This window comes from Taudactylus pleione, unplaced genomic scaffold (assembly GCF_031769625.1).
Source record: "Taudactylus pleione unplaced genomic scaffold, aTauple2 ptg000824l, whole genome shotgun sequence".
Taxonomy (NCBI): domain Eukaryota; kingdom Metazoa; phylum Chordata; class Amphibia; order Anura; family Myobatrachidae; genus Taudactylus; species Taudactylus pleione.
Genome location: NW_028285226.1, coordinates 910,311 through 982,399, shown reverse-complemented (window position 1 = coordinate 982,399; position 72,089 = coordinate 910,311). Strand labels below are relative to the sequence as shown.

Below are 72,089 nucleotides of genomic sequence, written 5' to 3'. Positions count from 1 at the left end.
CACCTGCGCTCCAGCTGCCCGATGTTGCGGCGTGATCCAAAGGACCGCAGGCGGGACCGTACCTCCGCATACGCGGAGCGCTTCTGCCGGTTGGTCATGGGTTCTGGCTGGCTGGTGATCCGGCGATCCATGACCTCCGTAAGCACCAGCAGCTCACGCCTGGTGAATGCGGAGGCTCTCATGATGGCAATGGTGTTTTTCTTAAAAATCATTTTTGATAAAGTGTGTAAAAATTTTCTGATTGGCTAATGTATTTTGGAAATTAACAGGAGCAATTTTATTGGTTAGTGTATGAGTCATGTGTTCGACAGGGCCAGAAATCTATGGAGAGTTAGGATAGGCTTGATGCAGTGACATGCGTAAGCAAATTTAAATAAAGAAATGAACCCAGGGAAATATGCGGGGATACACAGCAATAGTACAATTGTTTAATTGTGGTTCACATGTTTTTTAAACAATACAAGCGAATGTTTCATCCGTACGTATTCTGCGGGTAAACACAAACACAGACAAGAGTAAAGTTTCTTGCATTGTGTTGAAAAAAAACAAACAATTAAGCTAATTGATACATTGATTGGCATGATACGATTGATGGAGGTAGGCAGAATAAAGGAGCAGGTAATCGACATCTGACAAGGCCACTTCCTGTTTATACTTGTGCGTGCGTTCCTTTCAAGCCATTTCGGGGATGTACGCTCGCTATTTCGTACGCTCGTTAGTTAGAGGAGGGGTCGTCAGAGTTTAGGGAGGAATTTTAGATGCGAACGAAAATACGAGCGAGCCATTGAATTTAAATATTTTTGTACGTACGCCTAACGTACGTGCGCCCGCTTGCGTGCGGCTCTGAATGAGGGCCATTGTGTGTAGAATTTTGAGGACAAAAATAAAATGATTAAATTTTGGAATAAGGCTGTAAAATAAAAAAATGTGGAAAAAGTGAAGCGCTGTGAATATTTTCCGGATGCACTGTATGTACCAAGTACAAGAACCACCCCTTGTATTTGACAACACCCCCAAATTAAAATTAGCATCACATTGGTGCCAGATCGGATATAAACTACCACAGTGGTTCCCAAACTGGGTGCCTCAGGGCACTTGCAGGGGTTCCTTGGTTTGTTGGTCTGCTAGCAAATACAATTATTTTCAGTCACTGTGATAGGTAAAACCAGTGCTAATGACGGACATTCAAAAAATATGTGGACAAAAAGAAGCGCAGCCCTGTCATCCACCACATAACTGACCCTAAGGGTGACATATAAGAACAATTTACTTCATTTAATTTTTGCAGAATTTCTCAATAAGAAATGTTTGGCCCAGGGGTGCCATGGATGAAATGCTGATGCTTTAGGGCACCGTGATTCGAAAAAGTTTGGGAACCACTGACCTACTGTATCACATTAAACAAAGTGAGAATAGCAAATCTAAAGATAATATTACAATCATACTAACAGTATTTAAAGATTTAATAGCAGCTCTAAAAAGTGAGTATTGCCGGTAAAAAGGTCTAAACATCGTGACTGGCGGCGTACATTCCACCAGGACGCCACATTCCACCAGGACTCCACTTCCTTTCTGTAGAACGCGCAGTCCGCCCATAGTAACTAGAATATCACCCCATACTTCCTGTTCGTGCTGCAGCCGATCGTTGCGTTCCACCAACAGGAAGTGTGGGGTAATAGCCTAGTTATTATGGGCGGACTGAGAGTTCCTCGGTAAGAAAGTGGCGTCCTGGTGGAACGCACGCTGACGGTCACGAGGTTTAGATCTGTTTACCAGCGAGGCTTACTTTTTAGAGCTGCTATCAAATCTTTAAATACTGTAAGTATCATTGTTTGTATCATTAACTTTAGATTTGCTATTATATATTATATCCGATCTGGCGACAAACAGGTGCTAATTTTAATTGGGGGTGTTGTTGTCAATTACAAGGGGTGGTTCTTTATGCATGCACTTGGTATATATGGGGGTTGGATTCATTTTTATGTGTATCTTGACAAAGGTCCATGTGGGGAACAGAAACGTAGATGCTATATATCCTTGCCATGCTGTGAATATGAATTAATAAAAAGCACGCTATGAAGACTGATGAGTGCACCCCTGGTTTTGATATTTTGTGCATTCGTGAGGACTTTACAATTCCTTTTGGGTAGCTACCTCAGCATTTTTATTTCAAGATGTGAGTGTGGACCGGGATACCCGGCATTGCCCGGATTGAAGACTGGACCCTGACGTACCACCTGCAGCCTTTATTTGATTACATTGTCCTCACCCATAACCCCATTCCACTGATCCTGAAAAGGACCCAGCTGTTTGCTAACATGCATGCAAATAATGGCATAACCACTGTGGGTGCAAGTGGTGTGGCAGCTATGGTGCCCGAGCCAGTGGCGTAAGTTCATCCCAGATGCCCGGAGGAAAGTTATTATTTGGTGCCTCCCCCCGAATATGTGTGTTTCTATTATGACTATTTACTAAAGTAAATTTGCAGAATATCCCCCCAAAACACCCTTTTTGCGGGAGATATCTGCCGATTTATAGAACCACCCAAATGTATCTGCATTCTGGAGACTGGCCCCGGTAGCTAACGCTATCTCAAGGTGGCGTTAGCGGCTGTTGCCTATGGTCAACAGATCGTAAAAAGTATCAGGAGAGGGAACCCTAGCATCCCTCCCTGGCTCTCTCTACTCAGACCACTCATACACAGTGGGCCTGATTCAGAGCCGGCGCTCCGACAGAGTGCTCGCTCTGAATCAGGGCCGGGCATTTTTTTTTTCAGAACTGCCTCCTGGCCGCTCACATAGCTGTGGGTGACTATAGCGAGCGGCCATGATGATGGTCGCGATGGTCTTGCGACGAGACCCTTGTGGTAGGGTCTCGTTGCCGCAAGCCCCAGAGAGCTTTCGGCTCTAACAGAGCCAAAAGCTCTCCCACTGATATCACTTGTGTTGTCAGTGAGGCCGCCCCCAAACGGTAGGTGTCCCCATGGGAACGCCTCCGTCTGGGCAGCCACCCCCCCCGACCCGCCCACCAAAGGGGGCATGCTGTCACTCAACATCGACAGCACGCCCCCTTTGGTACGAGACCTGGAGCGACGGATTGCTCGTCGCTATCCGGGTCTCGTGAATGCGCACGACGGAGCCAGCTCCGTCGTGCGCATGCGCTCTGGGCCACCATCGACCCGGTTGCGAGCGCTCAGCGCTTGCGACCGGGTCTGAATCAGGCCCAGTATCCCTAGAATCCCTCCCTGGCTTTCTCTACTCAGACCACTCATACACAGTATCCCTAGCATCCCTCCCTGGCACTCTCTACTCAGACCACTCATACACAGTATCCCTAGCATCCCTCCCTGGCACTCTCTACTCAGACCACTCATACACAGTATCCCTAGTATCCCTCCCTGGCACTCTCTACTCAGACCACTCATACACAGTATCCCTAGCATCCCTCCCTGGCTCTCTCTACTCAGACCACTCATACACAGTATCCCTAGCATCCCTCCCTGGCTCTCTCTACTCAGACCACTCATACACAGTATCCCTAGCGTCCCTCCCTGGCTCTCTCTACTCAGACCACTCATACACAGTATCCCTAGAGTCCCTCCCTGGCTCTCTCTACTCAGACCACTCATACACAGTATCCCTAGCATCCTTTCCTGGCACTCTCTACTCCAACCACTCATACACAGTAGCCCTAGTAGCCCTCCCTGGCTCTCTCTACTCAGACCAATCATGCACAGTATCCCTAGCATCCCTCCCTGGCTCTCTCTACTCCAACCACTCATACACAGTATCCCTAGCATCCCTCCTTGGCTCTCTCTACTCAGACCACTCATACACAGTATCCCTAGCATCCCTCCCTGGCTCTCTCTACTCCAACCACTCATACACAGGATCCCTAGCATCCCTCCCTGGCTCTCTCTACTCAGACCACTCATACACAGTATCCCTAGAGTCCCTCCCTGGCTCTCTCTACTCAGACCACTCATACACAGTATCCCTAGCATCCCTCCCTGGCACTCTCTACTCAGACCACTCATACACAGTATCCCTAGCATCCCTCCCTGGCACTCTCTACTCAGACCACTCATACACAGTATCCCTAGCATCCCTCCCTGGCTCTCTCTACTCAGACCACTCATACACAGGATCCCTAGCATCCCTCCCTGGCTCTCTCTACTCAGACCACTCATACACAGGATCCCTAGCATCCCTCCCTGGCTCTCTCTACTCAGACCACTCATACACGGTATCCCTAGCATCCCTCCCTGGCTCTCTCTACTCAGACCACTCATACACGGTATCCCTAGCATGCCTCCCTGGCTCTCTCTACTCAGACCACTCATGCACGGTATCCCTAGCATGCCTCCCTGGCTCTCTCTACTCAGACCACTCATGCACAGGATCCCTAGCATCCCTCCCTGGCTCTCTCTACTCAGACCACTCATGCACGGTATCCCTAGCATCCCTCCCTGGCTCTCTCTACTCAGACCACTCATACACAGTATACCTAGCATCCCTCCCTGGCACTCTCTACTCAGACCACTCATACACAGTATCCCTGGCATCCCTCCCTGGCACTCTCTACTCAGACCACTCATACACAGTATCCCTGGCATCCTTCCCTGGCACTCTCTACTCAGACCACTCATACACAGTATCCCTGGCATCCTTCCCTGGCTCTCTCTACTCAGACCACTCATACACAGTATCCCTAGCATCCCTCCCTGGCACTCTCTACTCAGACCACTCATACACAGTATCCCTAGCATCCCTCCCTGGCATTCTCTACTCAGACCACTCATACACAGTATCCCTAGCATCCCTCCCTGGCACTCTCTACTCAGACCACTCATACACAGTATCCCTAGCATCCCTCCCTGGCATTCTCTACTCAGACCAATCATGCACAGTATCCCTAGCATCTCTCCCTGGCACTCTCTACTCAGACCACTCATACACAGTATCCCTAGCATCCCTCCCTGGCTCTCTCTACTCAGACCACTCATACACGGTATCCCTAGCATGCCTCCCTGGCTCTCTCTACTCAGACCACTCATACACGGTATCGGTATCCCTAGCATGCCTCCCTGGCTCTCTCTACTCAGACCACTCATGCACGGTATCCCTAGCATGCCTCCCTGGCTCTCTCTACTCAGACCACTCATGCACGGTATCCCTAGCATCCCTCCCTGGCTCTCTCTACTCAGACCACTCATACACAGTATCCCTAGCATCCCTCCCTGGCACTCTCTACTCAGACCACTCATACACAGTATCCCTAGCATCCCTCCCTGCTCTCTCTACTCAGACCACTCATACACAGTATCCCTAGCATAATCCTTATCTTATTCTCATCAAGTTCATCTTAGGTAGGCAAGGGAGTTAACCTTACCTACCTAAGATGAACTTGATGAGAATAAGATAAGAGAATACATTTTAACAAACATTGATTGTCTATTGCATGGAAAAATGTTTTTATTGATTCTCTAAAGTACTCACAGTATTAACTAATAGTATTTCCCTCATTGGTTTTATCCATTAATTAGTATTAGTTTGTAATTTTTTTATTTAATTTTTTTTTTATGTGTATGTTGTACTGAGTATTTTTATGCAATAATTGTAATAAATGGTTTGTTTTTAAACTAATGTATAATATATTATTTTAGATTAATCCTTCGGTACGTAGCACTTTGGCACTTTATATTTATTGAATATCTTCAATTTTTCACTTGACACTTTATATACAGCTAATTTAATTCTGTATATTATTATATACAAAACATTCTCTTGCACTGAAGCACTTTAACACAGTTTTCCAGTTATATTCATAATTGTATATGAGGCACTATTATGTGTAATAATTTTTGGTTTGTTCACATTTAATATTTTTTATGTATTAATGAACATTCCACATATATATATCTCTAACACCACTAGGCGCTAACACCCAAGTACATAGTTACACATTTTCTACTAAGGGCTGGTTAACCACAGCCCTATATCTCTTGGCTAACAGCTGCCACCTGAAATAAATACAGGGGTGTCTATTTATACTTGTTTTTTCGTTTTGTTATTTTTCACTTTAGATATATTAACTATCTGGCGCAGCAACCATCACTTTCCCTTTATAGATATATAATGTATGCACGCAGGCTATAGTATAGATATAGAGTGTATGCACGCAGGCAGCTTTGCAATTGCGATCTTTGCAGATATGGTAATGCAGCAGGAGACATCACGCCTCCTGTGCATTATTTAACCCTAGCAGCGGCGACACGCCTCCGTTTCAGGAAACGGATGGCATCGCCGCCCCATCCCTGCCCTCAAGCAGCAGCAGACTGTCAATCACTGTGACAGTCTGCTGCCATTCTGCGAGCGAGTTAGCAGGACCCATTCTGCACACTCGCAGAATGGGGCCTGCACAGATTCCCAAACATCTGGAATCTGCATTCAGCAGTGCACTGCTGAAGCAGGCCCTGAGTTTGAGTTAAGATACTGTACGACTGCCACTGAGGTGGTACTACAAATCACAAAGTGCCCAGTCTATTGCCGATTGCTTCACATGCCGGGAAGTTGCTCCACTAAAGATCTGCCCCCAGACTGCTGGTGCCCCAGGCCTCCGCCTCCCATGCACTCATACCAGCAGCACCTTCTGGTGCATCCTTGTTGACATCCAGCTCCTGGAATATCTGCAGCCACGCTTATGGTCGTTTCCGTAGCTAGAGCTTTTGCCAGGGAGGAGTGGGACGGGTAGTTGTGGGTGAGGAGTTGCACAGGGACTGCTGCACGGGTCCGTCGCTAGGGCTGCTGCCAGGGAAGAGCGGAATGGGGAGTTGTGGGTGAGGAGCACCGGGACTGCTGCATGGGTCCGTGGCTAGGGCTGCTGCCAGGGAGGAGTGGGACAGGGAGATGTGGGGGAGGGGGGCACCGTACGTGTCTCACTGGCATAAGAAGCTGCTGAGGAGCAGTGACACCAATGAGTAGGGACATGCTATAAATAGATGGAAGTGGCAACTGATGGTCTGACACAGAGCCCTCCACTAGTATATGGTTATGGTAGCATCTCAGGTGCCATGTATTGAGCGGCTGTGACGGTACACTCCGGGTACATATTTACAGCCCTAAGTGGGGTGAACATATTGTGGACTATGGAGGAGCTGCCCCTTCACAGGGCCGAAATTAGGATTTTTGTCACCAGGGACAGTAATTTGGCGCCCCCCCGGTAATTCCCCCCTGCATCAGTGCCCCTATAGTAATGCCCCCTGAGGTAATGCCCCTGTAGTAGTGCCCATATAGTAATGCCCCTGTAGTAGTGCCCATATGATAATGCCCCCATAGTAATGCCCATTACTATAATACCAACATAGTATTGCCCCTGTAGTGCCCACCATACAGTAATGCCCCTGTAGTGCCCATGCTCCCATATTAATACCATTGTGATAATGCCCCTGTAGAGCCCATGCTTTCATAGCAATGCCCCTGTAGTGCCCATGCTCCCATAGTAATGCCCCTGTAGTGCCCCCACAGTAATGTACCTGTGGTAATGCTTATGCCCCATTAGTAATGCCCCTGTAGTGCCTATACAATAATGCCCCTGTATTGCCCATGCCCCCATAGTAATGCCCCTGTGGAAATGCCCATGCCCCCGTAATGCCCCTGTAGTGCCCATGCTCTCAAAGTAATGCCCCTGTAGTGCCCATAGTCCCATAGTAATGCCCCTGGAGTGCCCATGCAGTAATGCCCCTGTAGTGCCCATGCCCCAATAGTAATGCCCCTATAGTGCCTATACAGTAATGCCCCTGTATTGGCCATGCCCCCATAGTAACGCCCCTGTGGTAATGTCCATGCCACCATAATAATGCCCCTGTAGTGCAGCTTATTAAAAAAAAAAAATACTTACCTTGAACCCTGCTCCTGCATCCAGCGTCGCGTCCGGTCCGCCCAGCTGCTCCTCGGAACTATGGGGGAGACATCATGATGTCTGTCCCATAGTGCCCGTGGGGAGAGCCGGAAGCTGGAGTTCAGGAGAGAACTCCAGCCTCCGGCTCCAGCTACACCGTGTCGCTGCAGAGAAGGAGCCGGACGCGCGCTGGTAATAGCATCTCAGCGGGCATCCAGCTTGGAGCCTCTCTGCAGCGCCAGGCTGGAGGACACTGGCGCCGGGTGCAGCAGTGCACGTGCACCTCCAGCCCCCCCTAGTTGCGGCCCTGCCCTTCAGTGCTGGCGCCCAGCGGCAGATGCCTCCATTGTCTCCCATAGTTCTGCCACTGGCCTGAGCTGCCTCTGTGGCCCACCACTCCCCCTGCATCCAGTCACACACACAAGGTCACGCTCCAGTCCTTAAAAACCACTTTCTTACCTCTCAGTTGCCTGTCCAGTCTAGCACTGAGGTCCGCTCGTGCTGTACATCGCTCCTGGCTGGTACTGAGACCTGTCTGTGCTGATCCTGCCCTGTCCGCTTAGTGTCCTGTCACTGAGCAAGGAGATGGCTCTCTGCAGGTATGTGCCCCCTGGACTGGACTCCCGGCCATTCAGTGATTTGGGAGGGGAGGCTGCATCCGCGAGCATGGTAGATGTCACTGGGTTAGCCAACTAGTGGAAGTGAGGCAGTTAGCTGCAAGGGAGGTCCCTGCAGCTCTGACACACTAAGCAAAAAAAAGTGGGAAACAGAGGAATACAATAGGGAGGCCAATCCCACGTTATTTTTTCAATCCCGGGATTCTGGATTGAAAAACGCTCAATCCCGGGATTGAGTTAGTAGATGGTGCGGGTGGGCACAGCTGAAGGGCCGGGCCGGTGTGGGGCTGCTCAGCGTGACCTCTGATGTCACACTCCGCACAGCCAGGGCAGCATCTGAGCGAGTGCTGAGTGCAGCATTAAGAAAAAAATCTAATAAGCGCATGTTCTCATTAGTCCCGCAATCCCGGGTTTGGAAGCTCCAATCCCGGGATTCAAATCCCAGCAATTTTAGGCCAAAATCACGATCCTGGGATTGGCCTCCCTAGAAGACAGAAAAGAGGGTTGAGAGGGAGAGAAAGTAAGAGGGAAGTAGGGTTTCCACCAGTTTATTATAAAAGCCGCCACCCAGAGCCAGAGTTAGACCTCATGGGGCCCAAGGCAAGATACCAGTTTAGGGCCCCCCTCCCTCAAACAATCCATAGCACTAGATTTGCGTTCCTGATTCCTGCAAAGCATCCCTACCCTAACTCAACCCTGAGCTGAAACCTAACCATAACCTCTAACCCTAATACTCTAACCGCTAAACCCTACACCATCCCTAATACCCCAACCCAAACACCTAATCTGAGCCTAATACCCTAACCCAGTGGTTCTCAAACTCGGTCCTCAGGACCCCACACAGGTCACGTTTTCCAGGTCACCCAGCAGGTGTACAGGTGTCCTCATTACTCACTGACACATTTTAAAAGATCCACAGATGGAGATAATTATTTCATTTGTGGTTCTGTGAGACCTGGAAAACATGCAACGTTTGGGGTCCTGAGGACCAAGTTTGAGAACCTGTGCCCTAACCCAAACTGATACACCAACCCTAATACCCTATTCCTAGTACCATAACCCAAACTAAACCTATTACCCTAAGGTTTTCCCTCTTAATACTATAAAGCAATTAAATACAACACATAAGCCTGAGGAATACAAAGGATTAGAAGGTGGCTGCGAGGTGGTATCTGCAGTGGTGTGGACATGCCCAGTATTGTGTGTGACTGTGCTCAGCTTAGTGCAATGATGGGGATGAGTCATCACCATTACACCTCCCTCTTTTTCTTTTTAAATACAGGATAGGATTTATCTCTTATGGTGGGTGGGGAGTGGACAGTCACAGGACTGCATTATAGTACAAGTATATTACAAGCACCTAACATGAAAATACCATCATCCTGAATTGATTTACTAATAATATCATGATCATCATAATGTATATTACTATATGCTTGTAATATAAGGCAGTCCTGGCCACCTCCCATAAAAAATAAATCCTACATAATTCAATCTATATTAGAGTAGTTGAGAATAGCAGAGTAGTTTACCCTACCTGCCTGGCTGCTGTTCTTTCCTGAGATCCGGATCTGGTGCCACTACCTGGGATGCACTGATTGATCTGCTATGCCAAGAGCAGTTCTACCGCAGGTGCGCCCCAGAGGTGAAGGAGTGGGTGCTAGACCGGGAGCCACCCAGCTTGAAGTTGGCGGCCCAGTTAGCGGATAAGTATGTGGCAATTCGGCCACAAGGGCAGAAGCGCCCGACTAGTAGCCAACCCCAATGGACTGTACAACCAGGGGAACACCCCAATTCTGCTCATCACCCCCCAAAGTGGGCATCCTCCAACCCGGGTGCTCTTGGCCAGCAATCGCCCCGCCCTGTCCCTGCAAATCATCAGAGACCACCAGGGCCCCGACTGGTCAAGAAGTGTTATGACTGTGGGAAAATCGGATATCTGAGGATGAACTGTCCCACACCACAGACTCGTGCCCCATATCCGAGTGCTGGAGCCCGGCTTGCCTGCCTGACCCAGGGAGGTGAGCCCAAAGAGACTGTTCCTACTCCAGTCAGTCCAATGGAGTGTGGGGAGGATCAGGTGGACTCTACGGAGAGAGTCACCTGCATGGCCAAGGGGCCACCCCAAAATATGTGGCAGCACCTGCAGATGGTCCAAGTGGGGCCCCTGCAGGGACAAGGATTAAGAGACTCTGGAGCCTCAATCACTTTTGTGAGCCCCTACCTTATTGATCCTGCTACAGTACTGCCAGGTCGCACTGCCAAAGTGACCGTGGCAGGCGGAATGGAGCGAGAGGTACCTGTGGCGAGAGTCTACCTGGACTGGGGAGCTGGCCCAGAGTTGAGGGATGTTGCCGTCATGGATGGCCTTCCAACCGATGTGGTCCTGGGGAATGACCTTGGTGGTGGTATCATTATCATATTTGCTGACGCCATCGCCCGGAGTCAAGCTTCCGGATCACAGTCTACATCATCTGCACCAGAACAGCACAGCCCAGAGGAAAAGACCACAGCGGCTAGACAACTGCCAGCACAGCCTACCACAGCATCAACCAGCCCAGAGGAAAAGATTACAGCAGCTAGATCAGCACATCTACCCAGCATGCCTTTTGCCTCTGGTATGCCTACATCCCCTAGCAACGCAGAGGATGTTGGTTCCGGCTCGTTGGATCCTGTGAGGGTGCCCAGTGATGCTCCTGTCCCTAGTGGTTTGCCAACTCCGGCGGTGAGTATGAGTGACCACGCTGACTTCCCTTTGACTGACCTCAACCAAACTGACCCTAGCGATCCCAACCCATATCCCCCTGTAGAATGTCCCTACTTAGAAGGAAGTGAGGGCCCCAGACAGGAGTTCAGGGAAGCTCAGCTTGCTGACCCATATCTGGAAGGCATATCGTGCCAAGCTGGCAGCGGCCTTTCAGGGATAGCGGCAGTGAGTGTTACCTGGCGGGGAGGGTTAAGGTACAGGGAAGGTAGAAGGGGATAGGCCAGTTAGGGAGCAAGGTCCCCTGCTTGTGCCAAGTAGATCGGGGAAGACACGCAGACCAGTGGGGGTAGAGGCAACCAGAAACTGTCCCCGTCCCACAACCCCAAAACAAGTACTGACCTTAGAAACTGTAAGGCCCTACGGATGAGTTGTCCCTGACCTTAGTGCTGTAGAGACACCCCTTACAGAGTTGACCAGGGAGGGACTTCCCAAGTCAGTGGCCTGGATACCCGCTTGTGAGTTGGCATTCCAGTCATTGAAGGAGACTCTGGTACTAGCTCCAGTGCAGATGGCGCAAATTCAATACCAGGACATTGTGGTACGAACTAATGCGTCATTGCACGGACTGGGAGCAATACGGAGCCAGGAGGAGCCAAATGGGCAGGAGCACCCTTTGACTTGTTTGAGCAGGATACTAAAAAAACAAAAAATGATCCAAAAAGTGCGCAATATAAATCACAAGCTGCCCGTGTAACACAGAATAAGCCTTCACCAAACGTAATAACAGTCCTTAAACACACAAATTGTGTCACACAGTGGCGCTAAGGATTAAAAGTACTTTCCAAATTCTTAACACAATGATGTCCTGTAGTCAATTCCTACTGGACTTCTGTCTCTCAGATGATATAGGAAGTATAGCTGAAATTTCTTCCATAAACTTGGTATCTCAAAAAAGAGGAGGATAAAGAGACTAATAGTGCAATATTGTCAAAAAATTATCACACGTTTATTAATACACAACACACTCACATTTAAATATAAAAAAACCCGCATGTATCACCAAGCAGGATACTGCTACGGTGGGAGGTGGGGTATGCCACAATTGGAACACAGTGGTTGGCAATTGTTTGGGCATTGGACCACCTTCGGCACTATGTGTGCGACCGGCCCCCCAAAAGGGAATCTGACAGACTGTTGTGGTGGAACCTTGGACTTCAGTGTGACTATTTGGACATTGTGCACAGACAAGGAAAGGCCCACTGCAATATGGATGAACTGTCCAGGCCGGAGCCGAAGCCCCCCAGGTAGCTTCCCTGAACCCCCCAAGAGACTGCGGGACCAGGAGCCAAATCGTTGGGATATGGCCCTCTGGTAGCCCGCTTGAGGGGGAGGGGAGAAGTGTGGCCAGAGGCCGACCACACGTGATTAAAATGGATGCCAAGGCATTGAGGGGATTAACCCTCATGCCATTGCGCCATTTTTAAAAGGACAGTGTAAAAGCACACTGCACATGGTTTATAATAAACTGTATTAAAGTATATATGTATTGCTGTAATGCACTGCAGCTGATCTGCAATGCATTAGTGCATGAAGCACGTATATTTAATAGGCTATGCACTATATGGTTTAAATGTATATTTTGTAGAGAAAATGCACTTATAAGGAATGTATAAGTTGTTTTGTTTTAGAAGGCTGTAACATTTAAGTCAAATGGTTATGAGACATTCTCACCTCCTGACATAGGAAGTGATATGTTAATTGTCCTGACCTATGATAGTGGTCAGACCATTGTGTAACAAAGCTTTCTTTGAAGTGCATTCCAGATTAGACCTGGCTGGAAGGTTTCTGTGTGGTGTGAAGAGAGTGAAATGGCCTGAGACTATCTCTCCTGTGTGTTTGTGTGCACTTCTGGGGGAGAGAAGTGTTTGTTTTTTCATGATTATTGCAGGAAGACCAAAGCGAATATTATTGCTGGTCATCCTACATAGATATTTTGTCACTGTGTGATAAATGTATCAAAGGATGAAAGTAAATGACCAGTTCCTGTGGAATGTGAGTTGTAATTACATTTGGGACAGATGGTCTGATTGGGTTACAAGACCAACTGTGGGTGGATGTCACCATGCTGTATTATGTGTTCTGACTATATATACAGGGCCTGTGAGCCTCTGTTGTGTGTGTACAACCCTATAACTTCTTTGAGGAGAAGAGCTGCTGATAAGATTCCTGTATGTGGTACATCCTTGTAAATCCTGTGTGGAGAAGAATTGCTGTAACATCTTATGTATGCTGATTATTCCCCTTCAATCCGAAGGGAGGGTCTATTTTAAGACTGAGAGCAATAAACACCTTTGCCTTCAAATTCTACTACATCTGTATCCTGCGACCAACAGAATTGCGTAAAACGCTATTCCGTTCTCCTGCTGTTCTAAGAGCTCCGTGTCTCCAAGTTCAAGCCCTCTGCCAAGCTACCGTGCAGACCTGGTCCATTGTGAGGGATCAGGTGGGAACAGCCGACACCAAACAGGAGGTGTGTCCGCAGTTAGTCAAACGCATACGCAGCAGAAGCGGTTCCAGGTGCCGACATAGGAGCCTGAGGGTACGTAAAAAGCGGTTCCAAACGCCGATGGTAGAGTTTGGTGGTGGCAGCATCATTAAACGCCCATGGCGCAGTTGGCGGAGTCAGTGACAGGCGGTCACTGACGGTGAGTGGGAGTCCAAAACCGCTAACCCGTGACCAGGGCCGGCCTAGGCGAAAGGCATCCAGTCACACTTGGTCACTGTCTCACTCAACCAGACTCTGCAGCTTTGCCTGTCCCTCTGCTCCTCGCTGGGTGCTGCCGCTGCATGTTGCTGGTGGCAATACGCAAGCCTGGCAGTCAGTGGCAGAGGCTGCTGTGCTGGGCGGAGGACCCGGTGACCCTCCTATGCACAGTCACTCTGTGACAGTGCAGACAGCGGCACCACATCCGGACACTGGGAGTATAGGCAGGTCCGCGTGACGTCATGCTGTACTTGTGCAGTGCTCCTTTGAGGGTGTTTTGATCGGCCAGATTTCTTGGGGAAAAGGCTAGGCCAGAGCCTAGGTTGCCTTGTGGGAAATCACAGAGCACTATGTACTGTAACATCAGTGGCGTGCCACTACATAACTTAATTGATGTGCTGATATTACTGCGTTCCCACCCTGCATTGTAATATCCTTGCTGCCTTCGTCACGCTGGGGGATTGAAGATGGGGCACTCTGCTGTGAGCTGCACACTGACACCGGCTGATCAGGGGAAGCAATCGGTGATTCCCTTCCCAGCTGAGCGGAGAGAGATGCTTTTGCTTCCGCACTTGGCATCTTCTCATTGGCTGGCGGTCTGCGAGCCATGGTTGGCTCGCGGACGGCACCAGATTCAGAAGCAACCCTGTCTTTTAATTGGCAGCCGGTCCGCGAGCCAGGATTGGCTGGCGGCCGGTGCCTACTACTGTCTCCATTCAAGCACCGCTGCCGAATGAGATGTGTCCTCAATGGGATACATCTCCACGCAATGCCGCTGCTGTTCCAGCGCTGGGATCCCATACACGATCCCAGCGCTGGTACATTCTCCAATGTGTCAAAATTGAAGTGGCAGCGGGAAGTCACTGCCTAGTCGGGCTGTGGGTGACATAACAGTGTTTCCTGGGCGGAGAGGGGTGGGGTAAACAAGGCCACAGGGAAGACAGGGGTGGGTTGAGGGCGGCAAAGGGTGCATTTTTTATCCAGCACAAGATGTTCTCTGTAGATAATTCATGATTTTGTTTTTAATTTAAAATTAGCATCACAGGCTGACCACGTCCACTTTAGCAAAATTTAGTAGGATGCTCCGGGAGCCATGGCTCTACGCTCCACACTACTCTCCCTACATACAGTGCAGTCACACTCCCCATCCACTTACATACTGTAGTACATATGGCACAGAGGGCCTGATTCAGACCCGTTCGCTAGCAAGCGATCGCTCGGAGCGAGCAAGGTTTTGAAATGTGCGCATGCGTATGCATCGCGCGTGCACGAACTAGTCCGAGTGATCGGGAAGCACTCGCTCGCCCAGCTGAATGAGTGACAGGTCACGCAGTTTGTGGGTGGTAACAGGGGCTGGCCACTGGAAACGGGGGAGTGGAGGTGCGAATGCAGGCGTGCCTGAGAATCTTAACGCCGTTTCAGAGGCGTGCATAATTAACAGCCAGCATCATAGGACACGTCACTTGGTTGAATTATACACTGAAGTGCTCGCAGTGCTTGTGGTAGGGTACGGTCAACCTCAAGCGCTGCTCGATGTACCAATGGTTTCATGCACATCCAGGAGATGACGTGCACAAGTGGGCGTCTTATGAATGGCTGGTGGGCGTCTGCACACGCAAAATGATCGCACGCCAAGACATAGTGGGCGTGCTAATGCCTTGCCGTGCGATCGTCTGCCTTGCCGTCACTTAGCCGAATTTGCATACACTGGGAGCGATAGTCCGCATCTAGCGAACGGGTCTGAATCAGGCCCATACTCCCTACCTGGAGTCCCCACATAAGGCACAGTCACGGGTGTGGCATAATAGATCTACATGAAAAAGGTCGACAATGTCTAGATAAGACACCAGATGTTAGACAGATAATAGGTCAACGTGGCCAAAAAGTTGACACACTAATGGTCGACAGGTACAAATGGTTGATGGGTCGACATGAAGATGGTTGACACATGATTTTTTTGTTTGTTTTATAAACCCAATCTTTACCCCCAAATCTCCCCTTGGTGCCTAACCCTAACCGCCGGGGTAGGTGCCCGACACTAACCGTCCATTCTAGTGCCAACCCTCCCCCGTTTACAGGGGTTTGACCGCATTTCTCTTATGCACCAAGCCCCGGAATGCGATACATTCCAGGGCTTGAATGCGGCGGGCAACGCCATCTTTGCCCAATAGAAGCCTATGGGCTTCTATTTGAAGCTTCCGCCCTGGGAGGGATCCAACCGGATCCCTCCCAGCTACCCCCACGGCACTCAGAAGTTCCTCACTCACAAAAGGACAGTTCTTACTGAGCGCGGTCCATGCGTTTTTCATCATGCATACCCACGTAATGAACGCCACCATGCATGCGAAGAGTGGCAGTATGTATCGCCTCCCGAATGTGATGCGTCATGCGCCCCACCCATGAAGTGAGGGTTTCCCTGACTTTTTAGTAAAGTAGCAAATTATTGGTAACTATTGGTACGGTGTCCATTTTTAAATCAAAGAGTAAAATCACAATACTCCCCCACCCCACATATAACATACGGTGCAGCCACAATTCCACCCCTCTGTGTACAGACAGAGCAGTGTCAGTGCCACTACCCCCCTATCTCTTGTGCATAGGGCGCAGTCACACTACTTCCTCGCACTCATAGTACATACGGTGCAGCCACAATTCTACCCCTCTGTGTAGTGTACAAACAGAGCACTGTCAGTGCCACTACTATGCTTAGGGCGCAGTCACACTACTTCCCCGCACCCATAGTACACACTACTTCCCCGCACCCATAGTACATACGGCGCAGTCACACTACTTCCTCGCACCCATAGTACATACGGAGCAGTCACACCACCACCCCCGCACCCATAGTACATACGGCGCAGTCACACTACACCCCCGCACCACATACTGCGCAGGCGAACACCCCCCCAACCCTTGCGCCGCACACACAGCTGACAGCAGCAGTGAGACGCAGGCGCGGTGGGGCAGGAGAACCAGGATGGAGCCGCCTCCCCTCTGACGGGGACAGCAGCAGCCGGAAGGGAGAACTGAGAACGGGTCAAAGTCTATGTGACCCCGGCTCTACCCCGTTCCCATGGGCTCCGGAGCTCTGTCCGCCGGGCCCCCGCCGCCCCCGACCCCGCATAAGAAGATGAAGAAGCGGAAGGAGCTTAACGCTCTGATCGGTCTGGCCGGGGACGGCGGCAGGAAGAAGCCGAAGAAGGGCAGCGGGCACCGACTACTGCGCACTGAGCCCCCGGCCTCCGACTCTGACACCGACACTGAGGAGGAGGAGGACGGCTACAGCTCGCTGGGGGACCGGCACTTCAGCTGCAGGAGGTAGGTGTCCCGGGGTGGGGAGCGACACTGATTATCCCGACATTCAGCTGGCGGATGTAGCTACATGCTTATCTCGAATGTGCGATGCTGGAGGTAGGTTTCCCCTTTATGCATGTTTATCCCGGCTTTCATATGCGGGAGGTAGGTGACCCTTCACTGCATGCTTATCCCGGCTTTCCTCTGCGGGAGGTAGGTGACCCTTTACTGCATGCTTATCCCGGCTTTCCTCTGCGGTAGGTAGGTGACCCTTCACTGCATGCTTATCCCAGCTTTCCGCTGCATGAGGTAGGTGACCCCTCACCGCATGCTTATCCCGGCTTTCCTCTGCGGGAGGTAGGTGTCCCTTCACCGCATGCTTATCCCGGCTTTCCTCTGCGGGAGGTAGGTGTCCCTTCACCGCGTGCTTATCCCGGCTTTCCTCTGCGGGAGGTAGGTGTCCCTTCACCGCGTGCTTATCCCGGCTTTCCTCTGCGGGAGGTAGGTGTCCCTTCTCCGCGTGCTTATCCCGGCTTTCCTCTGCGGGAGGTAGGTGTCCCTTCACTGCGTGCTTATCCCGGCTTTCCTCTGCGGGAGGTAGGTGACCCTTCACTGCGTGCTTATCCCGGCTTTCCTCTGCGGGAGGTAGGTGACCCTTCACTGCGTGCTTATCCCGGCTTTCCTCTGCGGGAGGTAGGTGACCCTTCACTGCGTGCTTATCCCGGCTTTCCGCTGCATGAGGTAGGTGACCCCTCACTGCGTGCTTATTCCGGCTTTCCGCTGCATGAGGTAGGTGACCCCCTCACTGCGTGCTTATTCCGGCTTTCCGCTGCATGAGGTAGGTGACCCCCTCACTGCGTGCTTATTCCGGCTTTCCGCTGCATGAGGTAGGTGACCCCCTCACTGCGTGCTTATTCCGGCTTTCCGCTGCATGAGGTAGGTGACCCCCTCACTGCGTGCTTATTCCGGCTTTCCGCTGCATGAGGTAGGTGACCCCCTCACTGCGTGCTTATTCCGGCTTTCCGCTGCATGAGGTAGGTGACCCCCTCACTGCGTGCTTATTCCGGCTTTCCGCTGCATGAGGTAGGTGACCCCCTCACTGCGTGCTTATTCCGGCTTTCCGCTGCATGAGGTAGGTGACCCCCTCACTGCGTGCTTATTCCGGCTTTCCGCTGCATGAGGTAGGTGACCCCCTCACTGCGTGCTTATTCCGGCTTTCCGCTGCATGAGGTAGGTGACCCCCTCACTGCGTGCTTATTCCGGCTTTCCGCTGCATGAGGTAGGTGACCCCCTCACTGCGTGCTTATTCCGGCTTTCCGCTGCATGAGGTAGGTGACCCCCTCACTGCGTGCTTATTCCGGCTTTCGGCTGCATGAGGTAGGTGACCCCCTCACTGCGTGCTTATTCCGGCTTTCGGCTGCATGAGGTAGGTGACCCCCTCACTGCGTGCTTATTCCGGCTTTCCGCTGCATGAGGTAGGTGACCCCCTCACTGCGTGCTTATTCCGGCTTTCGGCTGCATGAGGTAGGTGACCCCCTCACTGCGTGCTTATTCCGGCTTTCGGCTGCATGAGGTAGGTGACCCCCTCACTGCGTGCTTATTCCGGCTTTCGGCTGCATGAGGTAGGTGACCCCCTCACTGCGTGCTTATTCCGGCTTTCGGCTGCATGAGGTAGGTGACCCCCTCACTGCGTGCTTATTCCGGCTTTCGGCTGCATGAGGTAGGTGACCCCCTCACTGCGTGCTTATTCCGGCTTTCGGCTGCATGAGGTAGGTGACCCCCTCACTGCGTGCTTATTCCGGCTTTCGGCTGCATGAGGTAGGTGACCCCCTCACTGCGTGCTTATTCCGGCTTTCGGCTGCATGAGGTAGGTGACCCCCTCACTGCGTGCTTATTCCGGCTTTCGGCTGCATGAGGTAGGTGACCCCCTCACTGCGTGCTTATTCCGGCTTTCGGCTGCATGAGGTAGGTGACCCCCTCACTGCGTGCTTATTCCGGCTTTCGGCTGCATGAGGTAGGTGACCCCCTCACTGCGTGCTTATTCCGGCTTTCGGCTGCATGAGGTAGGTGACCCCCTCACTGCGTGCTTATTCCGGCTTTCGGCTGCATGAGGTAGGTGACCCCCTCACTGCGTGCTTATTCCGGCTTTCGGCTGCATGAGGTAGGTGACCCCCTCACTGCGTGCTTATTCCGGCTTTCGGCTGCATGAGGTAGGTGACCCCTCACTGCGTGCTTATTCCGGCTTTCGGCTGCATGAGGTAGGTGACCCCTCACTGCGTGCTTATTGCTGCATGAGGTAGGTGACCCCTCAGTGCCTGCTTATTCCGGCTTTCGGCTGCATGAGGTAGGTGACCCCTCAGTGCCTGCTTATTCCGGCTTTCCGCTGCATGAGGTAGGTGACCCCTCAGTGCCTGCTTATTCCGGCTTTCCGCTGCATGAGGTAGGTGACCCCTCAGTGCCTGCTTATCCTGACTTTCCACTGCAGGAGGTAGGTGACCCCTCACGGTTAGGTCTAGAACGAGGTGCTGTACAGCACCTCTGTCATCACATCCACGTGACTCATGACAAAAGGGGTAGGGGCAAGGTACAGAACGGGGGGCCAAAAGTGTCCCCTCGCAATGCTCCCCATGCTTCGGGCACGGTGGTTTGCTTCGCTCGCCACAGATTTATATATTCCCCTTTATGCCCACATTGAAAGTAACACTGGTAGCTGACTGGCCCTGCTGTCGCAGTCACGTGGTTGTGACGTCAGAGGTCCTTTCTTCAACTTGGATCTAGCAACAACCGTTCCCAGTCACAGATTGTTAAACATTCCATATTATAATAATAATCCCAGATAACTCTATATATCCTTGGTGTTAATTTATGCGTGCCAACCTTGTTTAAATAGCGGCTCTTCTCTACATTAATCCAATACCGCCAGTAGCAGGGCACCTGTATTCCCTGGGCCAGCATACTCCCCTGGTGCACATGACATCATCATATCGCACAACAAGCCCTGTGGGCACACTGGGAGCTTAGAATATAGGTGCCAGGAATGTGCCCTCCACCATTCTATATAGCGGGGTGCCTCTCCAGACACCCTGAAAGATGGAAAAGGGTATCAGGGTGCAGGAACCGTGACGCTTCCTCGGCAGCATTGTGTATAGAGTGACAGCATCGATGAAACAACCCTGTGTGAAGTCACTCAGTCCTGTACCACCTTAGGGATAGTCATTCCAGAAGAGCACAGGGTTAGGGTTCTACTCGCATCTCTACTTGGTTAAGAATTCGGATGAATTCTTTTGGCCAATTCTGAACCTGAAGTCCCTAAAAATTCAGCTTCGAGGAGACCATTCAAGATAACGTTTTTGAGTTCTGTCATAAACTGTATGGAGCAGTAGGAGTTTACGGTATACATGGGCATCAAGGATGCTCCAGTCTGGGACACCACTGCCTCCTCAGATTTGCAGTTCATGTTCAGTTTTGGGGTCTAGATTTCAGCCTGGCGTCAGTGGCGAGGATGCTCACAAAGTTAATGACAGTGATGTCTGCCTGTCTGTGGTCCATGAGGGTGACCCTCATGCCCGAACTGGATGATCTGCTGATCAAGGGCCGAATTCAATTAGACGCGAAAAGCTGTCTTCCGCTAAAAAGTATCGCCGATTGCGGCTTTTCGAGTGGCCGGAACTTGTCGCTGTACTAAATTCCAGCCGCTTTTCGCCTACGCGGAAAGTCAATGCAATGTAATAGGCGAAAAAAATTTGACACGGAATAGCAGGAGAAAAGAAGTGCAACATTTATATTTTGGGGTGCAAAGGTGGGGAAACCACTCCAGACCCCTTGGGACAGCGCCCCTCCCCCCCCAAAGGACAACTAACTGTCAAAAAATCCTGAAAAAACAACGTAACACCCCAAAAAAGTACTTTCAATTTGGGGGTGAAAAAGCACAAAGTGCGGGGACAAGCATAGAAACTAGCGGAATAGACTTATTGGGGGGTCTGTAAGGATGGGTCAGGTGATTTTAGGATTGCAGGTGCATGTAACAGGTGCGTTTTTCAGGTTTTTTTAAAACTTCACTTTAGAGACATTAAAATATGCTAGCACCCATTTTCATGTACCCTAAACTTATACAGGACTACTTATTGTCACCAAAAAATACTACTTTTATGCCATTCTTCACCACTTGTGCAAAGACGCTAATAAGAATCTACTGAAACAACTTAAATACCCCAAATAGATTTATTAGGGCTATTCGGGCACATCTACATTGATCCCCAATGTTATTGCATCTTTTTGGGGGGTTCAGGCTGATTTCTCCATTTCTGACCGCACTTTCCGCCTGTTCTGAAGTTGAAGCTTGCCGTTTTTGCGTGGTTTGTAATTGGGTATGGCGAATAGCAGGGGCGCGCATGATAAGTTTCCGCGTCCAAAACACACTGTCTGCGAAAAGTCGGGCAGGCTAAACTTTATCGCGGACGCAAAACTAATTGAATACGGGCCTAAGACGGGATCTTGGTCTTACTGCAGAGATGGCAACGTAAGGGAACCTGCAAGCTGGTGGGTTGTTGGTTTTCTGTGTCTTTTAGACTCCCGACGAGCCAAAGCTCACAATAAGGAGCTGGTTCTGAGTTGGGAGCAAAGTTTATTTTTTTTTAAAGTGTGATACCTTTGGTAAAACTGTTGCACTGAATCAGCCTCTTAACTGTGCTGGAACTCTGGGCCTGATTCAGATCCGCTCGCTAGGCTGCGTTCGCACGCAGCCTGCCGATGTTTGCAATCTACGCATCCGTACGCATCGCACAGTGCGTGCACGAACTAGTCCATGCGATCAGGGAGCGTTTGCTCGCTGCGCATAGACTGCTCACCAGAATGAGTGACAGGGGATGGTAGATGGAAACGGGGGACTGGTGGTGCGAACGCAGGCGTGCCTGAGCGTCTGAACGCCGTTTCAGAGGCGTGCATAATTAAGACGCAGCGTCACAGTATGTCACATGGTTGATTTACACACTGAAGCACTCGCAGTGCTTGCGGTAGGGTATGGTGAACCACAAGTGCTGCATTCGCTTCCGATGGTACTCGATCTACCGATGGTTGCATACACATCCTGGAGATGATGTGCACAAGTGGGCGTCTGCATACACACCGCGATCGCACGCCAAGACATAGTGGGCGTGCTAATGCCTTGCCGTGCGTTCGCGGATTTGCATACTTTCGCTACGTGCGAGCGGGTCTGAATCGAGCCCTCTGTTCAATGCTGTGATTAGAAAGTGACAGAAAAGTATAGAATGATCCTGCACAGGATTAATACAATTAGATATTAAACCAACTTTTGCTGTACATTAGTGACATTCTGTTTAGTATAATGTATTATAGTTGGCGGTGCTCCCAGGAATAAAGTATAAGAAAACAACTAGCAAAGGCTAGAGAAGAAGAAATTCCTTCTTTTCGGGTCACTGATTTAAGTAATCCTCTATAAAATGTAGGGTTATAATGAATAATGTTTGTTTAAAATATACCTTTTATTCCTTCATAAAATAATAGGGTAATCAGACTGTAAAAAGATGCTGAGTCTGCACATTAAACACAATTATACATCCCTATAAATTAGCAATAATAGCCGAACAGAAGTAACTAAAGAGTATTTAAAAATCTATTTAATTATATAGACCTGTTATGTTGTGTTATATATTTTTTGTATGCACAATCCCTGGCTGTCAGAACGACAGCCAGGGACTGTGCTGTGTGGTGCGGCAATGACAACTGCAGCTGTCAAAATCGATAGCGGCATTACCTCCCAACTTTGGTGCCCTACCCAGGGATAGCGTTGCCGATAATGACAGGGGCGCGTAGAGCTCCTGTCATTCTGATCACTTCCCTACATTACTACATGCCGGGAAACGGTAGCTGCAGCACATAACGTGCGCATTTACTTATTTTACCCCTAACGCCCCTTCATACATCTTCCCCTGAGGGAGAGGTTGAAACCCGAGGAGGATGGAAGACAATAAGTTCAGTCTTGGGCAAATTAAGCTCTTTCCTCTTTCAACTGATCTGGGGGACACTGCATATTTTGACAGTGGGTAGAGGGACCCGTCACAGGATTATAGGCGCTAAATAGTAGTTAAGCTCCGCCCCCTCTAACCCCTCCCACCTCCAGCGGACCCCAGTTTTTTTATTTAGTGCCTTGGGTAAGCTATGTTTTGGATAGCTCTTAGTATTTTTTTTTTTTTTCCTTTATTCAGTGCGCTTGTTAGAGCGGGACATTGTTAGAAGGAAACCTCCTCCCGCTCTGTGACCAGATACCGGTGCGTCACCGCTTAAGAAAAACATATAACACTACAACTTAAAAAACATAATACATAGTAGAGTGACAACAGGATTTTTACGTGTAAAAATCCTGTTTGTACTGTACTTAGTAATGATGTTATCCGAGCTGTATTCTGTGTATTAACTCAATACTCTAAATACATCCTTTCTTTATCTTTCCACTTGTCCGTGATGGCAACCCTGGAACGTGACATTGGTGACGTGTTTAACTGTACTTTGCCACAATCCCTAGACCAAGAAATGTACCTGCAATTTATACACCACAGGTTTGCTGTACCCAGGCATTTCTTAAGGCTACGGAAAAGTTGGCATGTAATCTCGGTTTGCTCTTCTGAGGATTATTTTATAGCTCTTGATCTTTTAAGTTTAAATGAATTTCCAAGCATTGCTTTGAGATTGTGTAACCAGTTCTGTATCTCTCTACTAGGGTGGGGCTTCTACAGTGCTGCAAGGTCTGTTACCCCTTCTGTGGCTTTATCGTACTGACGGCATGCACAGTGACTTGTATTGGTCTAGTCTGGATGCAGGTGGCCCTAAAGGAGAACATTGATGCACTTAAAGAACAGTACAAAGCAAGTAAGCACACATTGTTTTTATGGTATGACTATGTTTGCTATACATTATATGAGTACCAGTACATTTTTGACCTGTCATTTGCATGACCGCTGGTTAGTGTAACCGGCGATGCAGAGTTCTCCCAACACCACCGCGCTCCTATGACCGCAAACTAGCCCCGTCCGTACGTCCAATGACTGAAATGGGACAGACCGTGCAAGATTATTATATAGATTTAGTTACATTTCCACTTATAGGCTAACTTAATTTTATTAAAAAATATATATATAAATTAGAAGCTTAGGCACTAAGGGTTTCTTTTTCTTCTTTAGTTGAATAAGTTAATATTTACCAATGACAGCATTACAGAAACCAAACATGCAGAATAATACAGGACGAACATAAACTCCTTAGGACAAAGCAGAAAGGAAGCTTCTAATTAGATCGGAGAGCCAGAGGTGAAAAACGTGGCATATAAACACAATATTGCAGCACAGAGGGCATAAAGTGGCATATCGCCGTAAGTGAAGAACCCAGCAGAGAGAAATCGGGGTGATGTGAGAGTAGGATGCTGCCAGGGTTGTCAGCCACTCCAACTAGAAATGCGGGTAAAGGATGGTGCCAGGGCGACCATATCTAGTGGCAATTATGAAACCCGTCTCTACTTCAATACATAAATCCTCCATGACTCATAGCTGTATTAACAAGGACTATATATTTTTGTAGACCTGCGGATATGTCTTCATACATATAGGCTCCATTTGCCCCGCAGAGCAACTTGCCTTGTTACTCTGCTAGCGTCAGGCGTCTTTTTTTTTTTTTTTCTTTCCGGAAATGCGTCTAAGTTGCGATGTGATGTGACTAGGAAGCACCAGCAGACTGTGCTGACTAATGTGATATGTGACACTTGTACATCTGTGTACACCGGAGTCTGTATATGAAGCACAACAGAACTTGGGATGAAAAATGCTGCGGCTGCTACATTGTAGCACTTCGTATACAGATTCAGAGACTCCGTGGCACGCAGATATACAGGTGTCACATATGAAATTATTCAGCAGAGTCTGCGATGGCATTGTGGCTGGATGCTAGCAGAGTTGCACGGACCGGTCGACTCATTCACGCCAGGCATACCGCACTGCACTGAGGCTAGATGAGCACGAACACATCTGTACATCAGTTAATCATTCATCTTCTGTTTCTGACTTTGAAGAACATAGTTGCTGACTTTCTGGCTTCCCCCAGCACAGTCTACTGGTGCGTCCAAGTCGTATCGCATCACAACTTATGCTGCCCATCCACTAGCAGACCGTAGAAACGACAGCACGATCACGACATTGTAATCGTGCAGTCGTTTCTATGTCTGTGATAATCCTACACTGAACGAGCAGTCGTGCAGTACAGGCCCATCAATCATCTGGTAACAGGCTGAACCTGACGTTATCGTCAGGTTGACCAGCATGTTTGCACGATGATAGATGTCTAAACGACCAGTGGGCACGCGCATCGCTGGTCGTTTTAGACATTTTTGCAAACGATTGAACGATCGTTATTGTTCAATCGCTCAACTTAATCGTCTAATGGATGGGCAGCATTAGATGCATTTTTGGCAAAAAAAGACGCCTGGTGCTAGCAGAGTCTCAAGGGACCTGGGGCACCGATAGGGGCTTTTTAGTGTGGCTGCAGCAAAGATGTGTAAGGACACATGTGTAGGACTCCAAACGCCAAATTGAAAAATAAAAAAAAAACTAGCAAAACTCTCAAATAGCATGTATAATATAACCCACAAGATTAGTAAATGCCTGTATAAATATTTCCTTATTAGTCAAGGTTTTACATTCATTAATAGGCTCACATTAGTTTATCTGAGGGATATGTTGGACTGCTGAAGACTCACGTTTTGAGTCCAAAATCTAGAAGATGTCATACCAGTAGGTCCTCTGTGCAGATCCTCTTGGAGGTGAGAGCGCGTCACAATACGGTAGGCGAATGTGTCATGCCCCGGGAAGTGGGAGTGCGTGACCGAGCTGTAATCTCTTCTGCTGGAGAGTGTTCTGTGGCAGCCCTGACTCTGCCCGTCACGGGACAGGGAGCGCAGTTGTATAGAGAGCAGGGTCACTGTGGTGCCGCTTCTCAGAGTGGAATACGAAGCTGTAATGTCTTCTGCTGAAAGACGTTCTGTGACAGCCCAGGCTTTGCCAGTCGTATTTGCTGAAATTGGTATTGTATAAAAAGACTTTGTACAAAGAATATTGCAGCAAAATAAGGGGAGAACAATGCCTTCATTGGGAGCGGTCATTGATGGAAGTAGAGGCAATATTATAGGGTGACGGGCATATGTGTGTGTATCTGTGTCTATATATCCAAACCTTTTTCACATTAAAGATTGCATTACAGGAACATAGACCAGGAGATGTGGTTGTTTTACTGTCTCGGGTAGGCAACGTGCGGCAATCCAGCTGCTGTGGAACTACACATCCCAGCATGACCGTTTTGCTGTCAGGGCATGCTGGGGTGAATAGGTCTACAGCAGCTGGAGTGCCGGACATTGCCTATCTCCGCTCTATAATATGGTAGCGCCTCTTGCAGCATTTCCAATCTATGATCGTCCCCATAAATCCGTATTTAGGATCCTGTAACTTGTTCCACACCAAGCTGGATTCTTTATATTCTGATATCATACATAATGGCCCTTCCGTATTGGACTGCGAGTTGCAGGACCCGGACAGATTCTGGCCATAGATTTAAAGCAGCAACAATTTAAAAAGGAAAAACCAGGTTCATTTTAATTTGCCACTTTAAATTCTATGGGTTAAAGGACCAGCATTGTGCCTGATAATGCAAATTGGGCCATACTTGCATTAGTCCATAATGGTTATGGAAGGATAACTTTTGAATTGTATGCTAGCTGGACCATAATGCATCCATTATAATCTCAGTAACATCTTAGCAACATTTACATTTCAAGTTTCTATAGTCACTTGGTCTGCCCGATACCTACCATTGGTCAGACCTAACTAAAATATCTAGTGGGTCAAATTTTACTTGCATGACCACAAAACGACATTATATACTGACCATGTATATTCACACTAACCCCATGACCTCACTTCCTAACCTCCCCACCTGATCCGAATTTACGCCACCCTCTCTAACAACAAAATGAATACAGACAAAACTGATGTCTTAGATCTGAACATCACTTGGTTGTTGCATATTTCCATTAAAAGTTTAGATAAATTATTTATGGTCCCTCTTCCCATCCCCGTGATGGAGACCATAATAGCTGATCTTGTCAGATGGAACAGACTTCTAGTTTTATGGATCGGTCGGATCACATTTGTCAAGGTGAATATACTACCCCAACCTCTGTACCTTTTTCAAACCTACTACTTAAAATCCCAACTAGTTTTTTTTTATGGAGCTCCAAAAGCTGATCTCTCATTTTATATGGGTGGGCGGTAGATCCTAGATGCAGTGCCTACTCAAGCATACATCTAAGGGAGGTCTAACGCCCGTATTCAATTATAGGCGAAAACCCACTATCGGCAATAATTTATCGCCGATGACCTCATTTTCGCCTATTGTAATTATCCACGTATTCAATTACAAAGACTTTTCGCAGGTGTGTCTTTGTAAAAAAAAACGGGGATCCGTTTTCTCCAGTCTTTAGCTAGCGAAAAAAATTGCAGAAATTTGGTTTAGGAGTTCAGGCTTTAAAAAAATAGCCTGCACCTCTGGGAATGCCACCTAAAAACAATGTGTTAAAAAAAGTTAAAAAAAAAAAACTTGGGACACCCCAAATTATTTTTTTTAATTTTGGGGTTAAAATAAAAATAATAGAGAACACACTTCTAAAATAGCTAAATTCAATCCAGAGGGGTTCCAAAGTATGCGGCAGGTGTTTTCTTCATTGCGGGTAGTAGCGGCAAGTGCATTTTTGAAGAATTAAAAAAAAATCATTTTATGGACTTAAACATATGTTTGCACCCATTGTCATGTACCCCAAATTTGATGGGCATAGTTATTTTTCCCACCAAAAAATTTCTAAATGCTATTCTTCATCACCTTCTCAAAGCCGCATTTATGCACCTGCCGCGGCTATTTAAAAACCCAAAATGGGGGTACCCACAGTGATCCCCCATGTCTGGACATCTTTAGGGGGGTGATAAGGTGTTTTTACGAAAATTCCCAAATTGTTTCGCCGCTCCCAGTTTCGCCGGGTCCTGTTTACGCATCCTATGAAATTGAATACGGAGATAATCGGGCACGCGCGCGATACTTTTCCGCCTGTAAAACAGGCGAAAGGTCCAGCAGGCGAAAAGGTCTAGACTTTTCATCTCAAATTGAATACGGGCCTAAGTATTTTATGTTGTCACAAGTCTCTCCAGTTTCCCAGGGTTCCAAACTTGGACATTTAATCCCATTGCCTGAAATATGGTTTCAGAGGTTAGGACACATCCAATCACATATTTTGACCAAGTCAATAAGCTTGATAAGACTCTTTATGCTCCTTCGGTTGCACAATGTATCCGTGGATGATGCAGTTTGGGTGGGCCAGAAAATGGGGGTGGCAGGGACATTTTATTCTGTTTTTTTTTTTTGTATTTATTTGTGCATGGAGATCATAGGCACAAACATGTCCTCATACACCGATCCTATTTGCGCCATGTGGCGTGAGACGCCTGGCGCATCTCTCCACGTGTAGCGATTCCCGTGATTGTGTACTCTTTCCCTGAATTTTGCATATTAATTTGCTAATATTCTACCAAGTCGTTAACAGTGCATGAATTAGCAAATAGTGTACAAAGTACTGTAATCAGGACTAAGTAGTGTATACGAGTGATGGGGGCCATGTGTTTTTATGCTTAATCTTCTTTTTATGGCAACTCCTTTGTGACCAAAAATACTAATTAATGGTTGGGAAACAAGTAGTTAAAAAATGCCAACTTTTAGATTACCACATCTCTTTCCCACAGAGTTCCTGTGTATAGGTGTCCTGGGTGGATCATAACCTGCATACAGAGAGCGATTACTAATTAATGTCCCTGTGCTGGGCCACATTGGAGCTTGTATGAGTTGTCAGTGGCATAGAATTGGAATATTAATGACATCCACATTTATATGATAGGATATGAACATGTGCTGGTTATTTGTGTGTTAAAAGTAGTAATCTAGGACTTCCGGTGGGCAGGCCAAGCTGACTTGCCGCTACTTTGGAGCTCTCCCCGTCCTGGCTGCTTAGAGCACCCCTGTACCCCCGGAGACCCCAGGATCCAGGTCCTACATCAGCAGGGACCGGAGATAAGGCGGGACAAAGCGCGCAGCTTCCCCGGCTCCACCGCATGCTGTTCTGCACTGGAGTAGGCACACACTGGTGTGCACTCACTGGCGGCTGCCATCTTAGAGTCTGGCCGTGGCTCTCCACCTCCGCAATTACCCTCTCCTGATTCTCCTGCTTGGGTCCCATCAGCCTGGCCGGGCCACTCTCCTACCGCTGCAGCCTCTGGAGGCTCTCTGGGCTCCTGTAGTTTGGTGCCACGTTACTCTGAGGTCTCCCAAAAGTACACTCCTGTCAGCAGATGCCATCTTGGATAAGGGCTACACAAGCGTACGAGCTGCACAGCTTCATACAGCCTCTTCCCTATGACACATTGCAGCTTTCTAATAGATCTGTGCTACTTCACTGCTGGCAGTAATTGAGACATGACACACTTTATAAAGTTCTTTCAGTGATATATACCGGCTTGCTGTACTGCATATGGATAAATACATGGCTAAGCAACATGGACAGGGGGACGTGATTGGCTACTGGGATTGTAGGTGAGTATGTGTGACACAGTGTGTGTGTGTGCATGCATGTTTAAATAAAATTGTACTGCCACGATGTGTCTTGTCATTTTTTTAAATATTTATTTTTTGCAGTAGAACTACAGGTACCAGCCCCACATGCTGGTACTTGTGGTTCTCCAAATACCAGCATGCAGGGGGAGCTTGTTGGGACCTGTAGTTCTACTGCAAAATACAATATTTTTACTTCTATTATTTAAACACATTTACACTATAAACCTAACACCCACCGACCAAGGGATGCCGGGGACAGCCCCGGGCTATCAGGCCCGGCCTGGGGTGCTCTGGAGAGGGGGACTAGCGGTCCGGTTTAATGCTTTGGCCTTGGGGCCTGGTGAAAGGGTTTCTCTGGCTGTGGTATTATTCCCCCGCTAGAGAGTCTGGTGCTAGTTATGGGACATACAGGGGACCCCTACTCATTTTGTCCCCTCTATTTCCATTACCAAAAACCCTGTGGTGGTACTTAAAATACAGGGGACCCCTACGCATTTGTTCACACTCTTACATTTGGCCCGATGTCCTGGATAGTATTAGTGATCAAAGCAAATTGAGTTCCGCTGCCATTGTCTCTGATTTATCACCTCCTCTATTGGATAAAAAACTGGCTGGACTTAAAAAGAAACAATTGAGTCGGCTATGTCACATATAAAGGAACACAATACCCGCATGGAAGAGGCAGAACAACGCATCTCTAATGTAGAGGATGATCTTATAGAAGCTCAAAATATTATTAAAACCCAAGAAATAGCTCTAAGTGCTATCTAGGAAAAACTGGAAGATTTAGAAAATCGCAACCGTCGCAATAACTTAAGAATAATTGGCCTCCCGTAATCAGTCATACAAGTAGATCTCATGGAATTAGTTTGTCTGGCTCCCTGGAAAGCCCAATTGCTCACCAGTGTCCGGATCCCTGTTGGTGGAACGTGTACACAGAATCGGGCCAGTGCGACAAACCGATTACCGATCAATATGAAACTTAACTACGAGGATAAAGTTTGTCTGCTTGATGCCTACTATCAATCCAATGGTCTTGCTTATCAAGGGAACAAATTATGACTTTTATAGGACTTTTCGTACCAAGTAGCTAATATGCCCCAGTCTGTAAGCTTCTATACAATGCTGGACTGCGCTTTGCCTTGCTCTGTCCGGCTAAACTGAGTGCACTATACAGGGAAGCAGCACTTCTTCCACTCCCCACACTCTGCGAAAACGTTCGTGGATTCTCTCCCTGGGGTCTCCACGTCTCCTATGGATTCGGTGGACTGACTAACGCGAGTATCTGTTTCAATTCCCTTTACTCAGTTTTGATATGTATATAATGTTCCCTAGATATATACTGTTGCTGTGGTTATATTTCCTTGTGTTTCTATTCTACTGGTTTTACTCACTAAATAGGAGACATTAGATATGTTTCTATTGTATTTTCCGCCTCCCTTCCTTCCCCCCTCCATTTTCATATCTTGGCTCAATGTTATCTAGATTAAAAAAGAAAAATGTATATTTCAGATGGGATAATAAGGCAGGTAAATTGTTGGCTAATGTAGTAAAATGTTATAAGAACACCACCAATATATTGTCACTTGCATCACCAACTGGCGAGATACACAGCACCTCTGAGATAGCTGCTGCTTTTCTAGAATGTTTATATTCGGCACCCTCGGATGATCCGGCCCCTGGTATGCGGTTCCTCAATGAGACCTTAACTGACCAGATTCCCTTATAGCAGCGGTTACCGAACAAGAGGTTTTAACAATACAAACTAATGTCAAAACTCAACAAGATGGGCTGTGCGCAGAGTATTACAAATTACTATCCCCGCACATAACACCACATTTGGTGTCATTGTATAACTGAATTCTCCTGTATTGTAGTATTACAGGTTAAGTATCCCATATCCAAATATTCCGAAATACGGAATATTTTTAGCATGACTGAGATAGTGAAACCTTTGCTTTTTGATGGTTCAATGTACACAAACTTTGTTTAACGCACAACGTTATTAAAAATAAAGTATAAAATGACCTATAGGTCATTTACCTTCAGGCTGTGTGTATAAGGTGTATATGAATCATAAATGCATTGTGTTTAGATTTAGGCCCTATTCTTAAGACATTTCAATATGGTATGCAGATATTCCAAAATACGGTATATATTCCAGTGTCCAAAATACCCCTGGTCCCAAGCATTTTGGATATGGGAGACTCAACCTGTACATAAACCAGGGGAGTATCCTCAATTAGTGCAATCATATCGCCCAATGTCTAATAGGTGTGTAGCACAGAGTCTGCAGGTCTTACTGCCTAAATGATTACATCCCTCACAAACAGGCTTTGTTAAAGGCAGATCATCGGTGCATAATATGCGGCAATTAATCGCGGTTCTGACAAAATCGCTTTCCTTGGAAAAAGGTCAAACTCTCCTTGTAAGCTGTGATGAGGACAAGGTCTTTGATGGGGTATCTTGGGTGCATTTGTTAAGGGTAATGCAGCTCAGGAACTTTGTCGTCAATTCTGTCACTCATTTTAGAACATTGTATAAAAACCCTATGGCATTTCTTACTATAAATAGTTTGAATACGACAACATTCCAGTTATATACAGCCGTGGCCAAAAGTTTTGAGAGTGATACAAGTATTGGTTTTCACAAAGTTTGCTGCTTCAGTGTTTTTAGACCTTTTTGTCAGATGTTACTATGGTATACTGATGTAACATTACAAGCGTTTCATAAGTGTCAAAGGCTTTTATTGACAATTACATTAAGTTTATGCAGAGAGTGAATATTTGCAGTGTGACCCTTCTTTTACAAGACCTCTGCAATTCGCCCTGGCATGCTGTCACTCAACTTCTGGGCCACATACTGACTGATGGCCGCCCATTCTTACCTAAACAGAATTTGTGGGTTTTTGTTTGTCCATCCGCCTCTTGATGATTGGCCACAAGTTCTCAATGGGATTAAGGTCTGGGGAGTTTCCTGGCCATGGACCCAAAATTTCAATATTTTGTTCCCCGAGCCACTTAGTTATCACTTTTTCCTTATGGCAAGGTGCTCCATCATGCTGGAAAAGGCACTGTTCATCAACAAACTGTTCTTGGATGGCATTTTTATAAGTGTAAAAATCTTTTCACATAAAGTAAAGGTATTCGCATATGTGGATGATCTTTTGTTATACTTCACAAATCCCCAGGTGGCTTCCCTGTCCTTCTTAAAATATTACAGGATTTTCATAAAATGTCAGGATGTTTGATTAATGAGAAGATAACTGAGGCTCTTCCGTTACATAAGGCAGAATGAAGGAATTGGATTAATTCCCCAGAAATGGGCTACTTCTACCTTTTTGAAATATTTAGGAATAAATATTCCGGTTAATACATTTAATCTATATAGAGTAAACTTTTCTTGTTCTAATTCGCCAGATGCTGACAGATCCCAGGGCATGGAAACACTTGCTGATATCTTATTTAGGCAGATGCCACCTGATTGAGATGATCTCTTTCCCATGGCAGCTGTACCTGTTACAGATGCGGCCTCTGTTAATCTGATACAGATTTAAAAGCATTAAATAAAGCGATCAGCAACTTAATTTGGGCAGATTAAAAGGCTAGGATATCCCTATTCAAATTGAGTCAGTCTCCCACTATGGGAGGTGTCAAGTTGCCATGCCTGTGTACATATGCTTTAGCTGCAAACTATAGGTATGCAATGGTTTGGTTAAGGGATACAGACAAATTTGCCAATACTGCATTAGAACAAGCTCTGAGTCCTGATATACCTCTTACAAGCCTTTTGCATGTGCGACCCTCAATGTTTCCTGCACAAATAGCTCAGAATTTACTATTAACTACCACCTGTACCTCCTGGAGGCTGACACGTACCAGGATAGGTGTCTCCACTAATTATTCTCTTTTTCTCCCCTTAAATCACAATGTAGGAATCGACAGGGGTTTTGCATCTAATGTTTTTACCTCTTGGTACCATAAGGGTCTCCGGTTGCTTCATCAATTCTTATAATAAGATTTGTAAAGTATCTTGATCTATTATCAATTATAACAGACACATCCACATGTTTCTCTACCACTGTTTGCTTACTACCAAATTTATAGTTTTATTAACGTTTTGTCTACATTATCAAATTGCGTCGCTGTTTGTCAATGGACTGCTCAACTTCGTACATTTATACCCATGTTAAGAGTCAACTCAACTTGGAGAAGCTCACTTACAGGCTTATCCAAATGGAAAGGGGAGTTCCCCGATATATCGTTAGAAGACATCCTTGACTCATTTGTTAGATTAAGTAAACAACCACATATGCAGTAATGCATGATCAGTTCATATGTAACACCTAAATTGCGTTTCTTGATAGGTGCCTCTTCGGACTCAAATTGTTTTAAATGTACACAATCTGGAGCAGACCTGATGCACTGTATGTGGGCCTGTGCAGAAGTGCAAAAATTCTGGCTGTTACAGGTTGAGTCTCCCATATCCAAAATGCTTGGGACCAGGGGTATTTTGGCTAACGGAATATTCCGTATTTTGGAATATATGTATATCATAATGAAATATCTTGGGAATGGGACCCCAATATGCACACAGAATGCATTTGTGTTATATACCCTGGCACCTGCTGGGCGACCTGGAAAAAGTGAACTGTGTCCTGAGAACCGAGAGTGAGAACCACTGGGCTAGAGATGTCCATTGATAAAGACTATAGAGTAGAAACATTCTTTAACATCTGGGTCCCCTATATACATACCCTTGGCTCTTCTGTGAAAGCCTCTCTGCTCATTATTGTATCACGAGGTTAACAACCATAGTCCTTAACACTGAGAAAACCTTCATTTTAATTTTTATCTTTAAATTATTATATATCATGTCTCATACGGGAAGGTAGTAATATTGTATTTTGATACCCCCAAATATACCTTCCATATTCCTGTAGGTTAATTGTGGATTTTTCATTCCTGAATAATATGTTTGCATTATGCTTTGTCTTGTTAATGTATGCTTCTGTACATTGTTTTATATGCTTTAGTAATTGACTATATACCGGTATGTACACTGTCATTGCATTATATGAAATTGTGTTTGTGTGTGTAAAAATCCACACACAGAAAAAAAGTACATACTTTTATTATGGCCAAAATGTCTATTAAATTACATGTATTTGGATTTTTGTGTGTGCGCACGTGCCCCCATAACTGGGTATGCATGTTGAGTTGCAGCCAAGATCACACAGAATGCAGAGGTGCAGAATTTGCACAGTGTGGAGGATATGGACAGACCAGGAACCACTTTCTGTATTGTGCCCATGTGTAGGCATGAGATTGTCTGTCTGTTTTCATGAGAAGCAAAGGGCCGCGTGTTTACGCATGGACATATTTTCCCCACACAAATAACTTTTATTTCTTCTTTCTCCACTAGGGGACACAGAGATCACTCTGGGTATATTCTGGAGAGGGAAAATCTTTTTTTGGTTTGGTTCCGAGCAGGAGCGGGTGCCATTTTGTGGGGGCTGCTTTTAAGTGGCCCCCTGTTACTGTTTTATTTATTCTTCTAATCTTATTTTTTTTATAAAATAGAACAGGCAGTGCAGGGCGTCCTATAGAGCGCCGCCCCAGCGACCCCAGCGCCGATGGCAGCAGCACCGGCTACTGGGTCGGTGACTTCGGCTGCGGGTCTCTGGGAAGGGACAGCACACACTGCTTCTGGAGCCCGCAGCCGGAAGCCGATGGGGGCAGGTAAGAGCGGCACTCTGCTTAACACCGCCGGTGTTGGTACTGGGTGTCCACATTCTATAAACTAGACCACCAAGGTGTCGGCTAACAGGACACCGCTGGCAACGGAGAATGCCATGTCCCTGGGGTCCACACCCACAGGGGGAGTTGGGCTTTTCCTGTTTGCCCATCCTTGCGCACCTTGGAGCGTTTGCTCTTAGACAGACTGACTCATTGTGATTGATATCTCTCTCTCCCCTCCTATAGAGAGATGCTGGGCAGCCATTTTGCAAAATGCATGCCACAGCATGTCTCTGGGGAGTATAGTGGAGAGGGAGCCAGGTGGCTGCTGGGAAGAAATTTAGTAACTATTTGGTGCCCAGATCCCCCTCTCCAGGATATACACAGAGCCCTGTGTCCCCTATGAAGTCGAAGAAAAAGATTTAACATATATCCTCCTTTTTTTTTTTTTCACATGTGCAGTGAGCTGGCAGAGATGGGGCTTCAACATGTACCCTCAATGTGGGTGCGCCTTATATGGGAAACCTAAATGATCCTTTATGTTGATTAAATGTGGAGTCTCCATTTAAGTCCTCTTTGGTTTAGTTGTCCAAGTACTTCCATGCTGTTTTCTATCCTCCCTCCCTCATGTCTGCTTAGGGTTAGGAGAAACACTACATTTAACCAATATGGTTACAACTACTGCTCCCATCAGATGCTGTTTTAGTGATTGCCTCAGCACAGTTTTGAAAATTTATACTGGGTAAATTACAACTACTGCTCCCATCAGATGCTGTTTTAGTGATTGCCTCAGCACAGTTTTGAAAATTTATACTGGGTAAATTACAACTACTGCTCCCATCAGATGCTGTTTTAGTGATTGCCTCAGCACAGTTTTGAAAATTTATACTGGGTAAATTACAACTACTGCTCCCATCAGATGCTGTTTTAGTGATTGCCTCAGCACAGTTTTGAAAATTTATACTGGGTAAATTACAACTACTGCTCCCATCAGATGCTGTTTTAGTGATTGCCTCAGCACAGTTTTGAAAATTTATACTGGGTAAATTACAACTACTGCTCCCATCAGATGCTGTTTTAGTGATTGCCTCAGCACAGTTTTGAAAATTTATACTGGGTAAATTACAACTACTGCTCCCATCAGATGCTGTTTTAGTGATTGCCTCAGCACAGTTTTGAAAATTTATACTGGGTAAATTACAACTACTGCTCCCATCAGATGCTGTTTTAGTGATTGCCTCAGCACAGTTTTGAAAATTTATACTGGGTAAATTACAACTACTGCTCCCATCAGATGCTGTTTTAGTGATTGCCTCAGCACAGTTTTGAAAATTTATACTGGGTAAATTACAACTACTGCTCCCATCAGATGCTGTTTTAGTGATTGCCTCAGCACAGTTTTGAAAATTTATACTGGGTAAATTACAACTACTGCTCCCATCAGATGCTGTTTTAGTGATTGCCTCAGCACAGTTTTGAAAATTTATACTGGGTAAATTACAACTACTGCTATACTAAGAGCAATTTATCTAAAGGAAGTTAGGAATGTATTGTGAATCTGTGTTGGCCTCCCCCTTCTCACAAATTGTTTATCTTAGACTTTATTGCATCCCAATTTAGTGTGTGTTAGAGCTTTTGGGGTGGGGTCCCAATCAGTGAGCACAGAGACACATGTTTGTAACTTTAGATATTACTGCTCCCACAGGCTGCATAGCCGGAGGCTGCCATAGTCTGTGTTAAGATTCAAAGTGTTCTGATTATAAGTGTAAATACAATTTGATAACTAAGTCGGAGTTACGCTGGAGTTAAACTGGAGGAAAACGAAACTCAAAACCAGAACACTTTCTGAACAACAAGAAGCAACATACTTATGTGAATGAACAAAATCAACATCTACTGCTGTATCCAGGCAACTACTTACTGCACTCACTGCTTGGACACTGCAAGTGCTCCCCTGTCTGTGTGCTGCTCTTGTTGATTGATCTTTGTTGATCAGAACACTTTGGACTGGATCAGCTCGGGTACATTGTAATTTTGTCCTCATTCATTTTGTATTGCCTTTTCCAATTGTGTCACATCTATCCACATTAATCATTTGTTTATAAACTAATTCCTGCACCCACTACTCACATACCTCTCCTTTATATATCACTTTTGGAGCTGCGCTCATACATTAGCAGCACTGTTCTTTACATGTATTTTGAACATTTAACAACTTTAATCCACACTGACTCTATATCTCACTGTCTCTACATCACACAGCCTCCACATTACACTGTCTCTATATCACACTGACTCTATATCTCACAGCCTCCACTCCAGTTTACATCTCAATTATTACCTTGTCCACAGCATGAACACCCTTACTTCACACAACCCCCATATTCTATGTCCACATAATCCTCTACTTTATCCGTCCCTCTCTTCCCCCTCCTGTTTCCTCCACTTGCTGTTCTTCCTTTTTTTCTCTCATCAGTCTGCTTCCAACCCTCTGCTTCTTTCCCCCACTTCTCCTATACCTCCACTCTCAACCACCTCCCTCCATGGTCTTGTTACCCCACTACTAAGCCCCATTCCCTCCTCGTTCTGTCTGTCACCTCCAGGGCTGCCAAGAGAAATTCTGGGCCCGGGTACTGCAACATCCTGTGGGACCACATCATGTATGGCTGCACCCTTTTGTGAGTGGGTCTAGCATGTGAGATGCACCCACTCACAGGAGCATGGCATAGCACCCAGCAGCTGGAACTAAAGTAGTCACTACTGTATTAGGATGGCGGGACAGTCCCATAATAGCTGCATTTCTTGTCAGGCTGTATATAGATGCTAAAATGTAACACACAAATTAAAGTGCTTCTACTTTACTTTGTACATCTCTCATGTAAATAACACAAACAATCTATTTTCTATCATAGAGATAGATGTATGAAGGACTTAATTTTTACATAACATCAGGTCGTCTTATACACACACATTCCGCAGCACATATCCTAACCCACTGCTCCATGCTCCTTCTTCACTATCTACCCCTCTGTGTCGCCCCTGTCTGTCTGCCCTTCCCCTTTAGAATGTAAGCTCTCACGAGCAGGGCCCTCATCCTCACGTGCTTCTCCTCCCCCTACTTATAGTATAATTTACTCCTAACTCCCTACAATGGCACCTACCACCTGGTTGCTCATGTCCTGCTGCTTGTGTTTTGCAGCTGAGTTTATAACCTTGTCCTTGTCCTGCATTGTTTTGTATTACTATTAACTGTTTTTCTTGTGTGCTCATTTATGTACTGTGTAAGGCGCTGCGGAACCTTTGTGGCGCCATATAAATAAAGGATAATAATAATAATAATAATATGGGAGTCACATAATGGAAGTTCATATTAATACACTTAATGTAAAATGTATTTTCTTTCTTTCCTCCATGTTAGTGGAGTCCAGTCAAAAGAATTCGTTACAAGAGCTTCCAAAAATAAATGAAGATTTGCTTGTAAAACAGAAACAGCTGGATGAAATTGCGAATGGGGACCTGGGTCTAAATATGCTGTGGACAAATATCACAGAGATGAATAAGCAGGTGGGTAGCTGTTGTGTGAGACTTTCCTCTCAATGCCTCACCCTAGACTCTGTTAATACTGCACAATTAGTCATGTAAATTTGTACATCAGTAGATGAGTAGCTGTGGTGTGTGTTTGTCCTTTCCGCACCTCACCCTGGACTATGGGGGTCATTCAGACCCGCTCGTGAGCGGCAGTACGTTCGCAAGCGGGTCGATGTACCCCACTGCGCATGCGCACGACGGAAGGAGCTCCGTCGTGTGCATGCGCGAGACCCGGAGAGCTACGGGCTCTCCATTGCTCCGGGTCTCGCACCAAAGGGAGCGTGCTGTCGATGTTGATTGACAGCACGCCCCCTTTGGTGGGCGTGCCTGCCAGACGGAGGCGTTCCCATGGGAACTCCTACCGTCTGAAGCCGGCCCCACTGACTTCACTAGTGATGTCAGTGGGAGTGATTTTGGCTCTGATAGAGCCAAAATCACTCCAGGGCTTGTGGCAGCGAGACCCTACCGCAGGGTCTCCGTCGCAAGCCCAATGGTCGCGATGGTCAAGACCATCGCGACCATCATCATGGACGCTCGCATAAGCTGTGGGTGGTAATCCACAGCTATGCGAGCGTCCATGAGGACGCTCCAAAAAAGGTAGGAGGGCCCTGATTCAGAGCGAGCGCTCTGGTCAGAGCGTTCAGCTCTGAATCAGGCCCTGTGTACAGTTAGTCATGCAGTGTTTCTTCGTACATCAGTAGATGAGTAACTGGTGTGAGTCTTTCCTCTCCACACCTCACCTTCAACTCTGTTAATGGGGCATGTAGTGTAGATTTGTATATCAGATGAGTAGCTGTTTGTGTGAGTCTGTCCTCTCCACCCTTCATGCTAGACTGAGTAGTGCTACAAGTTAGTTATGAAGTGAGGTTAGATATGGCAGTCATAATGTCAACTTTCATCATCATCATGTGAGAATGTCGACATGGTCATAATGTTGACGTTGATCATGTAGACAGTGATGAAACTCCAACATTTTGCCCTGGTTGTTCCAGTGGAGTCTATTGGGGTCCGGTGGTCATGTGACCGGGTCAGACCTCAGATCCTTTGGCATTGTGATAAGTATCCCCACTACCACTAACCCTCCCTCTTGTGCCGAACCCTTATCTGCTCCTCCTCCTTTTAACAGTGTCGACATCATAACTGTCGACCTTGTTGTCAACATTTTGAGCAGGTGAGTAGCTGATGGTGAGAGTCTTTCCTCGCAATGCCTCACTCTAAACTCAGTGCCTGATTCAGAGATTTGCATAATGCCGATATTTACGCAGCTCGGGCAATTGTCGGCCATTGCGCATGCTTGCAAGCCGCACTGCGCACACACAGCGATTGTTTTGTGATTTCGCTCGCACAGAAGATTCATTTACAAAGTGAGTGACAGGTAGTCAGCGTTTGGGGGAGGGAACTGGGTTAGCCATTGCGATCTCCTTTGCAGCGGGAGCGCTCTCTGCGTGTCAGGAGAGCCGCAGTGTTTGAGACATGTCAGACTTGACTTGCATGCTGCGGGACAAGCCGATGGTACCGATGTTTATGCTGTTGCACGTCGTCGGATGGATATGAGAGGGCAGCAGTGGGAGTCCCTATACTCGGGTAAGCTTTGGAAAGCATTAGCATATTTTCGCAGCTGCGTGGTTAGATTAGTGTACACCTCTGAATCCAGCCCACAGTTAATGCTGCACAGTTAGTCACGAAGTGTTGCTGTGTACATCCTAAGACACATAGCTGTTTGTACAGCACTACGAGTTTACAGTGAGACTCATACCATCAGTCACTTACTGTAATTTTATACAGATGCGCCCAGTTACATTGTGGCTGACCACGCCACAAACGTGTGCACGCATCATGCCATGTGATTCCCCGCGCCTGCATATTCTATGGTACGCTATGGCGCGCGTCTCGCACTATGCATGCTGCGATTAGCCGCACTAACGGCAAGGATGTAGCTGGGCAGATCTGTATATCTGCAAGTGGCTGGAACTTAGATTTCAGCACAACCTAGAAGTATAACACAAGAAGTGGAACACAACCTAACCAACTGGTTTATCTAGGCTGCTTATTTCGGGGCAGACCTGTGATTTTCCCTCTCATGTTTAAACTCCATTACTGTTGAACTTTTCTCTCTGACATCCGGCCCTATTGTTCTGGAATGTAACTTATCCTCAATAACGCTCCTTCCTGAATCCGATTTTATTTTTTTTCTTACTGACTGGGGCTTTTTTTTTTTTAAACGTAAACTTCCTATGAATTAGTAATTTTATGTATTTTTTTAGATTGCTCTTCTGACCAGTGCGGTGAATCAGCTAAAGGCCAACCTAAAATCTGCATCGGATTTGATTAACCTCCCTAAGACGATGGAGGAGCTTCAGAAGGTACGTTATTTCCCCTCTGTCTACAATTAGGTTAAATATATCTGTTTTCTGCCCCCTCCCACCCAACACCAGAATTCCCTCCCCAATTTTAATTTCTCTGTTAACTCCTTCCCTGCCCCCAATCTAACTTCTGTCTATTACCACCCCTGGGGCTGTTGTGGAGTTGCACAGAAGCCTGTTTTTTGGTGGAATTTGGCATGTTTTCGCATTGCGCATGCTTTGTAGTTGAACACCGAGCCATACGCAAGTGGAATTGGATAGATCCCCTTCAGATTTTGTACCCTGACGTCATCAGCCAGTGTCCAACGTCATTCCCTACCATCCAAGTGGGCATAGATGGGGGAATATAATCTTGTAGCGAGCCACTGAGCCTGAAGCGTGGCGAGCCACTGAGCCAGAAGTGTGGCGAGCGAAGCGAGCCCGCAAAGTGCCAATTCTTCTTTTTTTTTTTTTTTTTTTTGTGTGGGCAGCAAACTGCACTTCCGCCCTCAGTCCAAGTCCCTTTCAGGTAAAAAATCTGAAGGGGAAATATACCATTCCATACGCAAGTTGCTTGCATAGCCAATTGTGGCTGAAAGCATAACTGGTTGGCAACGGGATGTTCGCATGTAGGCTAACAGACCACAGGGGAAATGTAATAGCTTGCTGATGCCTGTACGTCGCAGGCAATAATACATTTCCCCCAGCGTGACAAGGTCAGGTAGAATGAAGATTCACCTAATCACTTGCATCACTGCACTGACAATGACTGCTATAAAACAAATCATGTGGTTAGGAGTGTGCGGCTGGATAGATCCGTACAACTAAGCCTACAGATCAATATAGGCCATTAGTTCTGTGTGTGCCGTGCAGGTCTGATTACGGATGACTTAAGTACAACTTTCAATTAGACCTCTGTCTCTGTCTGTTATCTTCCTTCTCACTCACTAAATCCTCTAACAGATGTTACCTACGTTGCTTACATTTCAGAGTGTAGCCAGTTTGGGCAGCACGTTAACCAGTGTCCATCATGACGTGGAGACCATGCAGACTTCAGCTGAGGAGCAGAAAAAAAAAGTGGAAACCCTTCAGAAGGAAGTGGTAAGTTGTATGTAGTGTACTTTGATCACAGAGACTGAATTTTCCTGTGCTGCACTAGTGACTTGTTCCGTGAACTGTGTAAGGCAGTGTAGGGTGAAACTGTTTTGCCTTTGGGCCATAATATCTGTAACAGAAACGTAAAATAAAATAACCTTTGGTAGAGGCGCCAGCAGACCAGCAAGTTTCTCCAACTGCTGCCCGGCTGGTTCAAGCACCGTTTTCTGGCACCTGGGTCCCATAGTGAGAATCCCAACATACTCTTATCTGCTGGAAGACACTGCATTACCATGGGGTATAGAGTGTGGGAACAGGGAATGTGGGCACTTTAAATTTTGGAAGCTTTCCATTGCCCGGTGTGAAGTAAAGGGTTTCCCACCTCCCCTGATATTGGGTGTAAAACTACTCTTTCATCAAAAACTCTCTCTCCTACATGAAGTACGAACAGAGGGTGATGCATGTGCCGCCTCAAACATCATCCTATACCCCCCACAACACCCAACAGTCGCTCCTTGGAACCTCACCCTGGTACTGACCATTTTGCCCCTCCTCCGTTGGGTTTGGTGTAGTTGCAGTTCCAGAAGGTTACATTCCTGTTGGCTAGCTCCTCAGCTAGGACAGGTTCTTTCCAGTTTCCTTTCCTCATCTTTCATACTGACAGGGGGCTATGCTTAGGATCAAACCTTCCTTTCAGCTGAAAGTGGTCTCTGTGTTCCATTTGAATCAGGACATTGTGATTTTGGGGCCCGGATGGATCTCTAGACGAAGATGTTACTATGGATGTTGCCAATGGCATTGCAGAGCTTTGCCTATAGGACATAGAACTTGTGCAGATCTTATGACCAGTCTTAATACATTTTACATCTGTTAATATCCACCATGATCAGCATGGAACACTGCAGTCAGCATTGCTACCTCACAGTGCTGGGGCCATGGGTTTGATACTTGCTTGGGACGTATGAGTGTGTGGAGTTTGTATGTACCCCCTGTGTTTGCATGGCTTTCTTCTGGCTGATCCCATATCCCAAGGATATTGGGAGCATTGTACAGTGCTGTGTAATATGTAGGCGCTAACACAATACAGACTGTGCCAGTTACCTGTAATATAGTGAAACCTATATAATTAGACTGTTCATGTCTTACCAGGCTAGTGTTTCTATGAAACCCTCTCCGACGACTGCTCCAGGTTTTGGAACGCACAGCCTAACGCAGGTATGTCTCTGTCATTGCAACCTACGCCCACAGTTCTACTGAAATATATCATGGATTTTATCAATTTTTTTTCTGACTTATTACCAACAAATATATATTGTTTCCTGGCTGACATTTTATGCTTGGAGCTGGAGCCACTAGAAGACTTCTTTTAGGGTTCCAATAACCACAGCAGGTAGAACAATTTCTGCAAAAATATACACTTACAATCTGGTGGCTGAATCTCCAGTCATAAAAAAAAAATACATTTTGTTAATTTTAAAGGTATCTAATGTATATGTAAAGAAATATAACATTGTAAAATATATAGTTAAATAAACCCTTCTATACTAGTACATTGTGGCCCAGCTCAGTATAGCAACCCCCTTTGTATCACTCCCATTTCCGCATCCAAATAGATGAGCCCTGGCCCCATATCACAAGATAGTTATAAACTAAATCATAAACCTTTGTAGGAAGAGCAGAATGCGTGCAGAGAATATTTCTGCTCTGATTAAACTTCTTTCTGCTTATTATAATACACTAGCTGGGATACCCGGCACTGCCTGGGTTGAAGACTGGACCCTGAAGTACACCTGCAGCCTTTATTTGTTTGCATTGTCCTGGCCTATAATCTGATTCTATTGATCCTGAAATGGATAGTACTGATTATTAACATGCATGCAAACAGTGGCGTAACTACCGTGGGTGCAAGGGGTGCAGCTGCAATGGTGCCCGAGCTGCCTCTGTGGCTCGCAGCTTCCCCTGCACCTAGTCGCACACACAAGATGGGCCGGTCCAGTCAGGGCTGCTGAGGGGGCTGTTGATTTGGTGCTGGCCCACCAACTGAATACTGGCAGGCAGACATGGAGAGACAGCGTCGTCGGTCGCGAGGAAATCTGACCTAGCTGACCAGCAACCAATCAGCAGTGGCAGCTCATGATCGGCTGCCGGTCCCCAAGCTCCAATTGCCTCGCGACCGACGCTAGAGTCAAATTGTGCCGGCGCTGTTTGTCCATGTCTACTGCTGCCCGCCGGTGCACCAGCTATATTTAGCTGGCGGCCCGGCATCAGATCCACAGCTGCCGGCTGCTGATGGCACACGGGGAGGTGAGAGGCTGCTGGAAGGACACGGGGACTTGATTTGCTGGGTGGGGGTCATAATGTGTAAGGGGCATTACTGTGTGGCATAATGTTATAAGGGGCACTACTTTTATGTGGAATAATGTGTTATATGCGGCACTACTGTGGCATAATCTGTAAACTGCTTTACAGTTTGGTATAATGTGCAAGGGGCATTACTGTGTGGCATAATGTATAAGGGGCACTACTACTGCATGGCATAATGTGTGTAAGGGGTACTACTGTGTGGCATAACCTGAATGGGCTGTGTGTGTGGCATAATGTGAATGGGCTCTGTGTGGGGGCAAATATGTGTTGTTGTTTTTTTAACCTCTGGGGGCCCTTTTAAGATTTTGCTATGTGGCTCCTAAAGTGCTAGTTACGTCCTTGGACTAACTCTGGATTTAATATGAACTTGTATGAGTCACAAAGTTTGGCACGTGCTCAGACTGTAATGTTAAAAGGATACTTTATTCATTTAGGGGACATATGGACAACGCTGGGTATAGGCTGGTAGAGTCTGGGCACCAAACAGTTAATGTTTTGACACTCCTGGAGCCCAGGTTCCTCCTCCCATATACCTCGTCCTCAGCCCCAGGCAGGCAAGTCTTATGCCAGCTAAGCACTGGTAGATATATTGGGGGATCAATTGATCAGCCAATCTATTTTGTGTGCGTCGGCAGGTTGTAACAGTGATATGTCTGTGAACGACGTCGTTCAGAAACATCCCGTCGGCTGATCGACACAGCCAATGCCCAATATATCTGCCGGCTGCCTGTACACTTGCAGCAGAGGCCGTGACATGTCCCCCGGCCAGCGGGACCTGCGGCCAGATGACAGATTGTGGTGGTTCAGAGTGTGTGAACGATCATCGTCTGCAGATCACTCGATCTGCAGATAGATCTGTTAGGTGTGTACCCAACATTAGTTTGGTGCTGCAGGATTGGGCACCGTTTACTAGGGGCTGCTAAAGCAGCCTCATACTTTTTTTAATTTTTAATTTTTTTTTGTTTTATGAGTAGGCAGCAGCGGGCGTCCTACAGGACGCCTGCACTGCTGCTTCACCAACTCCAGGCGCTGATGGCCGTGCGGTCGGCCGGCTTCTCCTCACAGCACACACAGGTCCCCAGTCGCTGCTGGACGCAGGGGGAAAAGATAAGGCGGCTCTCTGGCGCAGCTCACTGCCAATGGTGGAGACTACTGGCGCTGCTGATAGCGGGTGGCCATTTCGCCCGCATATCCCTAGTCTACAAGGGCACTCGGGCAGTGCATAGTTGGTGGCCACTGCCCTGGGGCTGTGTGTCAGTATGGGGAGGTAGGCTCTCCCCGGCCCATGGTGTGATCCCTCACTGAGGCTTCCCGCCATTGGGTTAGTCATCTCTCCACCCTGTCAGACGTTGAGCGGCCATAGCTGAGCATTGCTGCCTACAGTTAGTCTCCGGAGAATTTGGCTCCTGTCTCCCTGTATACCTTCCTCCCAGGTCAGGTTATACAGTTTAACTCCATCTGAGCCAACTGAGCACTATCTGCCTAAATTTGCATTAAATGTGACTGTGTACTTGTTCTCGTTTTCTAAGCTCCTTACTTAATCTATGGGGCATATTCAATTGAGCGCAAGAAAAGCAAAAATCCCGCACTTAGGGGTTTTGCCTGCAGGTGCAGAATTTTTGCTCTTCAATTAGGTGCAGGGATTTAGATTTTTCGGTCACCTTCAGAGCACAACCAATTATTCCTAAAATCCATAATTTTAGGAAAAATGGTCGGGAATGCTCTAGATTACTAATTAAGCAATTGAAAGTTTCCAATTAGCTTAATTAGTCAGTAACATTCACCTTCCGAAGTGCTGTCTTCAGCATCCAGCGTCTGGACCCGGTCTCCTGCAGCAGCGGTGAGTATGTCAAGTGTGAGTGTGTCTGAGTGAGGGTGTGTGTCCCAAGTGTTAGTTTGCCCCCTGTAACGGGCGCTGGGAGAACTAGAACTCCCAGCAGCCTCTGGGACACCCAGCACCCCCTTCCCCTGTGAGAAAATGGAGGAGAGATCACCGGAGACCCCCGGGCAGGTAAGTGTTGTTTTTTTCTAATTTATTCTTTTTTACGCGGTGTCTGGTTTTTCGAGCTGAAAACCCATTGACCACTTTTTTATTGGATACCATGGGTGTCGGGAGAGCATACCTGCGATTATCCAAAATTGGGCGCAAGAGGTCCAGGTTTTTTTTACCTCACTAAACTTCACGCCCAATTGAATGTGCCCCAACATGTCTATTCTTGTTCTGTTTTTCTATCTGATATCTTCGTGTATACTGTGTGAGGGGTTCATTCAAGTTCCCCTCTGCGAATCCCCACTCATTGTTCAATTTGTGCGGCCCCTACATTCTTTGCACTGTTCCTTATTGCACACCTCTGTTTATATAACTTGGTGTGTGGGAATTGCCTTGGTATATAAAGAATAAAGTTTCCAAGGAGGAGGAGACTCCTTTACTGTGTACGTGTAGAACTTGTTCTTCTGGTCTTTCACCACAGGATGTGGTCCAGGATGGTCTCTGTATCTGGTGCTGCACAGGCACTCAGCGTGAGGTTCCATCTACAGCTTCCAACCAGGAGCCGGCGTGGACGGCCTCCCCGTCGCAGGTAATGTTGCAATTCTCCCAGTAATTGCAGGGTTTAGCACAGGTGTCGTCCTCATTTCAGCAGATGCTGGATAAGGACCGTACTTCCGGGGCAAGACCAGGCGCGAAAGCTCTGTCCCCCCCAGACGGGTTATGCTTCAGGCTGGGAAGTCTCCTCAGACCAGGAGGAGGATTTGTCCGGTGCTTCAGATGGGAGGAGACCTTTTCTGTCCAGGAAGAATCCCTGTCTCAGGCGGATGTTGTAGCCTAGTTAGGGCAGTTAGATCAGTCCTTTCGATTGAGGATAAGGAGCCGGCCCCTAGATCCGTTTTTTAAGCGTCAGAAACAGGTTTGTGGGATTCCCTAAAGCTGAACAGCTTGCAAAAAAAATGCTAACTGAGCCTTTGCATCTGCTTGGGTGCCCAAGACAATTGGCTCTCTGGCTGATGCCCTAGAAGAGGGCCATTCTTCTGGTACCCAAAGGCACCAGTTGTTATCTCTTGTGTCGCATATAAAGCTTCCTATCTTGAAGAAGTAGCCCTTGAGGCTGGTATCGTAACCTCCAAGGTGTCAGCATCCTCTGTTTCGGCCAAGAAAGCCCTCTGGCTTTGTTTTGGCGCACTGGCACAGACTCTAAGAAATCCCTTGAGGCTCCTCCTTACTCTGGTGATCTCTTTGGTCCAGAATTAGACAAAATTTTATCCACGGTGACTGCTTCCAAAACAGCGTTTCTTCCCTCTGCAACAGCCCCTAGGGCATGAGTGTATACTTTTCACCAAGGGACAATCTTTTTGTAGGTTCCAGATTTCTTTCTCCAAGCCCAGAAGCAAGCAGCCCTGGCCTACCAGGCGCCCAGCCACTAGGCTACAAATAAGCCTGCTGCTTGATGGTGCAGTCCTCTCACTGGGGGTCCTCAGTGTGGGAGCCGGATTCTGCTTTTCTCCGCGGCCTGGATGGCGACCACGATGGACGCTTGGGTATGCGGTGTAGTCTTACAAGACTACGCACTGACCTTCCGGCAGCGTCCCTGGCAAGGTTTTTTTCCACAAGTCTTCAAGGGAATCCAGGTAAAGCAAATGCACTGCGGGTGTCCGTTCACTCTCTGCTGGCCTCCAAGGTAAATGTTCCAGTCCCAGTCCCCCTGACTCAGAGGGGCTCAGGCTCGTACACCAACCTCTTCTTTGTTCAGATGCCGAATGGTTCCTTCCAACCCATCCTCAGACTAAAATCCCTCAACAGGTATTTATGGGTCCCAGGTTCCGCATGGTGTCTCTGCGTTCCATCATTCTGGCGCTAGAACCTGGGGATTTAATGGCCTCCTTGGTCATCCAGGATTTTTAATTACATGTCCCTATCCGGCTCAATCACCAGAGCTACCTCCTGTTCCCGGAGGAACACTACAAATTTTGTTTGCCATTTGGTCTTTTGATGGCTCCTCATGTTTTCACGTAAGTCATGGCAGCTCACTTGCGGCACAGAGGTTCCAGGATTCTCCCTTACCTGATACTCCATATGTACTCTGGGAACACCTCTGTCTCACAATAGATCTTCTCCAATCTCATGGATGGATCATCAATTGGAAATATTCCTCCTTGACTCTGCATCAGGAGATGTTCCATCTGAGTGTCTCCAGGGTTCAGAGGGTACTGCAGGGAAGGATTCGCAGGTTCTTACATCACTGCTGTGTGTCAATACACGCTTGCATGCGGACCTTGGGTTTACTTGTCTCCACCTTCGACACGGTGGAGTATGTTTGTTCCTTCGGTGACTCCATGGGACTTGTATTTGGTTCTTCAGACTCTTCAGTCTTCTCCTTTTGAGCCCTAGGGCTCAGTGTACATTCTTTGGCTCACATGGAAGACTATCTTTCTTGTGGCTATTGCTTCGCCCCGGAGAGTGTCAGACTTGAGTTCGCTGTCGTGTCGCTGTCAGTTTCTGGTCTTTCATTAACTGGGGCGTTCTTCTGACTCGTCTAAACTACCTTCCGAAGATTTCAACTCAATCAGGAGATTGTGGTCCCTGCTTTTCAGCAACTAGATGTTTCTGCGGAGGAAGCTTCTTTAGATATTATGAGGGCCCTCCGGATCTATGTAGAGCATACTAGGGATAGCCTTAAGTCTTATTTCCCTTTTCGTACTCTATGGCTTTCATAAGTGGGGCTGGTCGGTTACAAAGCAGACCTCGGACAGATGGCTCGGTTTAACCATCTGGTGGCGGACCTTCCGGCCGTGGTTGTGGCTCATTCCACCAGGTCTGTTGATACCTCTTTGGCAGCTCGTCGTGTCGCCTCTGCTGAGCAACTTTGCAGAGCAGCTACGTAGTAGACTGCTCACTCATTTCTCTGTTTCTATTCTCGACACCTTTACCTCTGGTAATGCTGTATTTGGGTGGAGAATTCTCAGTGCAGCTCAGGAGTCACCCATCCCTTAGGGGAAATGCTTTGGGATGTCCCAGAATTGCTCCTGTGTCCCCTATAGCAATGATGAAGAGAAGGCAATTTATGTCTTACCTGGTTAAATTCTTTTCTTTGAATTCCATAGGGGACACAGGGTGCCCACTCTGACACGCCTGGCTTGCGAGGTTTTCCTGTTTCTGGTTCCCCTGTCCATCTCTTTAAGTGTGTTTGTTTCTGTGAGTATGCATGTCTTGTTTCTTCTCCTTCTCGCTCCTGCTTTGGGCTTGCTAACTTGACTGGCCTTGCTGGGGGCAGGGTATAGGGGAGGAAGAACCTGGGCTACCATAGTGAGAAAACATTTAACTGTTTGGTGCTCAGACTCTACTGCCAGCCTATACCCCAGCATTGTCCTTGTGTCCCCTTTTGAAGAAAATGATTTAAAGTAAGACATAAATCTCTTTTTTGTACACTGCCCATTTCCACTTGAGCCAACCCTGGAACCTGTGTAATTTGAGTGTCCCCTATTTTTTAGGATTGTGTGACAATGTATGGCTCTGACAAAATTCAAACCTTAGCAAAAACCTAATACTTGTCAAACACCACCATGCCAAATTTGATGATGCTAGGTGCAAAACTCTGGCCATGCATAAAGGATAAACAGACAGACATGCTTTCTCACTTATTATATAGATTATGGGTATGTGGATGGTAGATAGACAGACAGTACATGGTCATGAGGTCGTAGTCCCTGTCTGTGGAATTATTGTACATTTTGCATTGCAGAAATCTATTTAAAATAGCTTCTTATATTAAATCTCACATTGGATATTAGGTTGTGCTCATACCGTACCGGACTATTAACTGAGGAGAGCAATTTACGGTCCACATAGAAACAGAGAATTTGACGGCAGTAAAGAACCTTTTAGCCCATCTATTGTGCACCCTTTTTTATTTTTTATTTTTTTTTTTCGTAACCTCAACCCTATGTGATCCTTAGTTCTTTGTAAGGATATTCTTATGTGTATCCCAAGCATGTTGCTCTACTCTCTTAGGGGTATATTTACTAAAGTGTGGGTGTAGAGAAGTGGAGTTGTTGCCCAGCAACCAGTCAGATTTTACTTATTATTTATGTAACACCTTCTAGACCAGTGTCTCCCAAACTTATTTGAATCACGGCGCACTAGAGTATCAGCGTTGTTTTCACGGCACCCCTAACTCAAAAGTTTGTTATTGAGAAATTCAGAAAAAAAATGAAGTAAATTGTGCTCAACGGTCATCCTTGGGCTCAGTAATGTGGTGGTGGACAAGTTGACACTTCTAAATACAGCTTGACTTCGCACAAGATCAAATAGGACATAATTTATACAATAGATCCCAACATATTAGCTGTTTTAACACAATACATATTGTACAGCTCCTGGTTGGTGGTGCTCCCAAATTTTAAGTATCTAAACTTTTTATTTTTCTATTCTTGCCAGAAAGCCAAAAGCCATTTTTTGTCTTCTCCTTACTTTCTGGCAAGAATAGAAAAATAAAAAGGTTTACACTTCTGTTTGCCCACACATTTACATTACATTGACCATAAATAATTTGATTTTGTGCTGAACCACCAACCCGAGGCACCCCTGCAAGTGTCCCAATACACCCCGTGGTGCCACGGTGCACGGTTTGAGAACCACTGTTCTAGACCAGAATAGCTAGAATTTGATTGGTTGCTATGGGCAACAACTTCACTTCTAAAAACTGGCACTTTAGTAAATATACACCGTAGCCTTTACCACCACTGTTGGGAGATGTCGAAACACCACTACTCCTGGGAAGGAATATATGATCAAATCTCATTTAATGATGACTTTCTAACCAAGAACCTGTGCATTATCAGGCACGGTTATCTGGCCATGGTCCGAGAGCCTGGGGATCTTTGCTTTCATTATGATGGCTGGCTCTGTCTGTCTGTCCTGCAGGTAGAAAACACTGTGGAGGGACTGAATGCCACCATGCTGTATTATCTGAGACAGAATGACCTGAGGCTTCACACCATGGACTCCACCATCTCTAACATAAGCCAAAGAGTCGCAGTATTAGAGAGTAACCCGCTAATTGTTAACAAGACTGAAAACAAGGAAAATGACTCCTTGACTGCAGTAAGTGTCTCTTCTGTATTTCTATTATGTCTCTGGTGTTCTGGGCACTTTCTACCACTGGACGCTGTGACGCTGTATGTGTATGAGCTGAATAGGACATACTGAGGACACGGAAATGGTTTGTTTCACAGGTGGAAAGTTCTACAGATTCGAGTGTTAGTTCTCCAGACAGTACAAACAGAACCGCTGCTCCCGAGGTTAGTGCACAGCGTCTTCCTAATTGTCATTCAAGGGGTTTTCCATCTTCAGATGGCTTTAGACTGTTAGCTTGTACAGGCTCTTACATCTTTTACCAGATATATTGCTTATATTTTGCTTATAGCTGTGTGTTGTCATTGCCCTGATACACACGTATAGGTCAGGAGGAAAAAGAGGAGTTATGTTATTGATCCACAGGAGATACCCCCAGACTTGGCATAGAGCAAATGAGTCTTCGCTTTGTGTCCAAGGTGGATAATGGTTTCTTTTTCATGGCTGTCTTCCAGCTTAGACCCGATCCTCTTCTACCTAGCGCCACCTGTTAGGCTATTAGCCCCTGCAACCTTGGCTGAAGGTCATTTTCGAGCTTAGGCCAAACTGCTCTGAGCTGATGAGGCTGTGGCACATTAATAGCCAGGAAGGTTCCTCCTTTCCTCACTTTTACCAATGAAGTTTTATATCCGCTAATGACCTTCATTCTCATCTGTGACCGTTGTAACTGTGGTATGCAGTTGATTGGTCGACAATGTGAAGGTTGACCTTAGAGAGTCGACTGGTTCTGAATGTCCACAGTAAAAAGGTTGACGGTGCCATTAGTTAGCAGTTAGGAACTGATTGGCTGAACTTAATCTCCATTCAAGGCTTAGTACATAGACCCCACAGCCTGTAACATGACAGTTAGGAGTTGAGTAGCTGGTAGTTTAATACTCTCTAGTTTATCATTTTCTAGAGCTTAGTACATCTCCCCTACTTTAGGGTGTAAAGAAAGTCATTGTCTCACATATTGAAGTATTAAAAAAGCACTAGCATACCTATAATAGGATGAGACTAACCATTGTAAAAGATAGAGACTTCATTTATAAGATCTGTTTAAAAAAAATAAAAGCTGCCGTAATCGCCACAGTTACGGGTGTGGTTCAGAAGGCCTCATTTTGTCCTGTAGTTGCCCATGTCCACCATGCAGCAGTCATATGACTGATCCTAGCGGACGGAATAGAGGGAGCACAGTCAGTCAGTGTGGTCATACGATGGCCGCACGCAGTTACCCGGCAGTTTTACCAGCTAGCACGGCTGATGCCTGAATGGTTTTGCTTCAGGGGCTGATGAGGATGGACATCCTGTTTATTGGGACCCCCTACAGTGTATGAACAGTTCAGTTAAATCTCCTTTATTGTCCAGCTGGATTTTGGTGCATATGGGCAGCATTAGGTAAGGTGGTAGCCAGCTAACATACCAAAACATGCTCTCTCTTGTATACACATGAATAGAGGTTAGTAAGGCTTGCACCATGTTATGGGAAGGGATACAGGGCTATGGGAAGAGGGGACGTGGCTTTATGCAAGCTGCATTAGTAGCATCATGTTATGCTTTGTGTTGTTGTTTCTGATCTTTTCCATTTCTTTATTAAGAGCTCCAAGAGGGAGAAAACTCCAGCTTCAGACATTCAAGAGCAGCTCCAGCTCATTCACGCACTGACCAGTAATCCAGACAGCGATAAAGTGGCTGAGATTGGGAGAACTGGTAAGAAGGAGTAATCCATAATAAGAGGGACAGCAATCGTACATAGCATTGTACATTTACATTATAGTGGATACGCCATCCCTACATTAAACCTAGCATAGGCTTCACGTTGCCTCTGTATAAGCATAATGATATTATTATTATTATTATTATTATTATTATTATTAATTCAGTGATAAGGAGCCATAACAGTCCATGTTTAACGATAGCCATGCTTAGGCACAGGTGATTTAATTAGCACCTCAACACGGATATAGGGCACTCTAGCGCATCTGAAAAGGGGACGTGTCATTAAGAGGCGCCCCCTTTTCATCACTGTTGGGGGCGTGCCCAGCACTTACGGACATGCTGGGCTGCCCCCAAGTTCTCCCCTCACTGTAAATAGATGCCGGCGGTGAGTGCTACACCGTAATACCCCTCCCCCCGACAATGCGGCCAATGGTGGGGATGGCACCTGGCAGGTTGTTTTAGCTGGACTTTGACAGGGTGCCACCATAAGGGCAGGGAGCATATTGCTCTGCCTTTTTGAAATCTGACAGGGTGCCGCACACTGCTAAAACAGCCTAGCGGGAACTCTGGATATCCATAAAACCTGAACTGTTCTGGAGCAAATAATGTATGTAATTATACAAATGGGCAGCACGGATGGTGTAATGGTCAGCATTACTGCTTCACAGCAATGAGGTAGTTTGTTTGATTCCCACCTCGGGCCCTAACTGTGGAGTTTGTATATTCTCCCCGTGTTTCCGTGGGTATTCTCCCAATATACAATAAAAAAAATATGCTGTTAGGTTACTTGGCTTCCAACAAAACAAATTAACCCTAGTGTGTGTATGTGTGTACATGTGGTAGAGCAGTGGTTCTCAAACTCTGTCCTCAGGACCCAAACAGCTCACGTTTTCCAGGTCACCCAGCAGGTGCACAGGTGTATTCATTGCTCACTGACACACTTTAAAAGATCCACAGGTGGAGATAATGATCTCACTTGTGATTCTGTGAGGAGACCTGGAAAACATGCACTGTTTGGGGTCCCGAGGATATAGATTGTAAGCACCACTGTGGCTGGGACTGATGTGAAAGACCAAATATTCTAAGTAAAGTGCTATGGTATATGTGTGCGCTATACAAATAGCTGGTCATAAATAAAATTCGCGGACTGGCTGGATTCTAGACCTTCAGGCCAAAGCTGGAATAGGTGAATGTTCTGGGATTTATACTCTATTTTGTCTTTTTCTGACTTTTTTTTTTAAGCAGTTTGACTTGTTTTCTTATTCTTTTCTTCATGTACAGCAGACAGCGGTGAGACAGTAACATCGCAGCCTTTTCTTGCAAAAATACATCCAAGGTCTCTTAAAAGGAAGAGATCAAAGCAGTCCCTATCTTCACCAAGCATCATTACAGAGAAAGGCAAGTACAGCTATGCTGGAGGGAATCTCCTCCCCCTTCTGTGATCTATGCGGGAGGGAAGAGCCTCCTCCTCCTGTAATCTATTTGGGAGGGAAGAGCCTCCCCCTTCTGTGAGCTATGCGGGAGGGAAGAGCCTCCCCCCTTCTGTGAGCTATGTGGGAGGGAAGAGCCTCCCCCTTCTGTGATCTATGCGGGAGGGAAGAGCCTCCCCCTTCTGTGAGCTATGCGGGAGGGAAGAGCCTCCCCCCTTCTGTGATCTATGCAGGAGGGAAGAGCCTCCCCCTTCTGTGATCTATGCGGGAGGGAAGAGCCTCCCCCTTCTGTGATCTATGCAGGAGGGAAGAGCCTCCCCCTTCTGTGATCTATGCGGGAGGGAAGAGCCTCCCCCTTCTGTGATCTATGCGGGAGGGAAGAGCCTCCCCCTTCTGTGATCTATGCGGGAGGGAAGAGCCTCCCCCTTCTGTGATCGATGCGGGAGGGAAGAGCCTCCCCCTTCTGTGATCGATGCGGGAGGGAAGAGCCCTCCCCCTTCTGTGATCGATGCGGGAGGGAAGAGCCCTCCCCCTTCTGTGATCGATGCGGGAGGGAAGAGCCCTCCCCCTTCTGTGATCGATGCGGGAGGGAAGAGCCCTCCCCCTTCTGTGATCTATGCGGGAGGGAAGAGCCCTCCCCCTTCTGTGATCTATGCGGGAGGGAAGAGCCCTCCCCCTTCTGTGATCTATGCGGGAGGGAAGAGCCTCCCCCCTTCTGTGATCTATGCGGGAGGGAAGAGCCTCCCCCCTTCTGTGAGCTATGCGGGAAGGAAGAGCCTCCCCCCCTTCTGTGATTTATGCGGGAGGGAAGAGCCTCCCCCTTCTGTGATCTATGCGGGAGGGAAGAGCCTCCCCCTTCTGTGATCTATGCGGGAGGGAAGAGCCTCCCCCTTCTGTGATTTATGCGGGAGGGAAGAGCCTCCCCCTTCTGTGATCGATGCGGGAGGGAAGAGCCCTCCCCCTTCTGTGATGTAGTAACTGTCATCATGTTCGGGGATTACATGGTGGTATTTGCTCCACGGGATAGCGCGGGTCAAATCCTCTGACATTAGAAAACAATATGAAACCTGTTTTAATATGTTTACAAAAATAAACATTTTACGACTATTAGTCAAATTGTTCTGATCTTCTATGTAGTTGCCGTTTTTTTTTATAATTATTATTTCTTTGCTTTTTAGATGTTGAGGCCGTTTTCAGGCAGTCTGCACAAGGAGTTAATGGAAAGCTGTCCCTTCAAGAACTGGAAAAGCTGCTTGGTTCTCGTCTGCAAGTGCCGCAGCATCTTGGGGAATATGATGTAGATGGAGATAATCTCTTCTCCCTTACAGAACTGAAGGCTGCCATAGGTGCATAGTGAGCACATTGTACGTTTACTGTGACGGTAATTAGTCCTTGGTAAACTTGCTGCATTCTTCCACACATTGAAAACTCCAATAATTTATCAGCTACAGTGATTGTCTGACTACAGGGAACACTTGCTATTTACACCAGCTACAGTGGATTCATGGCGTTCTGGAGCCAAATGTTTGACTGAAAGAGAAACAAGACAATAACTTTTTTTTTCTTCTTTTATCCATAGCGTGGAACATATTTAAAGACTAATTCTGCTTGTTTTATAGTTTACATAAACTTGCCTTAAACTAGTGTATTGCACTTTATCCAGCATGTTGGACGATCCTTTCCAGCACAATAACCCTGTAGATAAAGAAGCAGACTCTTCTCACAGATCTTTAGATCAATAATGACAGGAGGATCCTCATCTTATCCCATGTCTGGTCCAGCTGTAGGATGAGCCCAGTAGCCGCAGCTGCCCATCTGCAATCTTCCTGCTCTGTATACAGGCATCGGAACTTTCTGTTCTGTGAATGGATCTGTTGTGATGAGAGAGCTCAGGACACTGTAACAATGGCTGCCGGCCGGTCACCTGGCAGCTGTAGCGTCACACTGACTACGGACTGAGTTGTTTGCATTGTTTTTAACCTCCTTTTGTGTTTTAATAGTTGCCTATTACTAGAGTGAAGTACTACTGGCCATTACAAGTACCTGTGTTGCTAAAACGTGGGGTCATTAAAGTAGTTCTAAGCCTTCACATGCTTTTATTTCTCACAAATTGGCTCAAATTGGAAAAATAACCTCAAATTTGCACATTTATCATGACTGTGTGCAGGACGGGTACTGAAGAAGTTTTTAAACCACAAATTGATTTTAGATTGAGCGATTATGGACACTATCTATAGAATAATGGTGGATGGTCTGTCATATACAGAGTGGCTCCCACTGCTGTGACAGATAGATGGACGGGCAGGGGAGGAGAGTACTGACCACGCTACCTAGTGACCGGCAAATGTACTAGTAATACATAGCCATACACTTATGCAGAGAATACACCATCTTAGCATATTAGAGTTTAGATTTCATTGGGGCTGTCTTACTATTTACCACAAGAGAGGCCAGGACAGTAAATAGCGCTTGCAGAAGCAAATGTATTAATTTGCTAGATTTCTGACTAACGGGGGTTAAGTTATTCCTATATCCAGCTACAACAGTCATGTCGCTGTGTACATATATTTGGAAATGTGTCTTTCTGGGTTGCTGTAAGTGAAGCGTAAGCCTGAGAGTTCTCTTCAACCTGTCCGCACTCAGGCTCTTGTGACACCGCCCTTACTTGGAAGTTACAGTGTCCTCCTTATGTATTATTCACAGTTATTTATTGGGAGTGAAGTCAAAAATGACAAATACAGATTCCTGGTACTTCTGCAAAAGAATGTTTTGGCTTTGTAGAACAATATTAATGTTTGTATTCTATCTCAAGTGCTAATAAGTATTGGGGCAACTGTTTACTGGACATTATTCTCATTCACACGCTCCCCAACTGTCCCTTCTTTATGGGTCAAAAAAAGGTGCATGACTGGCAGATCAGTAGCCAAAAAAGGAATAAATGTACATACGTCAGTGAGTAAGCTATGGAATCCGTGTGAGACATCTTGGTGTTGATAAAAACAAGTTGGGTATATGAGTTTTGTTTAATAACTGTCTGTCTGCCTGATACCACAATCTTCCTCCAACAGTGTGATAGGAGCCTCATGTTACTACTATGTGCTACCCTGCTCCTTCCATTACCTATCTCCCCCACGCCCCCTCTGTATGATGTCACATGGTGGGGGAGTGGCCTGTGCTGGGAGAGTGTGATTACAGCAATGCCCGGAGCATCCTCATGATTCTCCGGGGTGCTGTTAGGGCAGCGTTGTGATAGTCTGGAGCATCGTCAGGATGCTCCAGGCGGCACTGCTGCAGAGATTCTGGAAGCAGGGTGCCATTACAGGCGCCCTGCTAGCTGGATGCGGCTGCACCGCTCGCACACCCCTAGTTACGGCCCTGCACTGTCCATCGCATGCAGTCCTGTCCTCACTGACCCATCAATCTTCTCCTGATATACTCTGTGCTGCTGTGGCTTCCTACTGCTTTTATTCCCTGATCTCATGCCACTGCCCCTGTCATGTATCCCTGTCCTCACTGACACATCAGTCTTCTCCTGATATACTCTGTGCTGCTGTGGCTTCCTACTGCTTTTATTCCCTCATCTCATGCCACTGCCCCTGTCATGTATCCCTGTCCTCACTGACCCATCAATCTTCTCCTGATATACTCTGTGCTGCTGTGGCTTCCTACTGCTTTTATTCCCTCATCTCATGCCACTGCCCCTGTCATATGTATCCCTGTCCTCACTGACACATCAGTCTTCTCCTGATATACTCTGTGCTGCTGGAGGACCCAGCTCCTTCCACTATACAACGCTGTTTGTGGCTTCCTGTTGCCTCCCTTCCCCTCGTCACTTACTGTCACTTGCAGCCCTGTCCTCACTAACACATGAACCATCAACTGCAACTATTCTAGCTATCTGATGAGCTAATAAGCAGTGTACACAAGGAGAAGTGGGAGATGAATATAATTATATTGCTTTGTACATACCCTTGTGAAACATGCATCAAAAAGCAACTGCAACAATAGAACTGAAACTGTGAGTAGCAAAATAGACAATTTGTAATAACAATATATAATAATGTACTGAGCAATAGCAACAACCAGGTTGTATGATTAAAACAGCACTAGATGAATAATCAGAATATTTAATATGAATTCTAAAGTCATCTCCATTATGGTGAAGAATTATACGTGCTGCAATTCCACTGGACCACTTAGGTCGTGTTAAAACGGGTGTCAAATCAGAGAATAAGTGGGACAGAAACAGCAAATATTCCCCTTAACTATCACAGAGTGATTCAGGTCAGGCATCACATGACCAAGCTAACTGTACCGCATAGGCGGAATATTCCGATTAGGCCTCACACACAGGTCACCTTAATAGGCACCACAATTCATGGAACAAATAAAATATATATTCCAGAACAATAAAGGATAGGATGCAAGACGCAAAGCAACCGGCTGCGATAGAGTGCTTCCAATTACTGTGGTAAGTTTTCGAAATAGTATGCCTTGCTGGGTAACCACATTATTCCTACACAGCGCAAGTGTGTTTAATTCAGAACAGTGAAAGCTAACGCACCTCAGATCCAGCAGTCATGTGGAAAACCTGTGTGTAGAATCCAGCTGCTTGCGGTTTTGGAGAGGTGGGTTTATGCCAAAACGGGTACCACAAAGTACTTTCTGGTGTAATTTATAAAGAAATATACGCGTTTGATTTTAGTTTATTCTTGAAATTGCAATTAATAAAAGTAAATTTTTTTAGCCATGGTTTGTGCTGTCTTTATTTGCCACATTAGGGGAGTTTTTTTTTTTTCTTGCACATTTAAATTCTACAGGGAAACAAAATTCAAGGTGTAATATGTGTGGTTTCCGCATGAAAAAAACAAATATTGGTATTAATGTTGGCATATGATCCGCTCGCAAAGTGCCAAAATAGGTTCAGTGCAGAGGTGAGAAAACCCTGAGAGGCAAAATAGTTAAAATGTGAGACAGATTTTGTGACCAAAAAAAAAATCCCTCAAAAATCGTGAACTTAATAAATGAGATATGAGACTTTTCTGCTGCTGATCTTAATCCCCTTAGATATCTATATTATCAAAATTTTCAGTATAAAATACGTAAGTGTCCAATATACTATCAGCAGTAGCATCCTATGGTGTCAAAAGAAATGATACTTTATTGCATAAGAGATTAGTAACAGAGATATAGAAGAGCCATTATATGGGAGTGTAATAAAGTTCTACTTTCATCCTGAGGGTGAGAGCAGAAATCCAACTAAAGTGATGTCCTTGGTGCTGTTTTTTGGTTTAGCTAGGTGCTGACATCATTGCAACGGGCACTTTAGGCACGCTAACCGTCATTTCTAACTAATCACCTTAAGGTGCACAAACCAGCATCTCCTGACTAAGGGCCGGGCACAAGGGAAATGATTGAATAGCTCCGGGAACTCTTTCCCAGTGCTATTTACATCATGGTAAATTGAATTGCCCCCCTGTGTGTTTGGTTTTTTGGGGGTTTTTTTTATCATGCAAAGGCTATGCGGGGTTTTTTTTTTTTTTTTCTTCTTGCATAGCCTATAAGGGAAATTCAGTTCCTCTTGGTAATGTTTAAAGTAACAGGCGCCCAACTGATCAATTCTATTTATTCGGGCGTCCATTACTTTTGAAACACCCAGAAGCACCGGTTTTAGCCGTGCATAGCGGCTAAACCTGTCTAAACTCATGGTATCAGCACCCAAACTGCTGTTTCAGCATCCAAACCACAGACTTTTTGTAAAAAAAAATTCTCGCCCCTTCAGGAGGCTGCGAAAAGCAATGTCGCCCACCGTAATGCGTGCCCGAAGGAGCAGCATTTAAATTGATCCATCGGGCCCCACACAGAACAATTGAATTGCCCTGTATTTTATTTCCTGTGGGGCTTATGTTATTTATTTCTTCATGCAAAGTTTTTGTGATTTATTTTTCTTCCTCCATAGGGGACACACTTTACGCTAGTATAGGTTGGTGGGTGGGAGTTTGGACACAACATGGGTAATAATTATTACTCATTAATACTTATTAACTATCAGCCCAGGTTCCCCCGCCATACCCCGCACCCATCCACAGGCACTTCAGGTTTTTTTGGTGCCTGCGAGTGACAGTGTTGGAAGCTACAGCTTCATATTTTTTCAGAAATTTTTTTTTCCCTCTAGATTGGGAAGTGCTTGGCATCCTGTAGGACGCTCGCACTGATGCTCCGACTTCCCAGCGCCGGCGGCCGTAGTGCTGGCGACTGGGTCAGCTTCTGGCCATAGCTTCTGCCTGGTGTCAGATAGGAGCACATTGTTCTGTCGCTCCCCATTTCTGATCTTTCACCAGGACAGGGCTGTCCTTCGAACACGATTAGGGTAACTTTCTAAGGTCTCCAGGTTCCACATCAATCAAGATATTGTGGTCTCTTCTTTTCAGGTTCCGGATTCCGCACCGGAGGAGGCCTCCTTGGATGTTGTGCGTGCCCTCCAGATTTATGTGGACAGGACAAAGGACCTTCGTTGGACACTTTCACAAACAGAGCTGGCTAGCTACTAAGCAGTCTTTGGCCAGATGGATCTGTTTAACTATCCCCCACGCTTATGCTGTGGTGCACCCTTCCGGCCCCGTCCGTGGTGATGACTCATTGTACTCCGTCTTTGGGAACTTCGTGGGCAGTGCAGCGTGGTGCCTCTGCGGAGCAGCTGTGTAAAGAACCACGTGGTCCTCTGCCCATACGTTTCTGAATTTCTATTCCTCTGACACCTTCGCCTCCCCTGATGCAGCTTTTGGGCGAAGAGTTCTCAGCGCAGCCCAGGAGCATCCCCTCCCTTAGAGGATTTGGTTTGGGATGTCCCAGCATAAAGCCTGTGTCCCCTATGGAGGAAGAAGAAAAGGATATTTATGTGCTTGTTAAATCCTTTTCTATGATTCCATAGGGGACACAGGGTGCCCACCATTACACACCTGGCTTACTGGGCTTTGATCTGCTTCTGGTTCTCCTGTCCACTTCTGTGTGTTTGGACCTGAGCGGGCACAGATTGTCGATAATGACCATTGCCCGTGCATGCAGTCAAACCTGGTTGATATCAACCAGGTTACTATAGGGACCAGCGATTATCGATCGTGGGTCATTATAGTAGTTTGGGGGTATGCACCTTAAGGCTTGCTAACTTAACTGAAGTGCTGGGGGCGGGGTATAGGGGGAAGGGAGCCTGGGCTGATGGGTAATAATTAACTATGTGGTGCCCAGACTCCTACCCACCTACCTATATCAGCGTAAAGCCTGTGTCCCCTATGGAATCGAAGAAAAGGATTTAATAGGCAAGCACACAAATCTCCTTATATCCTGTGGGAACCTATGCGTTTGTTTGTTTTTCCCATGGGTTCTAATGTGTGTTTGTTTTTTTAGCATGCAAAGCTTATGGATTTACATAGGCTCCAGCAGATAATATGTGCTTGTTTATTCCTTATGGGTGCCAGTGTGTGTGTGTGTGTATGTTTTTTTTTTTTTAATGCAAAGCTTATGTGATTTATATAATTTCTGCAGGAGCCTTTGTATTTATTCCTTATAGGTGCCAGTGTGTTTTTTTTTTTTTTTTTAAATGCAAATTCTGTGATTTGTATATTTTCTACAGGAGCCTTTGTATTTGTTTATTCCTTATAGGTGTTAATGTGTGTGTGTTTTACATGCGAAGCCTAAGGGGCTTATGTAATAACTTTGTGATCTGCAGCTGCTGTTGATGCGAGTCTTCCCGTATTTAAGTGTCAATTATTAAAGGCAAAACGAAGGCAGTTTTACTTTTACTTTTTTAAAATGTTTTCTGTTTTACGAATACGGGAACACTCGCATGAATCCCCACAGCAGCTGCGTATCACAATCCATTACATAAACCAGTGGTTCCCAAACTGTTTTGAATCTTGGCGCCCTAGAGTATTAGCATCATTTTCATGGCGCCACTAAGCCAAAGATTTGTTATTGAGATGAAAGGAAAGAATGATAAATGGATGCATGACATGCGCCCATTGTTGTACACTAAACCCCCATTACCCATACTTGCCAACTCTCCCTGACAGTCAGGGAGACTCCCTGAAATTGTAGCAATCTCCCTGATTGCACCTTATCCCCATTATGAAGCTGTTATATTAAAAAAATACATAGACATATGCAGCCATGGCCAAAAGTTTTGAGAATGACACAAGTATTGGTTTTCACAAAGTTTGCTGCTTCAGTGTTTTTAGGTCTTTTTGTCAGATGTTACTATGGTATACTGATGTAACATTACAAGGATTTCATAAGTGTCAAAGGCTTTTATTGAGAATTACATAAAGTTTATGCAAAGAGACAATATTTGCAGTGTGACCCTTCTTTTTCAAGACCTCTGCAATTCGCCCTGGCATGCTGTCACTCAACTTCTGGGCCACATACTGACTGATGGCCGCCCATTCTTTTCTAATCAATGCTTGGAGTTTGTCAGAATTTGTGTTTTTTTGTTTGTCCACCCACCTTTTGAGGAATGACCACAAGTTCTCAATGGCATTGAGGTCTGGGGAGTTTCCTGGCCATGGACCCAAAATGTTGATGTTTTGATTCCCGAGCCACTTAGTTATCACTTTTTCCTTATGGCAAGGTGCTCCATCATGCTGGAAAGGCATTGTTCATCACCAAACTGTTCTTGGATGGTTGGGAAAAGTTGCTCTTGGAGGATCTTTTGGTACCACTCTTTATTCATGGCTGTGTTCTTAGAAAAAATTGTGGGTGAGCCCACTCCCTTGGCTGAGAAGCAACCCCACACATGAATGGTCTCAGGATGCTTTACTGTTGGCATGACACAGGACTAATGGTAGCGCTCAGCTTTCCTTCTTCGGACAAGTGTTTTTCCAGATGCCCCAAACAATCTGAAAGGGGAGTCATCAGAGAAAATAACTTTACCCCAGTCCTCAGCAGTCCAATCTCTGTACCTTTTGCAGAATATAATCTGTCCCTTATGTTTTTACTGGAGAGAAGTGGCTACTTTGCTGCCCTTCTTGACACCAGGCATCCTCTAAAAGTCTTCACCTCACTGTGTGTGACTGTGAAGATACACTCACACCTGCCTACTGCCATTCCGGAGCAAGTTCTGCACTGGTGGTGCCCCGATCCTGCAGCTGAATCAACTTTAGGAGACTGACCTGGCGCTTGCTGGACGTTCTTGGGCACCCTGAAGCCTTCTTCACAACTATTGAACCTCTCTCCTTGAAGTTCTTGGTGATCTGATAAATGGTTGATTTAGGTGCAATCTTACTAGCAGCAAAATCATTGCCTGTGAAGCCCTTTTTGTGCAAAGCAATGATGACTGCTCGTGTTTCCTGGCAGGTAAGCATGGTTAACGGAAAAGGGGGCACCTCCTGTCCTAGTCACTGTGGGTGTGTAACCAACTCTCTCTAGATGCTGGGCTGCCCCCAGGCTCCCCCTACACTGAAAATAGATGCCGTGCGCATGTGCTTGGCATTTATTCTCCTGCTGCACACCCGCTGCTCTGCATAGCACTCCTCCTCCACAGCCAACCATCAGATAAGCATCGGAAAGCAGTCTCTGATGGCTGGCAACCATCGAATTTCTGGTATGGTAGGCTGCCCCACAGTAACGTGGACCCCCTGTACCTGGCAGCCTGTTATCAGCCAGATGTTTATAGCTAGGTGGCTGCTTAGGACACAGGGGGTATGTGCACAGAAAGGAGGATACAGCAGTCACCCTGTCAGCTGTGCTAACAGTTGTTATATACCACTCTATAGGGATGGGCATCAAAAGCCAATGGTTAGCAAACATCGATGTTTCTGATTCAAAGGAAGTACTTGTCCCATCAAATACCGGAAATTCGATGGTTGCCAGCCATGGGATGCAGATTTCTGATGCCCATCCGATGACTGGCTTTGGGGCGGTGCACACACAGCTATTCTGCTATGCGGAGCAGCGGGTGTGCAGAAGGACACTGGATGTTGTGCGCATGGCATCTATTCTCAATGTAGGGTTAGCCTTGGGGAGATGCTGGACACGTCCCCTTGGTGATGTGAGCGGGGGTCCAGTGAGTGTCTGCCACCCTTTTTGACCTGCGAGTATAGCCATCGCGATGGTCATACTATTTAATGAATGTGATGCAATGGCTAGTTGCCATTGCATTGCAGGATTTGATGTCAGAAGCCTGGCAACCATTCGATGCCGGGTTTCCGATGTCTATCCCTAATGTCAGACCATCCATAAAGGGGGCGGGCTTGGCTGTGCTGCTGCATGGTGACTGGCTACTTCTGTGTGTAAGTCTGTCCCTTCTCACACTCCCCACTGCTTCCCCGCCCCTAACTTTTCTGTGATGTGCTGCAGAGTTTTCTCTGCCTGTCTTCATCTGTAGCTACTGCAGAAGGGGCACTACCACTGTGGGCACTACATAAGGGGCTCCGGGCACCACTACAGTAGGCATTACATAAGGGGCACTACTGCTATGGTCATTATGTGTAAGGGGCACTACTGCTGTGGGCATTGTATAAGGGGCACTACTACTGTGGGGAGTATGTGTATTAGGGGCACTACTACTGTGCGCATTGTGTATATTGGGCACTAATGTGGGCATTGTGTAAAAGGGACACTGCTGCGTGTCATAACATGAATAAGAGACACTACTAGGTGATGTAATGTGAATCAGGGCACTATGTGCGGTGTAACGTGAACAAGATTGTGCTACTGTGTGGTGTAATTTGAATTGGGAAAAAGTGCCAGGGGTGAGTTCTATCACTTCTCTAAGGCCACTTTAAGCCACTCTTGCCTACTTTTCCAAAAGAATTTCAAGGACATTGTGAAAGCAACACCTATGAGCGTGGCGGTAAAGTGGGTGTGTACTAAAATTGACTTACATCCAAATGTAAATGAGCCCAGAAGCAGTCAGTAAGATCTACTTGTTGTTGAAAACACCGTTACTTATCAGAAAATGTATGTAGCCATAGGGATCATTGTGCCTTATAACCAATTCAGGGAATTGATACTAATGATCCCATTTGAATGTATATATCTGTTTTATTATATATATATAATAAAACTGCTACATAATGGGGGTAAGGCACAATCATGGATATTGCTAGACTCTTCAGGGAAACAGGGAGATTGATGCTATTTCAGGGAGTCTCCCTGACAATGAGGGAGAGTTGGCAAGTATGCTTTAAGCACTGGCAGTGAGAGTGCATGGAGCAGAGATATGGGAAGCTTGGAGACCAGGATAGGGACAGGAAGGGCCCTTGGTGACATGCACAGAGCAGGTTGCTATCGGCTTAATGCAGGTAAGAGCCTGTATTCCACGACAGTGACTATGACTGGGACTGGGAAGTAGGCATTGCATCCTTCATAGTGGGATTACTCATCCATGCAATGCAATAAATACCAAGTTAGATGGCACCAATGCGGGCAGCTGGCTCTCTTGTGGACTATATGATGGCTGTGTCATATCAGCGTTCTGGGAAGCATGTACACAGTAGGTTAGTAATGCTCATAATTATTGTCATACTGAATATACTGTGTGTGTGTGTGTGTGTGTGTGTATATATATATATATATATATATATATATATATATATAATCTAATCCATACTTGCCTGTTTTTTTTTTTTTCTCTTCCCGGGAGAAGCAGGAGGCTGGCGATACGGGGGATGGAGCCTTATGTTTTATGTAATTAAGCCCTACCCCTCACAGTAAATTGTCACAATTGGCGTGAATTTAAATAGGGCGTGGGGCCAAATGACGCAAATCATGAAGAATTGCGTCATTAAGCTCCGCCACCTACACAGAGAACTACGATCGCAGTGGAAATGCTCCCCATTCTGGCAACTTCACTAGGAATAGGTGCGGGGGGGTTACCCGAAAAATTGGGAGCCTCCCGTGAATTCCAGGAGGGCAGGCATGTATGATATAGTCTCCTTATACTGTACTGAGTATATGAGAGCTGCTCTCACAGTGGTGTGTAGATTCTGTACAGCCTTTTTTACAGTGTATTACAGAGACCCTCATATGTTGCTGTGCAGTGGATATGCCATACTGAGACCTTATACAGTGCATTACAGAGACCCTCATACATTGCTGTGCAGTGGATATGCTATACGGAGACCTTATACAGTGCATTACAGAGACCCTCATACGGTGCTGTGCAGTGTATATGCTATACTGAGACCGTATACCAGAGGTTTTCAACTGCTGCACTGCGGCACAGTAGTGTGCCGCAGCGCTAGAGCTGGTCACATTAAAGAGCTGTGGACCAGGCAGCGCTGCCGCTGAGCTCCTCTGGGAGGCTCAGGCGCGTCCGGGCTGTGACCTGCCTGAACGCGGCAGCGTGACATCACAGGTCACGCAAGCCGCGTGCCTGCCTGGCCTGCCCGCCCCAACTGAGTCTCAGCCAGTCCTTACATCCTGTTCACGGCCAGCCACCCATTCTCTCCCGCCTGCGGCCAGCCAGTGCTCCCACCTTCGCCCGCGGTTAGCCAAAGAGCCAGCCCTTCTCTTCCTCCCGCCTGCGGCCAGCCAGCCCTTCTCTCCCTCCCGCACCCAGCCACCCCTTCTCTCCCACCCGCCCGGGGCCAGCCAGTACATCTCTCCCTCCAGCAGCCAGCCAGCCCTATCCTCCTAGCCGCCCACGACCAGCAAGCCACTGCTGACAGCTCTGCACCATGGGAAATTGCAGCCAATGACAGGTCTAAAGTCTAAAAAAATTTAAATTTATTTTTTATGTGGTAGCAAGTATGATTTGATTTTGTGGGGAGCAATGTGTTTTGTTTTTTTGTTTCTGTGGAGGCCTATGTTATATTTGTTTCTATGGGAGCCTATGTTATTTTTTTTCTATGGGGGCCAATGTATATGTGTGTTATTTCTTTGGGGCCATTGTATGTGTGTTTTATTCCTGTGGAGGCCAATGGGTGTGTTTTATTATGTAAGAGTATGTTTTTGCATAGGTGGCGCACTCCGCATCGCCGGATGGTGTGCCTTGGCAATTTTAAAATCTTGCTTAATGTGCCTCCAGTTGGAAAAGGTTGAAAATCACTGCCTTATACAGTGCATTACAGAGACCCTCATACATTGCTGTGCAGTGGATATGCCATACTGAGACCTTATACAGTGCATTACAGAGACCCTCATACATTGCTGTGCAGTGGATATGCCATACTGAGACCTTATACAGTGCATTACAGAGACCCTCATACATTGCTGTGCAGTGGATATTCCATACTGAGACCTTATACAGTGCATTACAGAGACCCTCATACATTGCTGTGCAGTGGATATGTTATACTGAGACCTTATACAGTGCATTACAGAGACCCTCATACATTGCTGTGCAGTGGATATGCTATACTGAGACCTTATACAGTACATTACAGAGACCCTCATACATTGCTGTGCAATAGATATGCTATACTGAGGCCTTATACAGTGCATTACAGAGACCCTCATACATTGCTGTGCAGTGGATATGCCATACTGAGACCTTATACAGTACATTACAGAGACCCTCATACGTTGCTGGGTAGTGGATATGTCATACTGATACCTTATACAGTGCATTACAGAGACCCTCATACATTGCTGTGCAGTGGATATGCCATACTGAGACCTTATACAGTGCATTACAGAGACCCTCATACGTTGCTGTGCAGTGAATATGCTATACTGATACCTTATACAGTACATTACAGAGACCCTCATACGTTGCTGTGCAGTGGATATGTTATACTGAGGCCTTATACAGTGCATTACAGAGACCCTCATACGTTGCTGTGCAGTGGATAGGCTATCCTGAGACCTTATACAGTGCATTACAGAGACCCTCATACATTGTCGGAGCTGAAATTTATTAAGTGCTACTACAGGGAGTGAGACTAATGATGTCAGAGTGTGGTCAGCATAGAGTATGAGGTTTGTGCTATGGGGTGTGGCTAGTTCCATGGGGGGAATAGCTAGTACCTAACTTCAACTACTTCAGTTTATTGGGGCAGATTCAATTAGCCGCGTTGTTTACCGTACAGGTAAAGCTCCGCTATTACCAGGTGGAACTATTCAATTATGATGCAGCTAACTTGTTTTGTTAATTTATAGAGTCCGCATTAAGTGTCTGCAATCTATGGGTTGCACTGCGCGTTACGCCCCACCCTCTGTGGCTTAATGCGCAGAGCAGCGACCCTTGATTGAATGGCTCAGGGTGGAGCTTTAGCCAAAGAGTAAACCCCGAAGCTATTGAATCTGCCCCATACTGAAGCTATAACAAAATAATGTTGTGGTTTTTTTTGCAAATGTGTATGTACGGTATAGTCTGCCTTTCCTTGACTGATAGAATAGTTTAGAAGATTAAAAGAAAAAAAATCTAAAATTGCTCACTATTTATTGCCATATTTCTATGAGTGTTCATCCCACATCCCTAGCCAATGCTGTAAATGAGTGAATGAGCTGCTTTTTGTAGCTGTAACCTTTAAAAAATATATATATATTTGCAATGGCAGTACTGGACTGGGCAGTATGGATTAACTTACTGTTTTACTTGTTAATACAGTAAAACAGTACAAATAAAGTTGTGTGCTCATGCATGCATCTGCAAAGTAGTAAGTAACATTTACCCACCTGGGTCAGTATTGCAATTTCAGCTATTTATTTTGTAAAAAGGCTAATGATGTATGCTCAGCCTGACGGGCGCACAGATGGGGTCTGTGTCTCGGCAAGAGACAAGAGATTCTCCCTAAATTTGCTGGAAAAGTGGGGGGACAGAAGTGAAGACAAACAAAAAAAAATAATAGGAAAGCCCAAACCAAAATAACACTGTAATATAAACACAGAGAGAGACCTAGGGGGAGATGTATCAAAGCTTTGAGGGAGATAAAGTGGAGAAGTTGCCCAAAGCAATTACTCGGCCATTTTATAGCCTGTGCTAGATACATGACAGTTAGGAGCTGATTGATTGCTATGGGCGACTCCTCCATTTACTCTCTCTCATAGTCTTTGATATGTCTCCAGGGCAGAGAGACTACAAAGACACCTTCTTTATGTAACCCTGGTTAAGGGTTAATGTAGATACAGTATTGATAAACATGCATATTCCATACATCCCAGTGGGACAGTCCCGTTTTTCTGGGACTGTCCCGCCCGCGAGCCGCAGTGTCCCGCGGTGGGGAGGAAGTTGAGAGAGCACAAACCGCTGCAGAGCAGCGGGTGTGCAGTAGGAGAACATGTAGGGAGAGCCTGGGGGCTGCCCAGCGTCTCAAAGACTGCTGGGCACGCCCCCAAAGTGACGAACACGGGGGAAGCCGCGAGGCTCTGCCCTGTTTTCTGCAAGCTCCGCCCAATGTTAATTAAGCCACACCCCCTTTTTGGCCACACGCGACCTGCCCCTCCTTTGCAGGATGAAAAGTTGGGAGGTATGATATTCTGAGGTAATGTGTGTACATGGGTTGACAAATGTTATTTATGACATATGTATAGTTGTATATTGAGGTAAAACATGCTTAGTTTATTCATTGTGAAATAGCCCTTAGTAAAGCATATGTATGTACAATTTATGAGGAAAAAAAGTATATGTGTTTCATGTATTTATATGAGTTTGTGTGGCACTTCTTTCTTTAGTGGGGTTGTGCCTCAGTTTATGGGATGCAAATGCACTGTAGAAGAAGGGGCGGAGTAATATAGGTAGGAGTGATTTGACTTCTGTCAGGGAAAGTGGGTCTGGTTTTGAGAGAGAAATATAAGAGCTGTCATCAGCAGTTGATTGACAGTTAGACTGCTGATCTCTCCCTTCAGTGCCCACCCTATACTTAACCATACTTGCCTACCCTCCCGATTTGGTCGGGAGCCTCCCGAAAATCAGGTGCCGCTCCCGACCTTCCGGTAAGGCAGGCAATCCTCCCGGCGATGTGCCTGCACCCCCCCGCACTTTTAGGTAAAAACACCGGCAGCAGGGGGGCCGGTGACGCGATTCGCGCTGAATCGCGTCATCGTGGCTCCGCCCCCGGCTGCACAATGCCATTAATCACTGCATTGTGCAGAGGGGGCGGAGCCACGATGATGCAATCGCGCTGTCACGCCCCATGCTCCGCCTCCAACAACACGTCAGGTGCCGGGCCCCGCCCCGTTTTGCCACATCACGCCCCCAGCCCTGTAAGCCCGACAGCTCCCTCCCAGAAGGAGGGAGCTAAAAGTAGGCAAGCCTGTACTTACCAACTCTCCCTCATTGTCAGGGAGACTCCTTGAAATAGCAGCAAATCTCCCTGTCTCCCTGAAGAGTCTAGCAATCTCTCTGATTTCACCTTACCCCCATTATGAAGTTGTTATATTAAAAAATAAAAAAACAAACATATATCTATCTATATATATATATATATATATATATATACATTCAAATGGGATCATTAGTATAATTTTCCTGAATTGTTTATAAGGCACAATGATCCCTGTGACTACATGCATTTTCTAAAAAGTATTAGTGTGTTTTCATCAACAAATAGATCTTACTGACTGATTTTGGTCTCATTTACAGTTGGATGTAAGTCAGTTATATGACACGCCTCTCAGATGTAGCAGTATACGTCCACTTTAACGCACGCTCATAGGTGTTGCTTATACAATCTCCCTGAAATGCTTTTCAAAAGTAGGCAAGTATGGCCCACCCCCTTGTGTCCCGGGCAGGAACTTAGCGATGGAAGCTGCCTGGCGCAGGGGGGTGTGGAGCCGGAG

The 72,089-nt window shown here is 46.5% G+C and overlaps 1 protein-coding gene across 3 annotated transcripts; it reads left to right on the top strand.

The window, feature by feature from the left end:
• Positions 1-16,736: 16,736 nt before the first annotated feature.
• Positions 16,737-60,120, top strand: EFCAB14 (EF-hand calcium binding domain 14). 3 transcript variants are annotated; one of them, XM_088458310.1, is made up of 11 exons: positions 16,738-17,305; positions 24,018-24,166; positions 39,146-39,291; positions 41,580-41,678; positions 42,648-42,758; positions 43,902-43,967; positions 52,033-52,212; positions 52,344-52,409; positions 53,820-53,931; positions 55,225-55,338; positions 56,549-60,120. In XM_088458310.1, exons 1-11 carry the CDS (start codon positions 17,061-17,063, stop codon positions 56,722-56,724), a joined length of 1,464 nt encoding a protein of 487 aa, XP_088314436.1. In that variant the 5' UTR covers positions 16,738-17,060; the 3' UTR covers positions 56,725-60,120. The 3 variants fall into 3 exon arrangements, with proteins under 3 accessions (XP_088314437.1, XP_088314436.1, XP_088314435.1); XM_088458309.1 differs by having other exon boundaries at positions 16,743-17,305; positions 55,222-55,338; XM_088458311.1 differs by lacking the exon at positions 52,344-52,409 and having other exon boundaries at positions 16,737-17,305; positions 55,222-55,338.
• The last annotated feature ends 11,969 nt before the right edge of the window (positions 60,121-72,089 follow it).

What these genes read in the sequence shown, in the direction of transcription:
- EFCAB14 (XM_088458309.1), top strand. Translation starts at nt 17,061, where the DNA reads ATGGGCTCCGGAGCTCTGTCCGCCGGGCCCCCGCCGCCCCCGACCCCG. An exon ending in AAAATGACTCCTTGACTGCA is followed by an intron (nt 52,213 to 52,343) that starts GTAAGTGTCTCT and finishes TTTGTTTCACAG; the next exon opens with GTGGAAAGTTCTACAGATTC. An exon ending in AAGCATCATTACAGAGAAAG is followed by an intron (nt 55,339 to 56,548) that starts GCAAGTACAGCT and finishes TTTGCTTTTTAG; the next exon opens with ATGTTGAGGCCGTTTTCAGG.